The 61,354-nt window shown below is 39.7% G+C and overlaps 2 protein-coding genes and 1 long non-coding RNA gene across 10 annotated transcripts; 1 reads left to right on the top strand and 2 right to left on the bottom strand.

Moving 5' to 3' along the window:
• Positions 1-5,450: 5,450 nt before the first annotated feature.
• Positions 5,451-9,649, bottom strand: LOC309720131. The gene is made up of 3 exons (XR_014280424.1): positions 9,578-9,649; positions 6,668-6,858; positions 5,451-6,549 (listed from the first exon to the last, which is right to left on the bottom strand). It is a non-coding gene; the product is annotated as an uncharacterized lncRNA (long non-coding RNA).
• Positions 9,650-15,038: 5,389 nt separating this feature from the next.
• LOC309720125 (inverted formin-2-like) lies at positions 15,039-28,295 on the top strand. 8 transcript variants are annotated; one of them, XR_014280415.1, is made up of 8 exons: positions 15,039-15,102; positions 17,034-17,091; positions 22,833-22,935; positions 23,100-23,277; positions 23,461-23,580; positions 23,735-26,956; positions 27,091-27,255; positions 27,492-28,295. XR_014280415.1 is itself a non-coding variant. In XM_082556714.1 (6 exons), exons 4-6 carry the CDS (start codon positions 26,927-26,929, stop codon positions 27,609-27,611), a joined length of 315 nt encoding a protein of 104 aa, XP_082412840.1. In that variant the 5' UTR covers positions 22,833-22,935; positions 23,100-23,277; positions 23,461-23,580; positions 23,735-26,926; the 3' UTR covers positions 27,612-28,295. The 8 variants fall into 8 exon arrangements, 1 of the variants encoding a protein (XP_082412840.1); XR_014280417.1 differs by lacking the exon at positions 15,039-15,102 and adding an exon at positions 15,122-16,129; XR_014280419.1 differs by lacking the exons at positions 15,039-15,102; positions 17,034-17,091 and adding an exon at positions 22,451-22,491 and having other exon boundaries at positions 23,735-26,321; positions 26,506-26,956.
• Positions 28,296-42,448: 14,153 nt separating this feature from the next.
• Positions 42,449-43,864, bottom strand: LOC309720791 (piggyBac transposable element-derived protein 4-like; the record flags this gene model as incomplete). The annotated part of the gene is made up of 2 exons (XM_082557965.1): positions 42,449-42,919; positions 43,022-43,864. 2 exons carry the CDS (start codon positions 43,862-43,864, stop codon positions 42,500-42,502), a joined length of 1,263 nt encoding a protein of 420 aa, XP_082414091.1. The 3' UTR covers positions 42,449-42,499.
• Between the last annotated feature and the right edge of the window lie 17,490 nt (positions 43,865-61,354).

Raw genomic sequence — 61,354 nt, 5'->3', positions numbered from 1 at the left:
TATGAGGAATAAAAAGCATAGTCTCAGTTAGGGCTGGGCCATATCATACGGCATATGTTATATCGTTACCACAAATTTTCAAATAATCGTGATAAATATTTTTGGTCATATTGCCCTGCCCTAGTCTCAGTATATTGACTCACAGATATCAGCAAAAATGTCAGTGGGAGAATGATGAAACTACTGCGATTCATCAGAACTGAGTAGTTTGAGGTTCTTTGTTTTTCTTTTTTTTCTCAGAATCAGAATACTTTATTGATCCTTAAGGAAATTATGTGGGTTACAGCAAAATGTTTCACTGATATTGCTGTGTTTGTTGGGGAGAAAACTTACAAACATACAGTACAGCACTTCAGAGTCATACTGCTAGCGATTAAAGGTGGCTGAACACATTCTCTATTCCAGTCTTTCTCAAACGGTGGCATGCGTACCACTACTGGTATTTGGGCTCTCTCTGGTGATACGCAGGAAATCTCCAATCAACTAATATACCATTGGGGAGGTATGCAAAGACGATACAAGAGTTCCCGAGGCTTTTCTGGGAGCCGGAGTAAAACAAGAAAACATGTCCGAAGCGGAATCCACCATCATCTGTTCCTAGCAAGGACAGCGTGCTCTCCATGAGCTCGAGAGCGGTACCATCACCCAGGCCCAAAAGAGAGAGGAGTTTCACGAGACACTCTACTGCTGTAGCACTGTTCTATTGAGAGCAGTGTATTTCCCTTGGCTGGGGGGAAGGAGGGTCATCACATGGCTGGTGGACAGCGGATCCAGCAAGTTACTGTAGAGTTACTGTCTGAAGTTGGGCTAGCTGGTATATTTAATGATGTTCTGTGTGGTGGCTAGCTACACAGCTATAGTTAGCATAATATAAACACAGTGAAGCTGGAGGATGAACGCGAACTTTTTTCCCACTCAATAAAGGTTTATGTGAAAAAAAACAATTGCAAGTACAAGTGTTGAATTTTGAGGAGAAATTTATTTTTGAGCAAAGAAAAGTTAAATTTGAGCGAACAAAATTAATTGCTGCGTGTAAAAAATTTATTTCAGTGTTTCCATATACACACACAGTCCGGTCTTTAAGTCTGACGTCATTAGCCATGTGTGGGCCCAAACTCCACTGCAGATCCCTAAGTCAAATGATTACTGCAGCATTACTGAGAGTTGAAAAACTGTATAAATTCTTTCATCTGTAATAAAATGATCACTGTGGCTGCTCTACTAGGTGTAACAGTTAAGTTTGACATCCAGGCATCCATGAAAACAGAATTTATTATATTTAATGGAGTTAGAAGTTAGCAGGGCGCTAGCTTCCATCTAAATATAATATATATACCATGGTCTGACTTAGGGATTTCTGAAAAAAATTAAAATGTACAGCTCTGCTATCTGCTACCTCCTATCACTTCCAACATAAATGAAGATAGGAAAGTAAATAGCAGTGACGTTCATAGGGTTACTGAAGTTGGCAGACAATGATCACTGACTGTTTTTAGGGGCTTGTTCAGATTAAATAGAACAAGATACACAGCATTAAAACATGTTAAAAACATAATTTTGCACGCAGCAATGAATTTCCTTCATTCAAATCTAGATTTTCTTCATTTGAAATAAATTATACAGCTGATACAGCTCTGGGGAAGAAACTATGTTTCAGTCTGTTCTGAAGTACCTGTCTGATGGAAATAGCTTGAGCAGATGACTCAGTTTGTCTGGTCGTCTATACACAGCAAGTGTTGTAGAGAAGACCCAGAGATGCTCACTGTGCATCACTGGTGTTTTGTGCTGTTTCCACTACATGTTGGAGTGCCTTTTTGTCACCTTTGGTGCAGCTGACATGTTGATTGTGAGCATGCTTTCTATTGTGCATCTGTTGATGAGCAGTTTGAGGGGATTTAGGCTGTCTTTAGCTTCCTTAGGAAGTAAAGGTGTTGTTGTGCCTTAACAGCAGGTCTGTAGGTATTGTCATCTCTTTGAGTGGCTGAGCCAGAGCCCTGAATTAAACTTGACTGAATATCTCTGGAGAGATCTGAACATTGCTGTGCCCTCACACTAGTTTCGACATGGCGGAGCTTTCAATTAAATTTTCAGTTCAGTTTTATTTATATTGCACCAAATCACAACAGCAGTAGGCTCAAGGTGTTTAATATTGTAAAGCAAAGACTCTAGCAAGCACTTGGTGACAATGGGATGGAAAACCCTGTTATAAAATTCCTATATAACAGAAAAAACAAAATAGTAGCAGAACAGGCTCAGGAACGGGCAGTGGCTGTCTACATCTGCAGTCCTATTCCTCGTCATGTACATGTCTTTGTATTCTTTCTCTTATCCCCCAGTCTGTCACGTATCCATGTCTGCTATGTCCCAGTGTCCCTCTGTTCCTTGTTTCGTCATCTTCTGATGGCTGTGTTCTTCCTCAAGAGTGTTTCCCGTGTTCAGGGTTATTTACTCTCGACCAGGATTCCTGGCATTTTGAGAGGGGCCAGCAATAAATCTGTTTGTTTTTTTTATTCAACCTTTGTGCTTTTGGAGTCCTGAGTTTGGTTCCCAAACTTGCTCCTCACTAAGGAATTAAGAACACACTAGGTAACGAGAGGATGGCAGTAGGTGGGAACTGTTGGTGGAACAAGCTGGAGACAGCCACAGTTACATAACTGAGGGAAATGAACAGAGGTGTGGACTCGAGTCACATGACTTGGACTCGAGTCAGACTCGAGTCATTAATTTTATGACTTTAGACTTGACTTGAAAAAATGTTCTAAGACTTGTGACTTGACTTGGACTTTTACACCAATGACTTGGGACTTGAATTGGACTAGAACCGGTTTACTTGAAAAGACTTGATATTTTACCCCAAATATAAAATTTAACATGCATATTATATAGAGATTGAAAATGTGACGTCATTCACGGGTAGAACCGCAAAGGATTCTGGGAACTCGTGGCAAGCGGTACTAGCGCACGCAGGCTTTCGATTGAAATCAGTTATACAGCGATAAAAAGAAACACAAAAATGTCAAGAAGCCGTTGTATTATTAACTGCAATAGCCGGTCGCGTGACAGCCACGGGAAGCCGACGGATAAAGAGATCGGTTGTTACCGGATTACGTCGTTGAAGAGAAATTGTTCGAGCCATGTTTCCGAATGGCCTGGATTGCAGCCATTCAAAGATCAAATATAACGTCCCAGAACACTCCAGCTCACAGGTTAGTCTGCTCCAAGCATTTACACAAAGGTCAGTGTTTTTTAGTAGTTAATACGTCATTTTCATAACATAATTGGTGATATAGGTTACAAGCAAGTCTGGCGCTGAACAGAAATTGTCGCGCTATGCTCCTTTATTTATTGTGCATAAATAGTGAATTGTCCTGACACAATATTGCGTTTCGCTTCTGTTATTATGGTACATTGACAAAAACATATACTTTTATTCACAGGATAAAACAGTTGTTTTGTATCACTAATTGCCCAGTACGATTACAGCATACAGTATTATTGTCACTGCTACATTTCTGTGATGGGTACCAGAAATTATTTCCACTACTAATTAATTACCGTTGAGCTCAAAGGTCCTATTAATAAACGGTTAACGAATGTGTATTTATGAAGACGATTTGTGAGACTGGTAAACTTATGATACGTACGATGGTCTTTCGTTCTACACGGTGCATTTCAAGGTCCTGCACCCATCCGTCGGTAAACTGTACCTGGGCTTGTTGCAGTGACCTGAAGTTACTAAACTTCACGAGTGTATGCACTCACTCCAAGAACCGTATGATTATAAATATGCATATAAATATGCTACGATGAGATAGCTGACTTCATCTAAATAGCAAATGTTGTCCAGGCTACGTTGGTGATGCAGTTTTTTTTAATATGTATGATATTTTTGTCATGCGATTTTAAAGCCGGTCCTACAACCGCATCCAAGAATAACATGCAGCTTATCTCAGAACTGTCGGTGAAAATTATTCTTGGAGCTAAGTTTAATTGAGCTGCATTTTAAAGAGGTGCAATTTCACAATTTGTGTATATTTTCTAAGTTCACTATTTTGTCATGTGTTGAGAAAAACACAGATTTTAAAATTACATGGTCTAATATTTACATTTAGCATATTAGCACATTATTTTTTCGTTTTTTTTTTTTTTAAAGACTCGAAAGGACTTGAAATTCAAAATTTCAGACTTGTGACTTGACTCGGACTTTTACACCAGTGACTTGAGACTCGACTCTGACTTGCCTGACATTACTTGAGACTTGACTTGAGACTTGAGGATAAAGACTTGAGACTTACTTGAGACTTGCAAAACAATGACTTGGTCCTACCTCTGGAAATGAAAGAGCAAAACACAAAGATGAGACTTGGACAGAGTGGACATGAAGGGAACAAAGGGAACAATGACACAGAACTCTGGAATGTAAGCTTCAGTCCACCTTTTTAGTACACATAATGTTCAGAATTAAGAGTAATTTATTCACTCCAAACTGGGAAATTGTTTTGTTACAGACCCTGTTCTTTAATTCAAACTTTTTAAGTTTGATTCTAGTAGTAGCCTTACTATAGTAGCAATATTCTGGTTATGTTATGGTCCAGAGTCTGTGGACTTGGTGTTTATGCTTGAGTGTATTAATATTCTGTTGGGTTGTTTGTGATTATCCCTAGTGCTTTGTGTCCTCTGTGCTCTTCTGTTCCACGTTTCAAGTTCCTATGTTCTGTCTCCCCAGTCTGTGTTAAGTTTGCGTGTTTAGAGGTTTGGTGTTTTTTAAGGTTTGTTTCTCTTGTCAATGTTTCTAGTTTTGCTTCCCCTTTTCGTCCCATTAATCCCAGCCTTGTCTCCCTCCTGTCTTCCATTCCCTGATTGCCCTGTGTGTATTTAAGCCCTGTGTTTTTTCGTGTGCATTGCTGGTTTGTCTGTGTTATTTCCCTGCATCATCATCCCTGCGCCTCCATTTAAGGTTTCAGTTTTGTTTGGTTAATTTTTCACAGTTTAAGTTATCCTTTCATTTTGTTTTGTTTCATGCCCATTATGTTCCTGTTTGTATCACCTAACATATTAATAAAGCTCGCCCACATCAGAAGCTGCCTGCATCTTGGGTCCTACTTTCAATCTCCACTCGTCTGCCACTGCAGACATGACAATTTCAAAGATTAAATGATACTGGAAAGGTAGTTACTATCATACCATGACCCTCTGAACTCATCATTTATGAAAACCTGATTAAAATAAATGTTCAAATGTTTCAATATTTATATCCCAATTTAGAGTGAAATGAAATACAACCACTGTGTTGGGATGCATGGAAAAGCTCCATTACTGTTATTGTTATTATTAGGTGACTTATACAGCACTTAAAAAAACCTTGATATCCATGTACATCACAGCAGCAAATAGACAAACATAACTCATTTTTGTACCTTTTAATAAATATGTTTGTATGAATAAAAAGCATACATGAAGGTCATGTAAAAATGTATTGGACAAGGATCATGTTATAATGTGCCACATTGTCAGTACAGAAAACTAAGCCACATTTCTTTACAGGATTTTAGAACTCTTTATCTTCTCTTACCATGTGACCATGAATTTAGATAAAGTAGTAAAAGATGTATTCAAATTATTGTTTGTAGCTGACACAAATATTTACTTGCTGTTCAGGGGGGGGGATCTAAAGGAGCTACTGGATTTGGTCAAGTCACAAATGTGCAAAATGAAAAAAAAAAAGGGTTTGACAGAAACAAACTATCATAAAAGTAAAACTAAAATTATGTAGAGATTGTAAAAGATTCTTGAATCAAATTCAGAAATTGTAAAAGAAATTGTGCAGATATGTATAGATGCTGTGGACATTTAAAGATTTAATGAAATAAGCCAAAAATATCATATAAAACATATACATGACATTTCCATCAACTGTTTACACACTCTGTGTTTGCATTCCTCTGTGTGTTTATGTGCACATAGTCCATCTTTATTTTTAAATTTCTCTGCATCTGTCCCATCACATGTTCCCCTCTTCATTCTCACTTTGTTTTTGCCAACACAAGCCCACCTGTTTCTGCTAAAATCAGTTAAACTGGTGATCTGCTGCTAACATCTGCTGCAGTGTTGTTCATACTGCAGCAGCACAGACATGACAGCAAACTGTCAACAGGTCCTTTCTGCATGAAACAAAATAGCATCAAGTCCACAAAAGGACTGAGCAGGATCATGGCCAAACTTACATTTCTGACAAAAGATAATAGAATTACTGCAGGCAAGACCAACACAAAGTAATTCAGGTGCAACAGAAACAAAGTTCCTATAATTCTTCGTTTTCCCTCAGCAGGAACTGAGGTGGCAGCAGGCAGAGCTTTGAGGGTCCCAGCTAAACAAAGAATGAACAGAGGGGCAGGGTAGAAGGTAAAAAGATAGATGCGTTCATGTTGGGGTAGTAATATTGCAAGAGAGATAGTGATAACACACACGGTCCAGACCAGAACAGAGACCAAAATAGAACCTTTAGTTTGTCTTATGAAGTTCAACATTGGACAGGTGATGAAAAAATACCTGCAACACAAAACAGTATTCTGATTGATGCGGTAGACAATAGTTTGACTGTAAGGATGCTTCAAGTCACAATAAAATGTAGTATACTTGCATTGAAAGATATATGAAAGATAAATACCTTTCCAGAACAATGCAGGTTTTGAAGTTGAGACTAGTTGTAACACCGAAGAAGACAAACACTGCAGAGACACCGGTGGGCTGATGATGGTCTTCCAGTTTAGCCAGCCAAAGAACTGGAGCACAGAGCTGGATTAGATTGGAAACCAGGATGTATATGTAATAGGGGGCAGGGCCTGGATCCCTTCGTCTCTGCAGAAAATATGACATTTACAATATTAAGCCATTTTTTATATAACTATATATTTTGCCTTACTGTATTCAGTGTCTAGTGTCTCTGCAAAGGAAAGTGGACCAAGAGTCCTTTTTACCTTGATAAATAAAATTTTTTGTTCCAAAGGCTTTTTTATATTTCCCCCTTCCTACTCATTAATAAGGACATATAACTAAACACTATATAAGGTTTAAGGATTTAAAGGTTACTGTCCAGGGCTGTGTGCAGCAGGCAGGAATGGAGGACCCAAAATGCAGACTCCAGGAGGCAAACTGTAAACTAAAAAAACAGCTTTCTTGCTGAACACCTGAAAAACCAACACTATCTAAACTGGGAATACAAATAAAGTAAAATAGACAGGCAGGCTAGCAGACAGAACACAAGGTGGAACTAAATAATAGAAACCTTAAATCAAAGAATATCAATAACCAAATCATAACCACTGGCTCAACAGACCTTTAAAACTAAATCGAGAATGTGTTGGGTAGGTTCTTTTATTTTCAACAAAGCCAACTGAGTCTAATAATACAGCGGTCCCCAACCCCCGGGCCTCAGACCGGTACCGGGCCACGAGAGTTGAGGCTCAGGTGTGAAATGTATAGTTTTCAGGGTTTTTATCGGTTTTCAGCGTTATTTTGTTATCGTTTTTATCGTTAACTCGGTTTTCCTGGGGCTTTTCACGTGTGTTATGAATAAATCTTTTTTTCGGTACCGGTACTAGTTTTATTATGTTGTATTTATCCGCGACACCTTAAAGGCCGGTCCATGTAAATATTGTCGGGCATAAACCGGTCCGTGGCGCAAAAAAGGTTGGGGACCGCTGTAATAATAGATTAAATGCCATGTTGAGGCTGTCATTTTTAGCATCTACATCAGTGGTGGGCAGCTCCAAGCCTCAATAGCCAGTGTCCTGCATCAAGATGTGTTTTTGATCCAACACAGCTGATTTAAATAGATAAATTACCTCCTCAACATGTCCTGACGTTCTCCAGAGGCCTGGTAATGAACTAATCATTTGATTCAGGTGTGTTGACCCAAGGTGAGATCTAAAACGTGGAGGATACCGGCCCTTGAGGCTTGCAGTTGCCCAGCCCTGATCTACATAAATGTTAAAATCACCCACAATAAAATAATTATTGTGGGTCATTGACTGCAACTCTGGATAGAATCAGAGCTAATGAGGCTGCACCAAATATCTTACACAATGAGCAGGAAAGTGAGGGAAGGGCAGCTGAAGAGCACATGCTGCTAGTGAGTTGGCTACAAGCTAAGCTAAGCTAAAGACACAGTGAGTGAATACTGTGAATATAATTCATGAGTGAATCAACAGAGCATGCTTGGCTAAAGCACATAAAGACTGGACTATGAAATGAGACATTATCAAAGTTTTTAATTAAACAGACAAGATACACAAAAACACAACTGTGTGTTGGAACAGGAAGTCAGTGCCACCCCAAGGAAAAAGCCAGTGATGCAGATGCATCAGCTTTCTTTTCCCCCAGACAACCTTGTCTGATTTTATTGTCATTCTAGGTCTGCTAGACTTTGTAGTATTTGTAATGATTTCTAGTAATGATGGGTTACAGCCAAGGTAGGCAACATTAATTTATGTTTAAACTCATGATTCTGATTACATTCACTCACTATAGTGTCTAGGGGTTTGGGAATCCTTATGTGTGCAATAGCTCTTTATATCTTGCTAAATGCGGTTGGCTAAATCCAAAAAGCACAGTGAATACTTAACTAGCAGGACAGGTTAGTTGATTTGTTAAATCTTCAAATACTGATAGAGATGGACGTAATTGCATACATACATACAAACATACCGCACAGCACATACAATAGATGATCAGTAAGGTCAAAGGAAGGCAGACACAGACGTCAATCCACATTATCACTTCAACAGGCTCCATCTGTGTTCACTCTTCAGTGATGGAGATGCTATAAATAAATTGTCCATTATTTATCTTATAAAATAAATAAGACTAAAAAAGGGACAAAGTTAGTACTGCTCTTGAGCAGAGGTGAAATTAGAGATACAAATGTCTTGATGCATGCGCAATCATCCAGGTAATGGAATCGCAAAAAGTTGATTCTGTTCATCTGGACGTAACGTTCTTAGTGGGAGAAGCATTTCATCACTCATCCAAGTGACTTCTCCATGAATAGATACAAATGTTTGGAGAATGGTTTATTAAACCAAAAGTTAGTCATTAGAGTTGAATGTTAGCCATCTGTACTTGCGTGTAACAGAGGATAAAATAAACCTTAATATCTTCGTAGATCAAACATTGCATCAAAACCATTTCTAGTGAGATGAAAATATCAGTTACTGATATTCCTCTGGCAGAGGCCGACTGTATGACAGACATGACAACATGAACTTGACAACATCAGACACACAGACATGAAACACATGAAGGGTAAGGGAGACTTCACAGGGGTTGAAAACAAAAGGGAAACTAATAAGTAAATGAACTTAGATAAGCTAACGAACTTAAACAACCATAACATGAAAATAAATGAAAACTCAAAACGCTGGGTCAAAAGACCCAGGATCGTGACAGTTCCTTAATTTCAGTAGGATATCTGATGACACAGACTTGTCCTGATTATGAAACACTTTCCTTATTAATGTTTTCCTCTTCAAATAGAAAAAATATGCATATGAAAGGAAAAAAAATCACATTTACTTGCCTCAGGACTGCTTATAGTTGAACCACTGTATACAATCTGCTGATTGTATACAGCAGATTGTATACAGCTTCCTTGTTCCTGTTTTGAACAAGGAAGCTGGCGCAACATAATTTACACTCCACCCTCCACTTAAATACATTCGCTTTCAGACTGGAGCGACGTTTATCTTTAAAGAATAGACAGTTTTTTATTTTCAGGGTCTAGTGCCCTTTATTCATGTTTAAAACTATTTCCAAGAGCCCTGGATCCAGCCTTGAGCTGGCCTCTGTGGCCTAACTATGATAATGTTTTTATAATATAATTATAATTTTGAAAACAAATTTTCAAAAAATGTTTCCTAATACTTTTTATAAAATACACATCATATTGTATTTAATAAGACGTGCAACTATCAACTGAGACAATAAATTCATTAGGAATGTGTTTACTGAGGCTAAACTGGGTCAAACTAGGTCATAAAGGAATTTATTCATGATCAGACTACTCTTTGAAACCAGGAAAGTCGTCCCCTGTTGACCCTTACATGGAATACAAGTTAATTTACTTTCATATTAGTTAGATAAACTCCTGTCTTTTATATACAGTCAATAATCACAGTCTTCAGTGCTGCAATCGGCCAGTTTGTTCTGAGCTAAGTGCTCTCAAAGCAAAATGGAATTTTTTAAAAAAGGAAACTTTTATTTAGGTGAAGTAGAAGAATTCTATGAAACTTCAGAAACAGGGAGCAAACAGCAGAATTTAAAAGTAGAAAGCCTTCCAGACACACAAGGCACCATAAACAAAACTGACAGAAGACAAATGACGAGTATGACTATTGCCGAGTTTCAGATACCTCAAAGTCTGAACACCGAACTTGGGAGTAATGTAATTCCTGAGTTTAAAGTTCTTTACATCCCAGTAGTTAAGTTGAAAAAAAGTAAGAGACAAGGTAGAGCTATTCAGGTATCACTAGAAATACAACATAGTACTTTTCTTTTTGCGCTTAAAAATGCAGCTGCAACACATCCATGAATGGAGCCTGCTGGTACTCTGTGTGGCTTATTTAACAAATCACAAATACACAAAAGGGCAGCATAGATTTAAAAAGAAAAATTACAGTTTTACTGTTATTTATATTGGATTGTTATTAGTTAGTATAAAATCCAAATAGAAGGGGCCTTCCAGATTCAAATTCAGATTGGGAACTCAGAAATTTGGACTTTTGACTCATGCAGGAACACACCATGAAGATGCAGAGAAAAGTCATTAGGGTAGAGGAGAGACATGCGGGCAATAAGACACAGCTGAGACAAATTATCTTCTTTGACAACTAGACAGGTGGAAGTGAGACTTAAGGCAGGGCACAAAAGACACATTAGTATCAATATAAGACATGAAGCAATAGAATAGTAAAGGTCCTAACATGGAAATGAAGATTTTGCAAGAAAATTACAAGAATATACTAAAATATGCAACAAAAACATGAAGATTTAAATCTAACTGTAATCACTAACCGAAAGGGGAGGCAAGTCGCCCCCCTCGTCCCCAGATTCTGGATTTTCAGAACATTGCTTGAAGCAGGAACTATCTGGATCACACAGGAAACACAGAGGCACTAAACAGGACTCTGTTTTCAATAACAAATATGATGGCATTAAAGTCTATAGAAAGGTATTGACCTTTCAGGTATAATTCTTTATTTAACTCCACAAAAAAGGCAAACCATAGTATAATTGACTCATGCATCATTCATATTCACACTTTCAAAATGAAAATAAATGTAAATAACGAGTTTTGAACTAGCAAAGGTGCTACAAGTGTAGTTAAACTTTTAGTTTAGATCACTACATCCTCCTACTTTTTCTCAGAAAAGGCTTACTCACTGGGGCTTTCGACTACTTCAACCACTAAAGACTAAATTTACTTGTGGTTTATTACTCACCACAAGTATTTCTATTTCTAACACACACAGCTGAGTGGAAATTTACTTCTCTCTAAAGGGTTGAGGGATAAAAGAAAAAACATCTCAATTGCTAAATATTCAAAAGCATAGACACCACTGCACAGAGGAACAGAGGGATAGATAAATATATCCTGCTGATGCTTAGTAATAGTCAGAGTTTAGTTGGGAATACGTCATGGCTTTGGTGTAAAACAAACAAACAAACAAACAAAAAATACATTAATTCATCCAGCCTTGTCCTGTAGCCTTGTATGCTTTGGGTTTTCAGTACGGGAAAGTACCACAAATGTGCAAACATGTCTGCATGGGCTAGCAACTAACCCTGGAATGAACATAAATTCTCCATGTTCCCCAACAGTCCAGGACACAGCACCTTCTTCCTGTATTTACTTTTGTTGCTCCTGCTGCAGACGCATCTGACCAATAAGTAGACTGAACCATCTCACATGGTTTGTTGTTAGCTTTTTGGTTAGCTTGGTGTCACTTAGAATTTTATCTTTGTGAAAACAAATCAAACCACTGAAAAAAAGCTACAAGTTTACGGGTGTCAACTGACTTGGACCAGAGTAAAAAAAAAAATGTCTGTAAAAAGGCCAATAAATCATGTCATTGTTACTACATCAATATGTTGTATACAATTGATAATAGGGGTTGGGTCTATCCAGTAGACATACGATTTTACAAAAGGAAAGGTAAAATTTAAATCTTAAACTTTATAACAAAATGCATTTGTAATTCTAATGTTTAACTATGCAAAAAATTACCACACGCATAATTTGATTCTTGTATATTTTATATTCATGTTTCATGACACGTACAATACTCTTTTAATGACAAAGTTGTATTTTTACTCAGTTGTATATAGCATTTGTATTCTATTTTTATCCTATTGTGTATATATTCTTTTATTCTATTGTATATAGTCCATCCATCTTCATCCGCTTTATCCGGGGCCGGGTCGCAGGGGCAGCAGCCTAAGCAGAGAAACCCAGAACCTCCCTCTCCCCAGCCACCTCCTCCAGTTTATCCGGGAAGGCCAAGGCCAAGAGATATAATCTCTCCAGTGTGTCCTGGGTCTGCCCTGGGGCCTCCTCCCGGTGGGACACCTCGCCCAGGAGGCATCCTTGTCAGAACCACCTCAACTGGCTCATTTCCATGTGGAGGAGCAGTGGCTCTACTCTGAGCCCCTCCCGGGTGGCTAAACTTCTCAACCTATCTCTAAGGGAGAGGCCAGCCACCCTTTGGAGGTTGCTCATTTCCGCCGCTTGTATCCGCGATCTTGGTCTTTCGGTCACTACCCACAGCTCGTGGCCATAGGTGAGGGTAGAGACGTAGATCCACCGGTAAATTGAGAGCTTGTGTATAGTAATGACAATAATAGTAATAGAAAGTCACAGGATGGTTATTTGCCATTAAGGAGATGGGATGCAGTGGGGATAAAAGAAACCTGGAGTCTTTTGGTCTTCCTCAAAGGTTCTCTAAAACGGCGGCCAGAAGGCAACAACTCAAACTCACTGTGAGGTGGATGGTTCAAACAATTAAAAATAGAATGAGCCTTCCCAGGCCCATTTTTGTTGTAAATGGCCAAAAGTCCATCTTGCCAGCGCCCTGAAATTGTGCTACCAACCAATTCTTATTCTTCACCTCTAGGTTACCGACCCAGGCAGCTATACAAAAAGCCATCACAGATTCAATAAAACTTCTATAAAACAAAGACAACATCTCAGATGAGATATTAAAAGATCTAATTTTCCTTAAAAAGAACAGTCTTTGTTTAACTTTTTTAGTAGTGGCATCAGCATGAGATTCAAAACACAGTTTATGGTCAAGTACCACACCTAGATATTTGTAACTCTCCACAATTCCAATATCAGCATCTTTATTGATAGTAGGTGATGAGCAAGAGGACTTCTTAAAATCAATAACCATATCTTTAGTTTTTGACACATTTAGTGAAAGGAAGGACTCATCATACCAATCCACAAAATCATCTACAACCAGCCCATGGCCTGACTCGTCCCCCACATAAAGACTGACGATCAGTGTGTCATCAGCAAACTTCAGGATGTGTCTGTTAGAAAAATTACTGCATAACCGATAAACAATCGCACACAACAGAGAAGGTGAGTGGCCAAGTTTGCACAAACAGAGTTTTTTTTTTTAATTTTTTTTTTATTTAACCTTTATTTAACCAGGAATGTCCCGTTGAGATCAAAGACCTCTTTTTCAAGGGAGTCCTGGCCAAGAGGCAGCACATTTCAAGACAAATACATACGAACAAACAAAGTTAAAATTACACAAAACAATTACACATTATTGAGGCAGCCTGTAGGCCTTTGAGTTTAGTTTTAAAAACATTTAAAGACAACAATTCAGTTGTCTTTAAAGGGGAGGCAAGTCGCCCCCCTCGTCCCCAGATTCTGGACGTTCAAAACTGCTGTGGTGTATCGATGGGGATAGCTGCTTAAAGTCAAGATGTGCCTTAAAAATAACAACTAGCCCTCCACCGTGGCCAGAAACTCTCGGAACACTAAAAAAGGCACAGCCAGTAATTCAGAAAAGAATCCAAGAAGAAGAATCCAAGTTTCACTCAAACAAAGAAAATCCAACACATGGGAAGAGAAAAATTCCTTCTACATGAATGTCTTATTTTCACCGATCTGGCATTAATTAAACCCAACCTGAGAGGAACTGGGTCAGGAACTTCCAAGGCAGTGACAACTAGATCCACCGGTCGGAGGTTTGTTCGCTCCACTCCACGCCAACACAGACGTTGAAGAGGAGGGGATTCTCTTCTCAAGAGATCCCACAACAGGAACCAACCAGGAGTCCACCGGGTCCAAAGCACCCAGTGGCACCAGGAGTTGCAGACAGGATCAATGAATGGAGTGAAGCTCATGGGGAAAACAAGAAATCCGGATTCTCAGCTTGACGAGGTGACCTCCACGGTTACCCCGCCTCCTGCGTCGCTGTTAATCCAGTGGCAGTAGTAAGGAACGCCAGTGCTGTGGTGTTACTTCCAAATAGGGAGGCAGAGAACCTTGATTGTCATTTTCAAACCGAGCTAAAAGTTGGGTGAATAAACATATTTCCAATAATGTCTGGCGATCATAAGACAATGTTGGGCTGACATGTTGCACAAAATCAACTAAAAACAATAAAATAAAACAAATAAAAGAGTGATAGACGGCGTGTCAAATATACAGGCGCCATTTTGGATTATTAAGAAGTCATAAGCTTCCTGAGCTGGAAGAGTGACGTCTGCTCAAGGATACCTGTAAGAAAGAGATGAAGTTGAATTATTTACCTTTAAATTTGTACATAGTATTGTACAGCCTGAAACTACTGAAAATCACTAAACCACTCTACATTTTGAGTGTGACTGCATGAGTGTGTGTATGTCGGTCTACAACATACAATGATAAACAGAATGCAGATATTACTGACTTGACTGTGAATGCTTGTAAGTCGGGGGTTGGGGTGCGGAGCGAGTTACCACAACTTCCTTTCAAGACGAGCTCTGAAAACATCCTCCTGCGGATTTCAGTGACTAGTTCAGTAGATCAGCACTGAGCCCAGTAAGGTAAATGCATACAATTATTAATATAAAGTCTTAACAGTATGTCCTTAAACTTGTAAATGTGTATATTAGGGATGGGTACCGGTGTTCTGACATAAACGGTAGTAACCAGACCGAAAAGCAGCGCACATTTCGGTGCTTTATTTCGGTGCTTTTTTTCCCTGAGCTGTGATACACTTCTAGCCAATCATTTTACGTTTCCGAGGATAGTAGGCGGGTCCAGGTACGTGCGTTCTTTTAGAGCAGAGCTACAGATTAAAATGCCCAAGGCGAAGTGGTCAAAAGTCTGGCTGTACTTCACAGCAAAATATGCAAACTCAGCAGCCTGCAACAAGTGCTTTAAGCTGATACTGTGATACTGTCAAAGGAGGTAACACCTCGAATCCGATGAAACACCTGGCGACGCATAGCGTTTTTTTTAAAAGCCGAGAAATGCGCCGTATTTGATAGCTTGCTGCGAGACCTCACACCGAGCGCATCTACTGCGGGTGTGGTGCCTGTACTTATGTGCGATCTCATTTCCAAAGGACAACGATTTAAAAAAAAAAAAAACGATGATTGTACCGCATTTTCATCCAGGACATAATCTGCATGAAAACAAGCGCTCGCTCTTCCTGCTCAACAAATGACAAGGGCGGAGCCTTATACCACGTGATACAGAAGCCAGCTGGCAGGGAAAAAACAGAGAGCACGTGAGAGATGACGAAGCTGTAAAAGCCAAGAAAGTGACAGGAGAAAATCCGTCCTTGTCAACCACCCAAACATCAATGACGGGAACCTTATACAGCGCCTCCCCATACCTGTCGAACTCCCGCAGGCACAAAGAAATTACGGAGGCTATTACTTATCAATGGCTCCCATCAACACTGTGCAAAACGAGGGATTTAGGAAAATGATCAACACCCTAGACAAACGCTACACAGTGCCGTCCCTCAACTATTTTTTCCAGGTTCCACTACCTGCTCGCAATGTCGAGCAACGGTGGAGACAGAATTACAAGCAGTACAACATTTTGCGGCAACGACAAAATGTGAGACATTTATTGTTTTTATGTTTATTTATTGTTTATGTTCAGTCTCAACTGTTATGAAGTTGATGTGCAGTTAATAAGTGCAAGAAATATTTATATTGGAAAAGAAAATCGTGATCTCAATTCTAAGCCAAAGAATCGTGATCATTTTATGCAAAATCGTGCAGCCCTAAATACAGCTGTCTAAATTTTCTGTTAGGGACACTTTTATAGGGACACTTAGCTAATATAATCTTCTATTAATGAAGGCCAAAAAGGAATAAAAACTATAGAGAGGGTTTTCTGATATTCTGCTCCCTTAAGTCAAACTTTTAGAAGTTGCGAAATAAAATAATAGATTACCCACAAACTGAATATCGACAAGATTTACTGCAGTAGCTGAAAAATCCGCTGGAAAAGGCACAAATGAAATGATAGAATCAGAAGCAGAATACTTTGTTAATCCCAAAGGAAATTATAGGTTAGCTATGGAAGAAATATAGTATCATCAAAATTCAACTATTTTTAGACATTGAATTTATAACACTGAATTTTTATCCTCCAAATTTCCCTGCAAAAATTCACCTGCAAAAAATTCACCTGCAAAATTTCACCTGCAAAAGTAATGAACTTAAATGACACAAGCCAGAGCAATCAGCACTAGATCGAGTCGAGCGGCTCTCAGCCAATTAAATTACACTGTTTGATCACATGACACTGTTAGCCAGCAGTGTGTCTCCTAAAAGAGAGCTGGTTAAAGATGAGTGATTAAGATTTTCTCCTAAATAGAGATCATTACATAACGCCTAGTCCTACTTAAAATCCCATTCATTTTTATTTTATTTTATTATCTACTCGAACTGAAGAGAACGTTTGACTAACTCAAAGACAATTTCCACGCCTCCCCTGCCTGACCTGTCTGCAGAGGCAGTTTTGAATTTAGGAGCGGAAAGATGGCAGCGGCAAACCCTGGCGGTTCTCCAGTAAGTATATTGGGTTTTTTTTATCTTCAAGTTTGTCTTTTGAAACATTAATTTTATTTAAATCCGTTGCTCACGTATAAAGTACACAGAAGGGGTCTTTGCGCAACTCGTCTGAGGCGTGTCTCACTAAGCGCTACATGCTAGCATCCTGCTAACCAAGCTAACCTAATGTTGAACAGGCACTATGCAAGGATCTAGAGATTTCAGACCTACCATTTATTAGCTCAAACATCAAAAGACATGAATGCTTTAAAAGTATCAACATCAGCTTTTCTCTAACAGCATGGTGGGAGTTTCTAAAAATAACGGAGTCTTCATTAATCCCATGCAAACGTACACCTATCTGGAATAATCCTGACATATTACAAAACAATAATATGATTAATTTCCCAGAATGGAGTTGTAAAGGAATTAAATACTTAGAACATATATTAGAGGGAACAGAATTTATTCCATTTGACAGACTAGTTGAACAATATGGGATCAACAAGACAAGATTTTTAGAATATCAACAAATTAAATCCATAGTAAAAAAGAAATTTAACCTCAGTCAAGTTGAATTACAAACACCACTAAGTGCGGCACATTTTCTTACTCTTAAATCCCCCAAATTATTATCTAAAATATACAGAACATTTTCTAAATTAGATGAATCAATATCCCTTCCTACTGCAAAGTGGGAAGCAGATTTATCAGTCAACCTAGACCAAAACTTCTGGTCTCAGATTTGCTTAAAAACTTTTAAATTAATTAAAAATCCCAGTCTGCAATTAATACAATACAAAATTCTTCATAGAGTGCACTATACAGGTCATCGGATGTTCAAGATGGGCTTTACATCTTCCAACAACTGCTCACACTGTCAAGGCAATACACCAGACAATTACATCCACGCTCTTTGGTTCTGTCCACCAGTGCAAAAGTTTTGGCGCGAGATATGTGAAGACTTATCAAAATGTCTGAAATGTAACATTCCAACCTCCCCCTTAGTGTGTTTGTTGGGCAGCTTAGATAATGTCACTTCAGAAAAGAATATAGCCCATATGATCTTCACTGCCCTATGCATAGCCAAGAAAACAGTCCTCATGAACTGGAAAAATAAAAATAATCTTAATTCTAACCAATATAGAAATTATCTATTAGATTACATTAGTCTTGACACAGCCTCTGCCACCACATTAGATCAATTGCTCTGGGCCCCTTTTATCAGCTCCATCACCTAGTGGGGGTGGGGGGTCATAGTTTGGTCCCGCCTTCACTGTTGTGATTGGTGAGGGGGTAGGGACAGGCTTAGGGCGTCGGGGGGTTCCCCGGAGGCATCTTCCTTGGGGGGCTCAACCCGGGGTAGCGGTCACGTCCGGTTGAGGGCTCTGTTGGCTCTCAGGTGACTGTTTCCTCGCGGCTGCGTGCAGCGGGGCTAGGGGAGGGTCTGTGCTGACGGACGTGGGTTACTGACCTGGCAACCTGGCTGCCCCTGGGTGGGTCCGGGATGGGCGTGAGGTTCTGGGGGCGCTCCGTCTCTGGGCTGGGGCCCGGGCCGGGCCTCGGGGGCTCGGGTCCTGGTTGGTGTGTTGCCGGGGTTGTGGGCGGGTGGGTGCATGGGGGCCCGGCCCTGGAGCAGGGTGCCGCCGGTGCATCGAGCCGCCTGGGGGGCTCTTCAACTGGTGGGGGGGATGGTCACATCTTGCAGGAGCTTTCTTCTCTCAGGAACTCTCTGCAGGAGGGGGAGATACAGGAGAGGTGGAGGAAGATCTCAGCCTGGGCGTTTACCGTCTTATGTAGTCTGGAAGATGTGTGGTTGGTGGGGTGGGTGCAGTTTTCTCTGTGGTGGGGTTGGGTGGACTGTCCAGGGCTCTGTGGAGCCGGGGGGCGCTACTGCACTGGGCCCCGGTCTGATGGGCCTGGGCCCCCCTTCCCTGGCGGGTCGCGGAGGGTGGGAGTGCCTACTGGGGTCAGCGGGGGAGCTGGCCCCAGGGAGGGGTTACCTGCCCCTCCCTTCCGTCCCTCCCCATCTCCAGCTGCCTCCCTCTTCCCGCTCCTCCACAACCACCCACACATGCAGGGCCTTGGAGTGGGGGTATGTCACCAGGGTGCATCTGTCCCCTTCTGGCTGCCTCTGCCTCAATTTTATCCCACAACTTAGACATTCACATTATTCACACTCTCATTACACATACATATAGGATCTTGGGGGTGGGCACAATCACGGAGTCCAAATCACCATCAGGGTGTATACCTCACCCCTGACGTCGTTGCCCACCTCTCAATTTTAAATACACTTAGTCATTGAGGGTTAGCAGGAGGGACTATGCGCTTACCTGCTGCTCCTTGGCAGGTAGCTCCATGCCCTCCTGGGTTTTAATTGCACCTTAGAACACATATGCATCAACACTACAATGAGCGGGTGGAGGGAGGTTTGGAGTCTTCTCCCACCCCCATTCTCTGCGGCCTGCTGGAGCGGGAGGGCTAGTAGGAGGAGTTGGCCGTCCGACTGCGGTCTGGGGTGTGGGGCCTCCCTGCTGCTGCGGAGTCGGGGCGGTCTGCCTCTCCCCACCGCAGGGAAAAGGGTAACACCACCTGGGTCTGGGTGCAATTCCCCCCTCCAGGGGCAAGGGTACCTAGACCCGGTTTGTAGAGTACGCTTGGGGAGTGTGATTGTGTGTACAGCGTCTCTTTATGTCTGTCTCCACGTTGGTTGAGTGTGGAGTGAGTGCATATGAGAGCATGAGGGTGGGAATGGATGTTTGTGTCTGTGTGTGCCTGTATGTCTGTGTCTATATGTCAGGTTGGGTATCAGACGCCACCTCTCTGGGGACACCTCAGGCCCTCCAAGGTTTGGAGGCCTATCTCCACCCACCACCACTTCCCCTGCCGGTGGCGGACTCCCTCAGGTGTCGGTGTGTTGGTGGTTCTTTGTGTCTGGGGGTGGGCGTCCGGGTACACACCGGCTCACTCCTTGGCGGCCGCTTGTCGGGGCCTGGGGCCTGGGGCTCGCTCGGGCCCCTTTGGAGGTGGGGTGCCCCCGGCCTCTCGGCCTAGGGCTCGGTCACTCAGGCGCAGCTGGGGGCCGGCGGAGCTCACGGGCGCGTCACTGCAACTCCCCCTGACTTCTGCTCCGCGGCTGCTGGGCGAGCCCTCATCTGGGACTCTCCTCAGCTCTTACTGGGACAGTGGCGCGGCTGCCCCTCTGTTGGTCTTCCATGGTCTCTTGTGTTCTGGGGGCCTCTGGATGTCTGGAGTTTTGATCTCCTCCATACCCGCTTCACACCCTGGAGGACGGGGCTGTGGCCCCCCCACACTCCCTAGCAGATCATTACATGGAGAAACCTTTGGAATGCAAGCATGCTGATCCACACAGGTATGCACACATGGGTATTCACAGACGCGGACTAAAGCTTTCTTGGCTGCTGCCTCAAAGCACACTGTGCGCTGTCTATCTTGCGTGCTGCACAATATCGTTTATTACTTAGTAAATATCTATGACTAGCTAGTTTATTGTGATGGTGCTTTGTTTTCTCTATTATTATGTTGCTCTTTGTTGTTTGCTGTCTCCTCTGTTTGTTTTTGTTTGTTTGTTTTTGTTTTTTTTTTCTCCATACAGGTGACCCAGGAGTTTTTTTTTTTTCTCTCTCTTCCCCCCCCTTCTCACCGTCTCTTCTCCCCTTTGGTTTTCTTTCTTTCTCTCCCCCCTCTCTCTCATTCATTCCCCCTGTCCTATTTATTAAAAAAAAAAAAAAAAAAAAAAAAAATGACAAAGGATGAACTGAAGCTCTGCCATCACGTAATGTCGCATACTGCTGTTTCTGATGTCATTTAGAAAAAAAAAAAAAAAAAAAAAAAAAACAAGCTAACCTTTACATGCTGTGCTTTAGAAAATAGGATACTCTGTACAAAACCATACTCCGCAGATATTGGTAGATAGACGAACGCTGCAAATATAATGTTGGAAACGAGAACGGCATTTAGTGAAGGGGTAAAATACACCATGAATAAAGCTATAGAATGAATGGCTGCCATGGTTGCAGAACGGCCTGATTTAATGACAAGACTGGGGAAGAGTGAGGTGAAGTGAACCAAAGCCACACAACACGGTCAGTAGTGATGGGATGTCCGGCTCTTTCGGTTCGGCTCACTAAAAAGAGCCGGCTCTTTCGGCTCCGAACCGGCTCTTCAGGTTGTTTTGTTGCTTTAATTAATTTATTATTAACAATAATATAAAATTATGCACAAAAGGAATTACTAACGTAAAAAAAAGTGGTTTTATTTATATATGTTTATATATAGATATATGCGGTGGCCCCTAGAGACAAAACACGTACAAACTCCAAAACACATTTCTAGCATGAACTGAACTTCCAAAGCAGAGCTACTAGATCACTTAAATTACACAATTGAAAGCATGTGTGTATTGTTTGTGTATTTATACACAGGCACTCATATATATTCAAATAATTTAAAAAAAAAAAGTTCATTTACCTGTTATTACCACACACCAAATCCAGTCGTTGGTACTTGCTGGCTTGTGTAGCCACAAGATAACAAAGGCTCAACACTGTGCCCAGCATCCTGGAGCACTTCTGTTGTCTTTTGTACGTGTTTTGAGTTTTTATGTGCTTCTGAGTTTTTATATGCTTCTGAGTTTTTACGTGCTTCGGAGTTTGTACGTGTTTTTACGTGCTTTGGAGTTTTTACGTGTTTTGGAGTTTTTACGTGCTTCGGAGTTTGTACGTGTTTTTACGTGTTTTGGAGTTTGTACACGCTTCACAGTTCGTACGTGATTTGAAGTTTGTATGTGCTTTGTCTCTAGGGGCCACCGTAAATATACTTTTATTTATTCACTCCACATAAAATGTAATAAATAAATCACATAATACAAAAATCAGCTATTCACATTTCAAGTTTTAACTATTTAAATTTTCAGCTTTTTCCTTTTACAAATTTAAAGTGAAAAGAACACAAAACACTGCAAACCACAACACAATTAAATATAAATTATAATATGAAAACAAACAGAAGATGCACATTCTCTGTCATATGGACCTGCATGAATAAACTTTCTGAATCCTTTATCATCTGCAACCGAAAATAGTTGTGGATGATTACTATATCTTTCTAATGTTGTTGTCCTTGCCTCTCTTTCTCTCTCTCTGGCTCTGTTCCTGTGCTACTGAGTGTAACTACCGCCCCTCCCCCCCTCTGCCCAGCATAAAGCACAAGGCTCGCGTGCAGAGTGAAGCGGAAAAAAAAAAACCCCCACGTGACGGCTCGCGATAAGGAGCCGGCTCGCGTCGTTCACGTCAAAGAGCCGGCTCTAAGAGCCATTTCGTTCGCGAACGACCCATCACTAACGGTCAGACAAGGCGGGAATAGGGCAGTGATCTGTTCGTCAGTATGAAGTTGGTGTGTGTTTTGGTGAACAAAAACTCGAGACCGCTAACAGGAAGATGGGAGACTCGTGTTTCACTGGAATAGTGGTGAATTAAAACATCCTTTGTTGGGGAAATTTAGGTGTAAATGCATCCACACAGGCGAGATTATATCCACACTTTCAGAAAAGGATATGGTCTATATCTTTACAAATACTATCTAAACTTAAACAGATAGCATAAGTTAAACGGGATATTCCCTCTGCTTCTTCTGCTTCTCGTATACACCCTCAAGTTATGTTGAGCAAGACATTATTTGGTTTCACAATGTGCAGCAGTATTTTTGGGGTATATTTTATGAATGTTCTGTTACAGGTCCTTCTTCAGCAGATTATGTGGCCTGAAGATGAAGATGATGACTGTCCTCTTCAAACTAAATGCAGAATCACAGGCTACATGAGGCATTTTATTCTAAATGGTAGGTTTGCTATTTTGCAGGAGGGGAATGCCAATATGAGCTGATCAGAGCCAATATTATTGCAATGTTAAAAATATATTTTGTTTGGATTTCTTCAAGGTTGTTAAACCTCATATTTATTTCAAAGCTCAATGCTTAACTATACACTTTCTTTTTCTTCACAGCAACACCAAGTGAGCTGACAAATCTCCTAAAATTCTGGACTGGATGGGAGATTGTGCCAAAAAAAAGTCTCACAGTGGAGTTAGTAGATGGCAGACTCTGGAATGGCAGATTAATCATCAGTATGCCCGTCCAGGAGCAAAGTGGCAGAAAGACTTGGAACCTCTTCAGTCCAGTCTGGTAAGCCACATTTCTGTGCAGTCATGTTAAATCTTTGTAAGTCAAAGTCGTTGATGGTTTTAGAATTGCTGAAGCATGAGAGTAATTCCAGCCTTATTTGGTATTTTTCCCTTTCATTCGTTTTCTTTATTATTTTCTATAATATTTTGAAGCAAATTCACATGATGTGCTCTTTTCATTTAGCTCGAATATGTTTTGGACCAAAACCTACCTCCAGGAGAACTCCTAGGGAAGGATGACAATATCTGCCTGACTCGGGAAGACTTCTGGAGCCTGGGTTTGGAACACTCCATGGAATCTACTGTAAGTATATCTTGTTACTTTAGCTAATGTACCGCAAAGAAAATATCATGTAATGCAAGATTATTGGGTTTCAGAAGTCACGTGAACCTCTGATCTTGTCCAAAATCACGGACTTTGACAACATCATTCGTTGTTCTCTCCATGTGGCATGCAGTCTGACCCCAGAAGACCCAAACATGCAATTGTTTTGGTCCAGAGCGGGGTTACTTGGTTGTTTACCGCCATGTCCATGCATGAGTGTGCAAACATGCAGACGGAGTTGGACCAACACCAGTTGTACGTCGATCCACTTTTGACCCAAATTGCCACACCGCCCTTTGTCACCTTTTGGCAGTTCTACGTGGACAGTCCCCACACCCACTACAAGTCCACGTTTCGCCACCCTATCAGTGGGTTGATAGTCAATGGTGGGCTCAGCCACCCCAACTATGTGAAAGCTCTTGATACCCGTGCGGAGGACTACTATGTACACATGCAGGACCTTGCCCAGAAGTGCATATGCCCATTTTCCTTGCGCATGGAGATGGTCCAGGCGCTGGATCAACTTGAATTGGGAGTACTCCAGGAACCTATCCAGGGTCACTCTTTCTTCCACATTCTTCACATCCAGAAGCTATTGGATGAACTCCCCTTGGTGGTACCTTTCAAGTGGGAGGAAGAAGAGTCCAGTCTGCAGTTCATCCTGTCAAAATGTCTCACCCACATGGTCGAGGAGTTCTGGGATCTTATTTAAACAGTACAGGGGCAAGGGCGGTTTCCTTCCAGTCTGGAGAGCCTTTCAGCTGGAGATAGCGCTTGAAGAGGCATTTCATGGAAACCCCTTAGACAATATCAAGGTTGGACATTGTCTATTCTTCAGCCCTGGGCACAAGTTTTCGCCACGAATTCAGTGCCACGCATATCCGGGGCTTCATGGCGCTTGGTCCTGCCACAGGGGCAGCAATTGACAACACACCTCCACCTTTATCACACTGGACCAAGGACAACCTACAGGTTCTGCAAGTCCAACGGCTCTTCTCCCTCACATGCAACATGGAATGTGAGCCGCCAGTACTTGGCCCTTCACTCGTTCTCCTCTTGCTGCAAAATATTTTCCGTAGGAATGAAAAGATCCCTCTTGCTGAGCTCCAAGCAACTAAATGCCCTGAGACTTTGAAGGGACACATCAACCTATCATCATTAGTTGAGAACCTCGCTACAAGGGAGTCCTTTACAAATCCATTCACCTTTTCCAGGGCCAGGAAGCTCATCGAAGAATCCGGCAAAGATGTTTCAGAGTGCCTGAAGGCTGGCTTCCTGGAAATGAAGCTGAGGTGGTTTCCTGAACTTAAATTTCGGGATCTCAGAGGAACGCGCCAGGCAACTTGGAACTTTGTAGAAGTCCACAATGACGACAAAGAGCCTTCAATTGAGGCACGTTCGTCAGCCTTGGTAGGAGACATAGCCATGGAAATGGAGCGCCGCTCGATTTGTTATGCTCGCAATCTGGAAAAGTACCGCGAACATGGCATGCCATGGTTGATCGACGTCCTGAAACGGGTTCCAGGAACAATTGATGCCTCTACTCATAAGAAGATCCTTGTCCTCGTCAGTTCAGTAGGTCTCCTCATGAACCGTGATTTTGTATGCTACGACAAGATCAAGGATCTGCTAATGGAGCTCAAGGTCAGCCAAGCTGACCTTCAGAAGTGGAAGATCATGTTGACATCTGTTTGTGACAGGACCTTTGGATTCACTTTGTACAAGCTGCACTATGACATTCCATACCGGATGGTGCACCATCCAGTAACTTCAAAGAAGAAGCCTCCAACACCCCTACCGGAACAGGATCCCGTGGAAGTTCCCGTCGAGCTAGAGGATGAAGAACCTGACACTGTGATTACAAGAGCTGTGTTCATGCCAGCCAATGTCAGTAGGCAGTGGTCAGAAGAGGAGCTGTCGTTTGTGAAGACGGACCCTTCAGTCAGGGTCAAAGATATATACCGTCAGTATGTGCAAGGCTGCAGGCATGGGCGCCCGGTCATACCAGGCATTTGTCCATAAAAGAAGGGAGTTGGTGTCCAAAAAGAAGAAGTAAATGAACGGTGTTACTTAATCCACCAATCAAGTGCATGTTGAAGTCATGTTCTGATGAAAATGTGTAAAAGATGTGTGATTTGTAGTATGTTCTTTTTTTTCATTTTACACAAAAGTGATGTTTTGTTACTGTTGTAAACATGTTTGAAAATTGTTATTTTACATCATGTTCTGTGAAGAATCCATTATTAGGGTTAGGGGTTATGGGGCAAAAGCCAGGAGAGGATGGGAAAAAAAGTGGAATAACTGGAAAACTAATTGGTGTAGAGGGCTGGTGTTGGTGTCTAGGCGGGGGTTTTGGTGGCTGGCGGACGCTGTGGTGAAGTGCGCGCGGCGATGGCCTTTTCGGTTCTGGAGATATGGCGAATCGGACCAAAAAGGATGGGACAGATAAGGGAAAAACAACAGAAATGAGGAGAGATTTCAGTGTCGGGAGAGAGCCTGTGATGCTGGGAGATTTTGTGACAGTGCATGGTTTACCTGCGTGTACTGAGTGCTCCCTAAAGGTCCCAGGAGGAGGAGGAGATGAGGAGGCAGCGGTTGGCTGGCTTTGGGCTGGGTTTTTGTGTGTGTGTTTCCTTTAGGGAAAAGATGTTTACATTGCTGATCTCTACATCATGGCCACCGGGAAGGATCCACAAGTCAACCTGCTTCGTTGCTTGCCAGTACGTTTTTTGTTGATTTTTCTCCTCTGTGTGTATTTTTACTCATTTGTACCAATACCTGTAGGAAAACTTTAGGTCATCCTGCTTTTTCCAGCTTGAAGCAGGCAGGCAGGTGAAGCTGACCATTATCTGCTCTGTGTGAGTGCCCTTTGTCTTTCTTGCTCTGTGTTTTTTCCTCTCATAGAAAATAATGGAGGTTGTCATGTCGTCTTTTCATGGATGATGATAATATGTCCATTTCAGGCTATATTGGCAACAGAGAGACAGATAGTGTTTCTGGACTTACTTTGCCCTGACGGTTATGGAGATGATCTCTACCAAGGCATATTTAGGTTGACACTAAAGAAATGACAAGTTTTTCTGGCCTTGTTCAATGGCCAAGTGCGTTCTTTGGCAAGATCATCTAAAAGCAGCCTCGTTCTTAGGCTACTTCATGATAGGGATGCACCGATACTGGTTCCAGGCCCATACGGTTCAAATGGAATCTTATCCATAGCTTTAGTTATGGATATAGGCTCAGCTTGGACTCTATTCAGTCTGAAACAAAGACTCTAAACAAACGGCTGAAAAACTCAGAGAGGAGCGTTTCCTCCTCATCTGACGACATGAAGGAGCAGTACCTGTCCACCATACAGGTGAGTCACTCAGGATGAGGCTGTCACCTTTACGGGCAGATAAATCCAGTCTGTACACTCACTGACACCGTTTTAGTGGGACAGACCTGCTGTTCCAGGTGAACTTACCTGTTGTTCTTATGTGGTGTTACCAGGAGAGCCTGCAGGCTGTTGAGCAGCTGCAACTCCTGCTGTCATCTGTGGAGGAGCAGAGGAAGCACCTGTCCGCCTACCTCTGTGAGGACAGCAGCAGCTTCTCCCTCGAAGAGCTCTTCAGCACCATCAAGGCATTCAGAGACCTCTTCCTTCGAACCCTCAAGGTCAGCGCCAATCGCAGTGCGGCTCAGTCTGCAGGACTCGTACCCTGCCGCACGTTTGCATGTGTCATTTAAACTATGTCTCAGCCAGCCAATCGGCTCTGACTTGAACCGTGACAAAGTGTGGTAGCTGCCACACATTAGTCCTGTTTCCCTGTAAATGTTAAGCTCTGCCCTCTCTGGGGAGCCGGTTAGCCTGCTGAAGTTTGAACTGTGTGTTCCTTTTATTCTTCGATCAGGAGAACGAAGGTCACAGGGAGCAGGAGAAGAGGAGGAAGAGGTTGGAGGAAGGGAGGAAACTGAGAGAAGAAGCCCCCACCAGAAAGATCAGTAAGTCAGACACCATTATTTCACCTTAAATCCTCCCTCCTTAAATGGAGAGACAGGTGTCCCTCACCTGTCTCTCCAGGTGTGGCAGGTGAAGGACAGGTCAAGTGCAAGTGGAGAACAGGTGAGACATGTGAAGGGCCGGTGACGGACAGGTCGAGAATCAATAGCTGACATCAGCAACATTTTTCTGCAACAGTTTATCAGCAGCTGAATATTTAAAGGAAATGATGTGAGAGCATCAGGACGAGAAGAAAGTTTGTAAAGATTAAATGCTGCTGTACCTGTGAGGCTGTCAGGTGATGCAGTGACAGCTTTCACCTGTTGTTTGTGACACGTGCGCTAAGCTCACAGGGGAACGTGTGTCTGTGCTGCAGTTAGGACAGACATGGCCAATTGGGACGAAGGATGCACCGTCGACAACCTGCTGGCCGAGATCAGGAAGGGCTGCAGGCTGAGGAAGACAAGCCCACGGGCAGAGCCGGACGGTGGGGTCGAAGGTGAGAGCCCGGCAGGACTTCTGCAGACTTTCTTGTCACTACTGCTCGTTTGACAAAGCCTGTACATTGACAGTGAGCTGTGGAGTCCCTTTGATAAGGAACTAGAGGAGGCAATAGTCAAAGTTAATGTTAAAATAAAGGGGAAGCAAATTGTGCAGATTCAAAAAAGTCAGTGTGAATAATTTGAATAAAATGTACAGTTCCTTTGTTCAAAAATGTGACCGATTGTATTTTATAAATGTCACGGTTTGCCGGGGCAAGCCGTGTGGAATTATTTAGGACAAGGACGCGGCAGCTCTGGTGCAGGTGAGTATTTATTAACGAAGGAAATACAAACAACAAAGGCACTGGGAACATGAAACTGGAACCTAAACTGGGTAAAACTAACAAAACAAACCAGAAACGAAGATGCAGGGAGGTCCGGGGAAATACACATGAAGAGATGCAGGGAGACCGAGGGGAAACAACACAGACGAACCAGCAACTACTATGACAGAAGACGCAACTTAAATACACTCAGAGAACACAGGGAGATTACACACAGGTGAGGAACACAGCTGGGAGTGATTAACGTGACGAGACTAGGGAGTCAAACTGAAAACACTCACATAAGACGCAGACCTTCACAATAAAACAGGAACTTACACATGAAAGGACACAAACTAAGAAACGCAGACTAGATACAGGGCACACGGGCAGAACAGAGTAAACACCAAACAGAGGAAGAACAGAACCAAAATCGCAATAAGAGAAAACACAAAACGCTGGGTTAAAAGGACCCAGAATCATGACAATAAATTAAAAAGAATGACTTTTTTTGTTATCAGTATTTATAATTTTTAATGACATTTTGTTAAGTTCTGTACCATAGTTAACAGTTATAGTATTTTCCAGTGTTAAGCATTTATATTTTAAAAATTCTAATAATCTTATATTTGCGTTTGTTTTTAATTTTTTTAGAACACTGGAAGGCTAGAAATGTTTTTCTTTTGAAAAGAAGAATAACAGAACAGATCAAGGCTTAATGTTTTATTTTGTAGCTAATAAAGGGGGCAGGTCTATCAACAATATTTTATTTGTACCTTTTGAAAAAGCCAACAAATTCCTTTTATTATTAATTTTAACACTCCTGCTCTTTTAATTTTTAATTCAAATGATTGTGGAAGGGCAAAAAACAGTGCAGGATACTGAAAAATGTTTAAATAGTTAGGAATATTTAGAATAATTAGCAAAATGCAGACTTTGTATCGTACCTGTGCATTAAAAAGTAGACATGTAGTAGACTGTTTCTTCTAACTTTTTGCCTGTTTTCTTTCTTTTTTATTTTCATATGTTGTCTTTTCATTGTGTGATGGGATTTCCGGCTCTTTTTAGAAAACCGGCTCTTTCGGTTCGGCTCACTAAAAAGAGCCGGCTCTTTCGGCTCCGAACCAGCTTTAACGGTTGTTTTGTTGCTTTAATTGATTTATTATTAACAATAATATAAAATTATGCACAAAAGGAATTACTAATGTACAAAAAAAAGTGGTTTTATTTATATATGTTTATATATAAATATATGCGGTGGCCCCTAGAGACAAAACGCGTACAAACTCCAAGAAGCACATACAAACTCCAAAACACATTTCTAGCATGAACTGAACTTCCAAAACAGAGCTACCTAGATCACGTAAATTACACAATTGAAAGCATGAAAGCATATGTGTATTGTTTAAGTATTTATACACAAGCACTATATTCATATATAGTCAAATAATTAAAAATTAAAAAAAAAAAAAAAGAAAGTTCATTTACCTGTTATTACCACACACCAAATCCGGCCGTTGGTACTTGCTAGCTTGTGTAGCCACTAGGTAACAAAAGCTCAACACTGCCACTAGCATCCTGGAGCACTTCTGTTGTCTTTTGTACGTGTTTTGAGTTTTTATGTGCTTCGGAGTTTTTACGTGTTTTGGAGTTTGTACGTGCTTCAGAGTTCGTACGTGATTTGAAGCTTGTACATGCTTTGTCTCTAGGGGCCACCGTAAATATACTTTTATTTATTCACTCCACCTAAAATGTAATAAATAAATCATATAATACAAAAATCAACTATTCACATTTCAACTTTTAACTATTTAAATTTTCAGCTTTTTCCTTTTACAAATTTAAAGTGAAACAACACAAAACACTGCAAACCACAACACAATTAAATATAAATTATAATATGAAAACAAAAAGAACATGCATATTCTCTGTCATATGGACCTGCATGAATAAACTTTCTGAATCCTTTATCATCTGCAACTGAAAATAGTTGTGGATGATTATATACCTTTCTAATGTGACGTTGTTGTCCCTGGCTCTTTCTCTGTCTCTCCCTCCTGCTCTGTTCCTGTGCTACTGCGAGTGTAACTACCGCCCCTCCCCCCTCTTCCCAGTGTAAAGCACAAGGCTTGCATGCTGAGTGAAGCGGGAAAAAAGTGCGAGAGAGAGCGGATGAGAGAAAGAATGTTTATATGTTCTCTTTCTTGCTCTCTCTCTATATATATATGTGTGTGTGTGTGTGTGTGTATATCATATATATTGTATATCTTTTGTATATAAACTATAAACTTTCATCTTCAGACAAAAATTATATGACTTAAATTACTTAAAAATTCTGCCTGGTCTTGTGTCTCTTTGTTTCTGTAACATAAATAACAAGCCAACATTTTCCTCACGACACCACTGATCAGCTCTATGGACCCTCAGTTTACCTGTACACATCCATCTCACCTGTCAGCTGTTTAACACCTGCTGATGAGTCAGGAAGCACGTCCACGTGTCCTGGTGTTAGTCTCCTGTTTATTGCAGCTGCTGTTCAATATAATGTAATGTCGACACAAAATTGTGCACAAAATAAGTAAATGCAGTTTGTTTCCTGAGTGCAGACCTGCTGTTTCCCTCAGAGTGACTGTTCTGGGTTAAAAATGACAGACTTTAAAAGGAGGCGAGATGGACACAGAAAATTACACAGCACTTTATCAGTGGCTGATATCCAGTCACCAGCTTTAGCAAACACCAGACTGTCAGGTGACGTTTACATCACTGTTTTATTTGTTTCTTGGAAAATCATTTTGGCTCAGATATAAGTCAAGTTTTATAACTGTACAGTTTTACTTAAGCTCAATGTCATACTGCAGAATACGTGTTAGACTGAACCATTCGCTTTTCTTTATTATCTGCTGTTCGTATGTACAGGATTTTTTTTAACCATGAATTTTGAAATAAAACTAACATGAAAAATCGTTTTTATTCAAGGAGAAGAGAGAAAGCGCTATCCACCAGGAGAAGCGTCTGAACCAGCATGCTGTTTGTGAATACTGAAAGACTCCAGCCTGTCTAGAAATACTTACATTATCTGTTTTTTAATATTTATTCAACTAAGCACAATTATCTGTTAGAAGTTTTGGGGTTTACTAAATTAAGAAAAAAAATCAGATTACTGTATTTTCCGCACTACAAAGAGCACTTAAAATCCTTTAATTTTCTCAAACAAAAATGCATGAATTCTGGTTGAATTCTCACTGACTACAAACCTATTTTATGTGATTTTATGTTTCAAAAAAAACTGCCCAAAACTGTTTTAGTACGACTTTGGTAAGCTACAAAGCTGAGCATTACCGCTACCGTAGTCACGAGCTTCCCAGAGTAATCTGGGTCCAAAACGCCGTCCTTTAAGGTCCCAAAGTCATACAAACGCTGCGGCATCACTGAGAGTTAAAAACTGTCTAATTTATTTCATCTGTAATGATCAGCATTGCTGCTTTACGGTGTAACAATTAAGTTTAACATCCAGGCATCCATAAAAACATTCATACATTCTTATATAGTTATATAGTTCTATACTGTGTATTGTGTATTTTGTTGTACAGTTATTTTATTTTCAACTTTAATTTATATATTTTATCTTATTCTTTCCCAGTTAAATTTACCCTTTATTCTAATTTGTGTTGTACAGTTATTTCATTTTTAACCTTAATTATTTTATATTTTATTCCTTCCTAGTTAAATTTACCCTTTTTCATTTTTTCATATTTATTTCCTATCTTATTCATAGCCTTGTCCTTTTTTTTTCTTTAGGTCACAAGCAGTTGTCTAAGCATTTCACTGCATATCGTACTGTGTATGACTGTGTACGTGACAAATAAAATTTGAAAACAGAATTTATTCAATTTAATTGAGTTAGAAGTTAGCAGGAAGTTAGCTCGCTAGTTTCCACCTAAACATGATACAGCATGTTCTGAATGAGAGATTTCTAATAAGAAAAATAAAATAATACATCTCTTTTATCACTTCCAAAATGATTGAAGACAGAAAACTAATCAGCAGTGACATTTGTAGGGTTACAGAAGTTGGACTAGCTGGTATATAATGATTTGCTACGTGATCACTAGCGGCACAGCTATGTTAGCATAATATAAACACAGTGATGCTGGAGGATGAATGCTAACTTTTGTTCAGAAGAATTACGGAGATAATCCATCCACAATACATCCATATACTCCAACCACACCGGAATAGAGCAGTAGTGAGAGAATTCTAGTGATGTGTTGGTCACAAACGAAATGGCTCCTAGAGCCGGATCTTTGACGTGAACGACATGAGCCAAGGAGCCGTGGTTTTTCTCTCACCCTCTCTCTCTCGCACTTTTTTCCCGCTTCACTCAGCACGCGAGCCTTGTGCTTTGTGCTGGGAAGAGGGGGGAGGGGTGGTAGTTACACTCGCAGTAGCACAGGAACAGAGCAGGAGGGAGAGACAGAGAAAGAGGCAGGGACAACAACATCACAATAGAAAGGTATAGTAATCATCCACAACTATTTTCAGTTGCAGATGATAAAAGATTCAGAAAGTTTATTGTTTATTCATGCAGGCCCATATGACAGAGAATATGCATCCTGTAAACGACCACGGCAGACCCAGTGGCATTTTGATGCTTTTATTAATCCCTACACGGTTGCTGTACATTCGCACTCAGAGCTGCAGCTCTCTCGCTTCCAGCTCAACATAACACCAACAACCCAACCACAGGACCCAGTACAATATTTAATTCGGTGGGGCGTGATTGCGGATGCCGTGCAGGTGCGTCCGCCTCCTCTGCACGGCACCGCAGGCCACGCCCCACCACACATCTTTTTTTTTGTTTTCTTATTTTAATTTATATTTAATTGGGTTGTGGTTTGCAGTGTTTTGTGTTGTTTCACTTTAAATTTGTAAAAGGAAAAAGCTGAAAATTTAAGTAGTTAAAAGTTGAAATGTGAATAGTTGGTTTTTGTATTATATGATTTATTTATTACATTTTAGGTGGAGTGAATAAATAAAAGTATATTTACGGTGGCCCCTAGAGACAAAGCACGTCCAAACTTCAAAACATGTATTAACTCTGAAGCATGTACAAACCCTGAAGCACGTATAAACTCCAAAACACGTAAAAACTCCATAGGACGTACAAACTCCGAAGCACGTACAAACTCCAAAACACTAAAAACTCAGAAGCACATAAAAACTCAAAACACGTACAAAAGACAACAGAAGTGCTCCAGAATGCTACGCGCAGTGTTGAGCTTTTGTTACCTAGTGGCTACACAAGCCAGCAAGTACCAACGACCGGATTTGGTGTCTGGTAGTAACAAGTAAATGAACATTTTTTTTAAATTATTTGAATATATATGAGCGCTTGTGTGTAAATACACAAACAATACACATATGCTTTCAATTGTGTAATTTAAGTGATCTTAGGTAGCTCTGTTTTGGAAGTTCAGTTCATGCTAGAAATGTGTTTTGGAGTTTGTACTCGTTTTGTCTCTAAGGGCCACCGCATATATTTATATATAAACATATAGAAATAAAAACACTTTTTTTGTACATTAGTAATTCCTTTTGTGCATAATTTTATATTATTGTTAATAATAAATTAATTAAAGCAACAAAACAACCTGAAGAGCCGGTTGGGAGCCGAAAGAGCCGGCTCTTTTAAGTGATCCGAGCCGAAAGAGCCAGTTCTCTAAAATGAGTCGGAAATCCCATCAGTACTCCATACTTTGCTCGGACATAAGCGCTCTTTCAGACTCATTGAGTCTACCTGCGAGAACAAAAAGAGAACAAAAATCACTCAAGAAATCTCATCCTTGTCACCAAGATTATTGTGGAAAAATACACTGAGCATCGACCCAAACTGACTTTCTCAGGTTTATCGAAAGAAGCTTCAAACCTTTGCAAAGGGATCAACACAGCACGGACGGGGTTCATACCAGCACTGACAAACAGGCAAAATAATAACAGCTCCTCTATAGCCATACAGATACAGTGAAAATGAAAGTGTTTTTGAATTTTATTTTCTGTAAATCATTTGATTTATTTAATACATTAAATATTATATTTTAGAGGCCGTTCTAATCTGATATTCCATTCTAGGCAAATTGACAGCAAATAAAACTAAGTACACTTTTAAAACTTTTTTTAAATTAATTTTTATTTGAATTCAATTCCGTTTTATTTATATAGTGCCTAATCACAACAACAGTTGCCTCAAGGCGCGTTCTATTGTAAGGTAGACCCTACAATAATACAGAACCCAACAATCATATGACCCCCTATGAGCAAGCACTTTGGCGACAGTGGGAAGGAAAAACTCCCTTTTAACAGGAAGAAACCTCCGGCAGAACCAGGCTCAGGGAGGGGCGGCCATCTGCTGCGACTGGTTGGGGTGGGAGAAGGAAGACGGGATAAAGGACAGAAAAACGTTATAATGTAATGTGGTGAAATTATTATCAACCAGGTGGTTCATGAGACAATTACTTTAAAGTAGTTTGGTTTTAACATTTACAATGAAGAATTGTAATAAAAAATGTAATGCATTTAGGCTACGTCCACATGTATACCCAGGTGTTTTTGAAAACGCCGCTTTTTTGATGCAGGTGTCAGGTAAACTTTAACGTGCTCGTAAGAAAACCCTAGAGAAGAAATTAGGTCTCTTCAGTGGGGCATTTCTTTTGAAACTTTTGACAATCACATTGTCAATATTGTCTTGGCCATTAAACATTAACTCCAGCACAGTGTTTGGATTTTTCCACTTTTCCCGGAGTTCATTGAATACTTTCACACTGACTTCTTCAGTGTTCTCGAAGGACATTTTAAGGTTTTGGGACAAAATTTTAGCCCAAATCCTGTTGGTAAACCTGTTCATAATGGCTTTATCAACCCTTGGAGGCAATTCCCTTGTCTCATTTGCATTGCTTATAGCGTGCAGAACCAAATCTTTAGTGAAGCTTTCAACAACTTTTATGTACTCTTCTCGGTTTTCAGATATAGTGAGTACTCTTTTTGGTAAAGCCAACAGGGGTTCTGTAAACGTTGGGACAGTAATATCATCAAGCCGTTCGCTCAGATATAAAATCAAATATTTCTCCTTGCAGTTATGTGCTTTACAAAGATTGGTGAAAATGTCCCTGTTGATATTGGTCAGCCTTTTTGGAGATAGATCCAAATTTTTCTCGTCAATTTGAGGCCAGAGTTTTTCACGCAGGCGATCGCTGATAGAGTCGGGATTGTGCCGCTGTGTGAAGTCCTTGTATTTAGACGAGGCTTTGGCCTCTGAAACTACCAACTGAATAACTTTGTAAACACACATCTTTTCTTCAGACAGATAATCAGATGCCAGAGTGATGTCATAAGAACCAAAATCTGAATCAGACTTACGGACTGACCTATGTAGTTTTTTCTTCACAGGCTTTTCCAGGGGGCAAGCTTCTATGTTGTCCAAGTCTTTTGTATCAGCTGAGTAGTTTTTCTTCGGTTCTACTGTGGCTGTGGTTTGGGTTTGAGGAGGAAACATCTGGGATGACACAGACGCTTCTTCCTCAGATGAATCACTAAAACCAATAAAAACATTTAGATATATGTTGGGTGGTGTAGGTGCACGATGCAGTGTTACAATTTCGCTATTTTCACTGTCACCTGTGCATGTTTTATCAAGACTGCTCTCCTCTGCAGTCAAATGCAGCTTGAGGTTTTTTGAGTCGGAAGAATCCTCCAGTCCTGGAGTTTCTGTTTCTTCTTTATCACCGTGGTCATCTACAGAACTTTCTTTCAGGATGCTGTCCTTTGCTCGGGTTTCTTCTGTTTTCTCAGGGGACTCTGTGTCCACTGAGTGAAGACAGGCCTCATCAGTCTGCGTGGACACTGGATCTCCCTTCTCCACAGTTGTGTCCATTGCGTCCACTAACATGGAACAAAGTTTCAACATGTCTTTCATCAAAGTGGAAGGCATCTCAGTGTTGCAGTACTCTGGGTTGAACTGCAGAGATTTCCACTGTGGTACAATTGTACCAAAAAAGTGGTCACTTAAGGACTTCCATGTTTCCACTGAGGTGTAACTGTGTGCAGTTGTCATGTTTAAGTTTGTATTAATATTTCTTTGAGTCTGAAATGTAGAAGTGGAAATAAATTGTTGGGTGGTTGGAGTTGTGGTTGGCATGTGTGCTCTTTGTAAACTAAATGCTTGGGATTCTGGACGGTCCCTGTATAAGGGTTTAAGCCCCGCCCACGTTTGGCTGCAGCCACTGTGATGTCATCCACTTTTCTCTGAAGTTGAACCTTCAATGGCTTGGGGGCGAGGTTTAAGATAATCTCTGACACAGCTGCATGACATTTAAATGGCATAAACTATTAATTTAAATTACGCACTGTAAATTTTGTTCTTAAACCAGACTAGTTAATAATAATTTCACCACATAATATTGTCAAATTATTTTTTGTTTTCTTAAATAAATACATAATTCAAAGACAAGTTAGGTGATTTTTCATTGTATATCTGTTAGAATGCCTGGGTTGTTGACCCAGGGTTTTGAGTTTATATATTATTTATCATTTCTATTCTTTGGTTTCTTTGTTAGAGTTCTGTTTTATGGTTTATGTCTCTGTGCATCCTTAGTTGCTGTCTCCCCTGTCTGCGATATCCAGTCCAGTCCAGTCAGTGTCTGTGTCTGTCCTGGTCCCACGTCTCTGTTCTCTCTGTTGCAGTGCCTGCGTGTGAGTCTGTGTCTTTAGTTCAGTATGTGTTATGTTTCCTGTTTTATTTTGAAGGTCCATGTCTGATGTTAATGTATCTGGTTTCGCTTCCCCTTGTCTCGTTAGGCCTGATTTGCCCCAGCTGTGTTTCCCTCCTGTTACCCATTCCCTGATTGCTCCCTCTGTGTATTTAAGCCCTGTGTTTCTCTGTGTCTGTGTTGTGAGCTACCCTCATTTATGCTGTGTGGTCTGGCTACCTGCTTATGTAAGTTTATTTGGATTTTTGCTACGTTTTGCAATCCAGCAATAAAACTGAGTTTTGAAGTACACTTTTGCCTCTGAGCGTCTGCACTTTGGGTCCTCCTTACCACCACTCCTGCCTGCACACAACCTGCACCTGACAATATCAAGTTACAGTTGGACATTTTAGGTGTTCCCTACATTTTAATGTAGGCATCAGGAAATAGATATCTTTTATTTTTCTTCTTTTTATTCAGATTCAAGCTGAGTATGATTAAAAGTTGTTGTTGTTTTTTTCTTTTTAACTTAGACTGAAGTTTGTATTCCTATCTACTGATATTAATTCATTGTTATCTTAATATAGCTCAAGGTGGGGTGCATGCATACCCATATGGAAACGATATATATATATAAATCTTATAAAGTTTGTATCTGTCTTGTGTGAAACTTGTATGAAAAGCATACAAGAGTGAAAGCAGATATAAGATCCCTTGAAAAATGATATACATGAAACTTGTATATTTTGGATACTTACTAAAACACTATATGAAAGTAATGAGAAAGTGGCCACCTTCATGAGTGAATCATATAAGCCTTATATGATTCACTTTAATGAAGTAGGCCACATCTTAGGCAAGTTTTTTTCTATTTCTTTTCTATATGGGTATACTTGAGCTTGTATGTATACTTTTTACCCTGTGTGGATAAGAGAAAATCTAAAACTAGTGATGTGCGGATCGATCCTGAAATATCGATTCCTCCGATACCAGTCATTTATGTTCTAGAATCGATTCTCACATTAAAATATCGATATTTTAGTAATTTAGGGTAAATTTGTAGTTTATAATTAACAGGAACACAGTGGAAAGAAACTATAACATTCGGATTGTCTACATTCAAAGGAACTACTTCCTCTTCCGCCTTTCATAGTCATGTGCGAAATACGGCTGTCTGTCTCGCAGCCCCTTGGCGTGCGCACTCACAACAATGGCTGAGCGTAATTGGAGTAATGTGCGAACGTATTTTACCTCCATAAAAGCTGAAACGTGGTTTGCGATACATGTGGCAAAAACGTGAGGTGTTGTGGCCACACTCGGGAGATATTCAAAAGGGCTGCTGGGGGGATAAATACATTTTACAGTGTTTATTTATCGGATAAAATACGTTAAATGTCCGGAAACAGCGGGGTTGTCCAAATTCAGAGGCTGCTTCCACCTGAGGACCTGGCCTTCGCGGTCTAAAGAAAGCTGGGTAGTACGTCACGAGCTCCCTCGGTGGAGTGAAACGCTGCCATCTGCTCCTTGCTATCTAAAATATAACAGTGCACTGGCGTAAACTCTCGACCGTCTCACACTTCTGTTTAATCAGTTTTCTGTTTGACGTTTATTCAGCTGTGAAAACCCAGAGGAACCCTCCCGAGGGATTAATAAAGTTAAATTTAATTTGATCTAATATAATAACTTTAATTTCAGCCAAACTGATTTACAAATAAAACTGAAAACGCCAAACAATAACATTTTGAAGTTATCAAAGTGACTTATATATCATGTTTAACCCAAGTAGCGAAAGACCGCGGGGATTTGAAGACGATGCGTCGGTCGGCTCAGATATTTGAAGTTTACACAGCTACATTCTCACCTGAAAATATGTTAAAAGTTTTTTTGCGACCCAAAAAGAGAAATAAGAGTAATATTAAAACTAAGTTGCTGCCGACATTGTTGGAAACTGGAATTGGCTGGACCAGTCTGGGATATGGTTTTTCAATTTTGTTGTCCGGGTGGAAAATCGGGAGAAATTTGGGAGAATGGTGGCTCCGGGAGATTTTCTGGAGGGGCACTGAAATTTGGGATTCTCCCGGAAAAATCTAGAGGGTTGGCATGTATGGTTGTGGCAACATCACTAACCTTGTCAAACACCTCAGAGCAAATCATATCACAGAATATGACGAGTGTATGTTGAGGTGAACTGAAGAGGAGGACAGGGACAGGTGCTGCTAAGGCGAGACACGGAGTCCTTTAGTGCTGCAGGCAGGCAACGTGTTCACATAGCGCACAACTTCATTTTTTTTATTTCTATGTGATGAACTCTGCATTATTAAGTGATAAGAACAAGTAATCTGATGTCCTGTAATCATTATGACGCTATAATTTGAGATACAATAAATAACATAAGTAAGTATCGGATCAGTATCGTCGATACCACCCTGAATATTAATTGGTATCGGATCGGAAAGAAAATCAGTGGTATCGCACATCACTATCTAAAACTAAATTCAAACTTCTGCACCCAATTCTTCCCTTTTAAAGGCATTAAAATGTATACTGTAAAGTTAGAGAAATCATTAAAAGCCCCAAATTACAATATAATATTCATATTCATTATAAGAGCCTCTAAACTTCTCACCACATCTGTATGAAACTCCTGGCACCATTTTTGGTGATCCCAGCATCTGTTGACAAATTTGGGGCGGACGTCATAGTAATTTAACCTTAGTTATGGTTCATACTAGGTTTTGCAATATTATTTGACTATTTTACACATTTGACTTTCTTATATATTTCATTATTTTACTATCACTTACCACAATTTATAATTTTATCAAAACATTTCTTTCTTATAGCATTTTGTGAGGTGATTTTGGTCCAACTGTAATTATTACAAAAGGACATCTTAACTGTATAAACAACACACTGAACAACCGACAATGAAAAGAATAAAACTTCTGAACCTCTCAAGGCGCACCCTTGAAGGTTGATCAGGGTCTCGTCAGTTTACAGAACTTTTCTCTGAATGGCTGACACCCTTACCAAACACAGAGTAAGTTTACATTTCTTAAATCATACTTGCCCCTTTAAAAACCCTCTCATCCGCTCTCCACTCTGGATTCTTTAATAATTGAGATTTCAGTGGTGACTCTGTCTGATCTCAGTTGCCACGCACTCGCCTTCTCCATACTAGTGATGTGTTGATCGTGAACGAAACGGCTCTGGGTCTGCAGCCTTAAAGGCCGCATTTTAAGGCCGATTACATCACAGCGATGCGACGAAGGCTGTCCCAATTCAAAGGCTGCTCGAAATGCAGCCCTCAAATGCGTCCTTCATTTCCCTGAATTTTAAAGATGTGGTGGTGTAGACTTCATGGCCCAACATATCTCAGACTTCATAGCGCGGCGGTGGGTGTGGATAATTTTGCCGAAAAAAACGGTGAAAGCGGAGCGGCCAAAGAGTAAACTTTTAAAAGTAAGTACTGAATATTATGTCACTTATTTATGTGCAAATGTTTAATAATGAAGAACATTAAAACATTACTGTTGGCCACATGTCCGTAAAGTCATGTGACATTAGCGGTCTTTGCACTTTCAGCGTTAACTTGGTTTTAAAGACTTTACTTTAAAATATAAGACGTTCAATAGTTGACCTTAATCTTACAGAGAATGTGATGATTTAATGGATAATTAAAGTCAGTCACATATCCACAAACGCAACAAGCTCAGTGAATGCTGCTCTGTTTGCAGTCCTGAATATCACGTGATTTATCAAAACGTGATTTTACTTCAGCAGCACAGAAAGCGTCTGAAGGTGAGCTTAAAAAATGACTGCAGGCTTAGGCTACATTGTGGAACAGATGCTACCGCTGCGTACTGTAGAGTGTCTGTCTTTTAAAAAATGTATCTATTATTTAAAGCAGCGGTCCCCAACCTTTTTCGCGCCACGGACCGGTTCATGCCCGACAATATTTTCACAGACCGGCCTTTAAGGTGTTGCGGATAAATACAACAAAATAAAACTAGTACCGGTACCGTAAAAAAGAAGATTTATTCATAACACACATGAAAAGACCCAGGAAAACCGAGTTAACGATAAAAACGATAACAAAATCACGCTCAGAACCGATAAAAACCCTGAAAACTATACATTTCATACCTGAGCCTCAACTCTCACGGCCCGGTACCAAACGACTACATAAGTAAATACTTATGTAGTAATTAAGTTACTTTTTTGACACAGTAATTAGTATTTTAAATACAATATTGACTAAGTAATTAGTAATTAATTACTTTTTTAAAGCAACTTACCCAACACTGGTTATGTGTTTGTATACTTTGTGCCCAATTTGACCCAAATAGTAGAAGTCAGCCTGTTTAAGGCTCTGATATCTATTCTGTATGACTTAACTTGGAGCGCCTTAGAAAACGACTCCCTTTCGACGCCCTAGAGCCAAATATCGACCACGCCATAAAAAGTGCTATAAAAATATCATATATTAATATTTTTTTCCACTTTAAATTAGCCAATCTTTTAGACCTACTTCTCCTTGAAATATTCATATAAAGTTTTAATTACATTTCGCGGATTTTAACCCTTTATATCCCGGTTTTGTCACATGAGCGCACGGCTTTTTTTGGCGAAAAAAATGAAAAAATTTAATATTTTCCATAAAATACATTTGAAAGTTATATTTTATTGTAATTATAATTAGGCCTTTGGATGGTCTAAAAATTACCACTGACATTCATTTTGATCGGCCGTTGGTTTTTCTGCAGGAGCTCATGTAAAAAAAGACTCCCTTTCGACGCCCTACAGCCAAAAATCGACCACGCCATAAAAAGTGCTATAAAAAGATTATATATTAAAAAAAAATTCCACTTTAAATTAGCCAATCTTTTAGACCTACTTCTCCTTGAAATATTCATGTAAAGTTTTAATTACATTTCGCGGATTTTAATCCTTTATATCCCGGTTTTGTCACATGAGCGCATGGCTTTTTTTGGCGAAAAAAACAAAAAACTTGAATATTTTCCATAAAATACATTTGAAGTAATATTTTATTGTAATTATAATTAGGCCTTTGGATGGTCCAAAGATTACCACTGACATTCATTTTGATCGGCCGTTAGTTTTTCTGCAGGAGAACGGTTTTTCACTCTTGCCCTGTTAAATGCATATTACCTTGTTGCCTTCTAATAAAATAAAAAGCATTATGTAAATAAAAATTCAAGATCAGTTTGAACCAAATAAACATTTATTTTTTCAACGATGAACAAGAACATGTATATTGTTGTTGGGAATGGGGAAATGTATGAGAGAGAAAGAGAGAGCTAGTGAGAGGGTGGGGGGGGCTGTGTGTGGCCGGGGGGGTAAATGTCTTGCTCAGGTAGAGCAGTTGCTGCAGACAAATTTGCTGTGGGCTCGGCAGGTGAACTTTCCACATTTGCTGCAGGTGTTTCCGACTCGCCTCCTTTTCTCAAAACAGACCTCACAGGACTTCCTGCCCTTGGGATCTGTCACTCCAGAGGGGCCTGCAGCAGCACCATCCTGCGCATCTCTGACTAATTCAGCAGCGGCTAATGAGCGGGGAAGGCGCTCTCTTTTTGACAAATGAGGCTTGATCAGGCTTTCTCCCACCTCTTCTATGAACAGCCTCCTCCTGTGTGACTTCTGCTGATGCCAGGCCTGATCTACGGAGGTCCACAGCACGAAGGCGTTGTAGAGGGAGACGTCTATGACGTTATGAAAGAGGGCCATTGGCCATCGATTGGTCCGTCTCCTGCAGGAGTAGGTGCCGACAACCTAACAAAACAACAACAACATAAAACCTCTGTATATTTTACACAAGAATATATGAGCAAAAATGAATAAAGGTGTGCGTAACTGATGCGTAATGACACCCACCTTATCAAGGTTGTCGACACCTCCTTTGCATCGATTGTAGTCGTCAATGATCACCGGCTTTTTTCTTTGTCCATTGCTGACCTCCGGCCTGCGATGTTTGGTGCTCAACAAAAGCACATTTCTGCCCCGTCGAGGAATGTAGGACACTAGGGTGTGTTTCAATGAAAAGGCAAAGGTGGAGGCATAGACAGCTCTCCCTCTCGTCTGGCGCAAAACGGGTGGAATTTCTGTTTTGTTCCGGCGAATTGTGCCGACCAGAGCCATTTTATTCTTGAGGAGTTCCTCTGCCAGTTCAAATGAGGTAAAAAAGTTGTCGCATGTCACGACGTGTCCCTGGAGCCCGTCCGTCATCTGCAGGACGACCCTCATCCCCTGATTTACTTCGGCTGGTTCGCCCGCTGCTCTCCCGGTGTAAACCTGCAGCCGCCAGGCGTAAGATGTCTTGACGTCGCAGGCTGCCCAGATCTTTATGCCGTATTTAGCAGGCTTTTTGGGGATGTACTGGCGGAAACCGCACCTTAAGGTCCCGGTCTGGACTAAACAACATCGGCAGGCGGTGTGCCCACATGTCCCATACCTGCCGAAAGGGAGCCAATTTGTCGGTACGGCGTCCAGGTCGGGAGAGCTTGTCGTCAAATCTGAGGGCCCTGCAAATGTGCGAAAATCTTTTCTGGGACATCGCGTCCCGGAACATCCCGTTTTCTCACTCCAAAGGCTTTTGATTGACTTGTGTTTTGACCGGTATACATCGGCCAAAATGAGCAGCCCCACATAAGCCAGCATTTCGTCGCTGTCCAAATCGCTCCATTCTGAGATTGCCCGTCTGCCATGAAGGTTTGTCATTGAAACGATATGCTGTATAATCTCATCGGTTAGGAACAACCTGAAGCTGGAGAGTGGGTCTGAAATTCGGGCGACGGCTTAGTGGGTTGGTCCCGGAATAAGCCCCGTGGGTGCTGCGACGTAGCGCAGCGTCTCGGTGTTTGTCGGGGACCATTTCTCTCCATTTTTGGCAGTCCACGCCACTGCTTCCTCGTGCGTCTCCCCCTCGTTCTCATCTCCAGTAGAAAAATCAGAAGATGACTCCTGCTGATCGGTGTGGAGAGACGACGACTCCGTGTCATCCCCGGAATCAGAGTCACTCTGGGCGGGTGAAGAGGAAAGATCCTCGCTGTCGGAGCGCATCAGGATGTCCACTACTTCCTCGGTCCTGTAATACCGTGCCATCGTGAAAATGCCTACTCCCGCGCTACGGCTTATTCTTATAACCTCTGCTGCAGTGCACCTGCATAAACAAGCTAAGCTTGAAGACAAAATAAAGTCTAATTTGTTTTTTGTTCTTGTTTTCATGTTAGATTTGTTTGCATTGCGGGGTGGACTTCAAAGAGGGAAGGCTTCTGATTTTAGACATAAACATACTTTTATCTAAAGTTAGAAGCAGACACAGACAGATCTTTTTCTCTTCTTTTAGGCAAAAGGACCTTTATTTTTTTGTAAATATAAAGGTCATTGATAGTGACACAGAACACCATTCTTTTTTCACTTTCTAAAGCAGAAAGAGACGCTCAAAATCTGACTTTTTTTGGCTGGAGTTCGTTCAATGGTGAAATATGAAACAAGAGCGCCACCTGGTGGACAAATAAAAAAAATTACAATTCTAAGGCCCCTACTTCAAAGACTGAGTGAAAGTGGAAAGATGACATTTAATTTGATGGTAATGATTGGGCAGTGAAAAATAGCGTTTATAATGGGTTTCAATGGGGCGTTTTTTGGCTCTAGCATCTCAAGTGGATGGAAGTTTGTAGCTTAGCCACTTTAAGCTAATCTAATGAACTCAGACTGGAATTCTAAAGTTAAAAAAAAATGTGTGGAAAGTTTGGCTATATTCTATTCAACACAGTGAAAATGGCTTGAAATTAAAAAACGCTGTGGATGAAAAATGGCTCCAGGTAGCCCAGAGGGGTTTAACCCTTGTGCTCCCCTTCGGGCCAGCTCCAGACCCCGGGGGTCCCAGAGTACTCCTGGGTCGCATTTCACAGGCCGCGCATCAGGGTTGGCTCCCGCACCCCGTACACCCACGTTTCCCTCCCTGAATGCCACTCCCGTTTCAATTTTTTTCCTAGTTTCAGGCAGGCTCTATCACGTTCGTCCATGGGAGGCCGCTCTTAATTTGTTGGCATTCTTACATTTGGCTCAATGCTTACATATATGTGTAAAAAGAAAATGTACGAGCTGTGATAACTGTTTCTGATAGAATGAAGAGTAGACTGATATATTAAATATTCCTTTATTGGGTGAGAAAATCATACTGCTACAGGTAGCAGCACTTCCAGATTTGTATCATAGTTTTAATACAGCACGTGCATTTCAGTAAGAGCTCATATATTTCCGTATCGCAATTTACAGTTCTTATCAGTTTGTCCTTGTAAAGTCCACAACAAGCATGACACAGGAAATAAACACCCGATAGATATTATCTCAGTAAATGAAGTTGGTGTTCAGCCTCTGAGAGGGGACAGTCAGCGGGGGTTATGCAAGTTGTGTGTGTTAGCTGAACAAGAGCTTGACCTCTTGCAAGGCAAGCGGGTCTGTCACACCCTTTACTGAGATACTGGGCTGGGCAGACATCTCCAAAATCATCAAAGATTTTGGCAAATAGGCTCTATCTTGGCAAACTGACCGGATATCTAACATGAAACCACAAATATCCAAAGTGTATTTGGTGACACACAAACGGGGCTTTTCATAATGTATAGTTTAGTTTAGTTAGTTTCCACATGTCCGTTGTTGTGTTGGGAAAATGCTCACCGAAAGCATAGCCACATGAAAATGTTAATTAAGTATTCAATAGCGCATTTAAGTAATTTGTTTAATTTTAGCACGCCTGGCCCTCCATACTCACTGAGACTCACACTAAGACATGTAAATTTCCAACTGCAACTCGGGATAAACAGACATTGAGACATGACAGAAAGGGTAGAAAAAGGGACGAAACACAGAGAGACACTAACAAAAACTGAGTTCAAGATTAACTCATGTGGAAAATACACAACTAGAACACAAGTTATCTCAAATTTCCAAAGAAAAAGAACAAATAACGCGTCCATAACAAACTCAAAAACTGTTTTGAAGATACAGGACCATGACAAAAAGCCACGATGTTCAACTTCAAATTCAAATTCAATAGAAGCTTCAGTTCTCACGATTACATATATAAAATGTTTAGTATTATAAAGCAGTAAGAAAACAATGGATGTCTTTCAGCACCTGGCTTTACTAAGCACATGTGGGCATAACCCTTTGTAAAATACCACATGGACCTTATCCCGCAAGCTCACAGCAATGATATCTGTGATGGTGTCTGTGCAAGAAAAAACCCCACTTAATTTTGTATGAAACACAATCTAACTACAGGGGACGTCTGATCTTTATTTCTAATGTTACTTGTGTCTTTGGTAATTCTAATCCTCAACTCTCTCTTGATTTTAACCACATAACAGAGTCAACAAAGAAACTTTAAGAGTTATTGGGACTGGGGCCCACTGCATTAACATTGTTATTTTTTCAATACCTAATTTATGGAAATATGCCTACTTTTTCCCCTAATACAATAGGTACCAAAGACAGCATGTCTAACAGGAAGCATTTTGAAATGGAAAACTAAAAACACATTTACAAGAGACAGTTTGTTCATTGATTATTGATTTTGGTTTTTATTAGTTAACCCTATGTATTTGGATTAATTGGATCAAACCGGCAATATTAATAAAAGGCAAAAAACAAAACATAAAAGAAAAAAAAGAAACAAAGACAAATAAAACAAAAAACTGAAACAAAGACAAACAAAACAAAACTGAAACAAAGACAAACGAAACAAAAAAACAGAAACAAAGACAAATAAAACTAAAAACAGAAAAAAATTGAAACAAAAAAGAGAAACAAAGACAAAACAAAAAAGAAAAAACAAAACCCAACAATCAAATGATCCCCTGTGAGCAAGCACTTGGGGAGGAAAAACTCCCTTTTAGCAGGAAGAAACCTCCGGCAGAACCAGGCTCCTCTTGGGGCAGCCATCCGCCAGGACTGGTTGGGTTTTGTTTAACTGTAATTTGGATAAAGTGCCAGTTTAATATTATTTTTGAGATTAGAGCTGAAATAAGGCCCCTGGAGTAAAGCCAGTTCAACACCATAAAGTCAGACTTCACACAGTGGTGGACTCACATTCTAACCTTCTTGTATGAAGTTTAAAATTTAAACTATCTTCTCCTAACTGACAATCTGGTGCTTTCTGTGACTGAGCTTTCAAAGTCTGACCTTGTTGAATCTGTGAAATCACTGAGTTCTGTTTTTAGAGCGTCTTGTTGTCTGCATACATTCTCTTTTTTCGCTCTCATTGCTGCGACTTTCTCTTGCAGAGCCTTTTCCTTTCTCATTTTCTGCTCTAAGTTCACTATTCTGCTGACGCAAAGCCTGTTCCTTAACCAGCTTTGGCCGCAGCCCCTCAAGCTCTTTCTGCAGAGTGGTACCTTGGCTGGTAAGAGACTTTTTCTCTGCTTCCAGAGCCTTATAATTTGCCTTAATAGCCTTTCGACTGTCTATTTCTCCATTCAGTCTTTCAATTTCTGTAGTTATCTCGTTATTTTCTTTCTTCAAGACTTCTACCTGTTCCTTTAGTATGCTATATTTTTTTACTCCAGTCTTCTTCAGTAAACACCTGTTTGGAGACATCAGCACGCCTTTTAAAAATACTTTTTTGTGCCCCTGGAGGGCTTTTTCTTCCTTTTCTAGTTTTTTTTAAAGCTTTTCTCATTTCTACACGATCATTTAGCCCACTTATTTGAGCTTTTAATTCCTTGTTTTCTTTTTTCATTTTGCTCATTTGTGCCAGTTTTTCTCCATTTTCAGAGAACAGTTTCCTGAGATCATGGTTATTTTTGTAAGTTTCTTTGAGGGATGATCTGGCCTGTAGAACGTCTGTAAGTATCTTCTCGATGTCTTTCATCAACTTCTGATTTTCCCTTTTAACAGCGACATGTTGTTGTTTTTCAGACTCGTAGACCTGAACCAAATTGCTTATGTGCTCGCGTTCCTTTTTCAATCTCCGGATTTGCTGTTGCAGTGCACTGTTTTGCGCCTTCATCTCTTCTGTACATTTTTTAGCGCCTCACAGTTCTTCTCTAAGGCTGCTTTATTTATAACTGATGCCTGCAGATCTTGAAGTTCCTTCTTGAGGGCCACATGCTCTTGTGTGACACTTTCATTCTCTTCTTTAATGGTCACATTAACTTCTGGCCCGCTGTTGTCTTTGACCGTTTTCTGAGACGCTTCAACAGCTTTTCTTTTCTTCCTTCTTATTTCAGCGTTAGATTTATGATTTTGGGCTACGTCCAAGAGTTTGTTTAATTCCTTTTGAAGAGAAACACATTTTGCTCTTGCATTCACTTCCTCTGCCCTCATTACGAAATATTTGTCCTCCATATAATCAGGGCTGTGGAGCTCAGTGCTGACCTCGTAAATTTGGAGTTGCGCAGCATATTACTGTTCTTTAATGGCTTTGATCCTGTGATACATGTTCTTGTATTGGGTTTGTTTTTCGGTAGCCATTCTTCTTTTTCTTTTTTTGAACAAATCACTAAAATATTCAAAGTTGCTTTAAACGAGAAAATACACTGTGACATCACACTCATGATCACATGACATAAACCAATGTTTCCTGGCTTTTGGAGCCAGGGCACATATTTCACATTCAAAAGATCACACGGCACACCACCACACAAAAATGTTACAAATAGCATATTGATAGTTTTGCTCTATGCACCAGGCTTAGCAGAATTGGCTCAGTTTGTCCCCAGTATACCTTTTTTGCTTTCTTTTGACCACTACTCATGCTAGAGCCCTTATCTGGGTCGCAATTTTCTCCAGGACCCAGGTCAGATTGATGACTTTTCAAATATTTACCTATTGCTATTTGTGGTATTTAAAAGCTCAAGGCAAAACACAGGATGACTGACCTGAAACAATAAGAGGAATAATTCCAAAACAGTCACAGGTACAAAGTAAGGAGAGACATCCTAATGCAGAGCACTAAGTGAGTATTTGTTTGCAATACTCTCAGAATAAGAAAGTGGTTTAAAGAAATGGACTGCTATTATTAAAGTGTGTGGACACTTCTTCTTCTTGGCAGATTTGCTGCATGTTTGAAATTCTTTATTAATATATCATCATAAAATGCCAGTTAGCCATACTCTGCCTACTTAAAACTTTTCAGTCTCCCGTTTCCTTCTAAGGAACTTTACTTTGTGACAGCTACTCTGTCAAGAAGGGAGATGAACACACTGTAACAGTGATATTTGTCTCTCTCTACAGGATAAAAGTATTTATAACGTTCTGCATGTTAATAACACGTTAAGGACAAGGAATAAGAAACCATTCACAAGCTTAAATAGGAAAATACAATAAAGAATAAGAAATACTTTATCCCAAAAGTTTGGGAATTAAAGCTTTAATGTTGGCGCAATACTAAATTCCTTTCTGATCTGATACCAAATAAAACTCAAGCTGATATGGACGATGCTGACCCGACACAGATTGTTTGTACAAAAACTGGATGTGTTTTGGAAATTTAAACTAAGCAGTAGTGTATTTCAAATGATATCTTTCATGTTTCATTATGAAGAATTATTATACAAGAAATAAAAAACCTGCATTTGTGACAACAGCTGTGTGCAGATCAACAATGGATCATATATCGAGTACTGGAGAGAGTATGAGCGTGCAGCGTTTAAAGCATGGAAGTACTGACCTTACTTTGAGTTTGATTCCATAAAAAGTGACAAAAACATTAGTGTCCGTTGTGCGTGGGAAGAAAACTTCTTTTTACAGCGAAAAAAACCCTAAACTTCCAAGCAAGCACCGAGTGCGCAACCACGTAATGGGAAATTCACAGAGAAACTGCCATATCCTTCCACTGACCGCTGCGGCACACCTGCACCAGGGTAAACCTCCGCCTACCCTGCTCCTGCTTTTACAGGTGAAAATAGAGCAAAAGGACCGCTCAGTCTTTGACTTTATTTATTTTCTGCTGTGTTTTACTTGCATCTATTTAAAGACTGAGTGTAAACACACAAAAAAAATAAATTTATGTGCTGGAATGTGCAGAAAAAAGGTTTAAATATTAAACAAATTTCTTCCAGTCAGAGAATGTTGCATATAATTACATTTTTGCTTGATGCATAAAGTTAAAAGATTAAAACTAATAAAACAAGTTTTAAAAAGGGACTTTTCCATTTGATTACATTTTGTATGATGGATTATGTAGAAAAAGTAGAATTGGGCTGAAAGATCTATCATTTTATCACCTCTTCAGGTTGTAAATCGTGTTTTTAAAAAGTAACTAAGTAATTAATTACTTTTGAAAATAAGTAATCAGTAAAGTAACGGGATTACTTTTTTGGGGAAGTAATCAGTAATTAGTTACTGATTACTTTTTTCAAGTAACTTGACCAACACTGCTTACAATCAGCCATTATTGTCAAATAACTGAGTGAGCACACGTGAGTCAAACACAAGAGTAGATCTTCTGCCCTCGTGGATCCCAGCCAAGTTTTGAATTCTTTTGTGTGTGTTTTGGTTAATAAAGTTTGTAGGAAAAAAACTGAAGTGTCTGTGAATTCAGTTTTCTCACAACCTTTACTGTTATATCAGTGAAAGAAAAGATTTTGTAAAAAAAACAAAACCCCCTCACACCACAACATCCTACAGTTGCAAGTGTTAAGTTTAAAATGATTGTGAATGAACACATTTCAGAGGAGGTGTTGGACCAAGAGCTTAAATTGGACATGAAATACTACATGTTTAAAGGCTAATTTACGCTATGGAGCAAGGGTGTAGATTTGTTGTGTGGGGCATGTAGTCCATGTCTGTTGCTGTAACAGTAGTCCATGTTTAGAATAAAAAATCCCAGCTCACTGAGTTGATCGGGGCAATAGTGCCTAAAATGTTGCATAATTTTGCTGAGAGATCTTTTACTTTGTGGTCATCTTACATCAGTAGTTTTATGGACAAAAACCAGCAGGTCATTCAGTGTTCCCTTAGTGCTAATGTGTCAGAGATGTTGGTGTACTATAACTGAAGTAATGTTGTTAAGTCCTTAAAGTCATATTCTTTTATTGTCATGACTGTATTTGAAGCTATTTTTATTTTTGTATGATACCTGATTTATATGGAATATGGCTGAAGTAAACTAAAGCCTAAAATACTTAGGCAGTCATTTGTTTAATAGTAATTTAACATTATATAATTCACATATAGAACTATGAATTGTGATTTTAAATGGTTTAAAAGCAGGTAGAATAGCATATGTAGGCAAGTATGTTTCTCCTCTTTTTATCAAGAAGCAAAAACAAAAAGGAAAAAAAAAAGAAACAGGGCAGGCTTCGGTCCCCACCAACGCCGAAACCAAATCTACACCCTTGCTATGGAGCACTGCTCTCACATGGATTTAACACTTTCTCTCTTCCACACAGTCCTCATTTCTCGTGTGCTTTACAACCCTGAATATTACAGCAGGAAGGCAGTACAGCCAGGGAACACCCTGTGACGTCACACTCTGGACTGGCACACGATGGCAGAAAAGTTCTTAAAGTAGTAAACACTTATTTATTAAACAACACAGTAATATGTCAGATTTTGAAAGCAGGGTATAAATGATTTTCATGTCCACTTTAAAAGGAGACCTGCCAAAGCAGTAATCAGACTCATATGATCAGCGGCTTATGCAACGCAGCTCCGTCGGTGCTCTGACCTGGTATGAGCGCGAGTGTCCGTCACGCGTGGCTGGGTTAAAATACTGCGTCCGCTGAGACATCAGTGGCTTCGTTAAATAGCACTATTTTATTTGCTCCTAAGAAAATCAGTTTGGCTCAGATTAAAGTTTCAGCACATAGTTGTACAGTAGGTGGATATTGAAAGCCTCCAGCCTGTCCAGAGATGATTATTCTATTCTGAGCTCAGCTGTCTATTAGAATTTTTGGAGTTAATTAAAATTAGAAAAAAAAATCAAATTCACATCTGATTTGTGTTCTTTTGTTTTTTGTTTTTGTTCAATAAGCAGATGTCGGTGTTTCGATCATGTTACGTTGAGATGTAAAATGCTTGTTAGAAACTATGAAACACATTGTGCTGACTTCTGGGTGTTAGAAGACAATTAATAATGCTCATGAATAAGACTAAAGGCAAGAAGGTGTCCTTTATAACTAAACATGTTAATAGTACCACTAGAGTTTATAACATAGCATGTGTATTTCAGTAATAGCCTGTATATTTCAGTGTAGTGATGTGCAGTTCTTACCAGTTTGTCGTTCGAACGTCAACACGAGTCGAGATTTCCGAGGAAACAGCTCACGTTGACGTTAGTTCTGATACTCCCTAACTTAAGTTATCCAAGTTAACTTAAGTTATCCAAGTTAACTTAAGTTATCCAAGTTAACTTAAGTCAAGTCAGATAATTCTTTTGTAATGAAAACGTAAACACTCGCCGGGAGTTACCGCAGTGTCAGCTGTTTAATTCACACAGCGTGTGCAGTAACCATGGTAACAACGGACACTGAGTGGAGGATCGATGCAGGTCAGATTTTGGGAAATATCCCTCATATCTCTGAAACTAAAAAACGGTCGTTCATCAGCTGTGCTGATAGTTTTCCAGCAGGACAGCTGAGAGAAGAAAAACTCAAACTGTCGGAGCAGGTTTGATCGTTCAGGTTTAAAATCAGCTGGAAGCTCCACGTTTTCACAGCAAGCGGCTCTGTTCAGGAGAAATATGTTTTATATGTGCACCATGTGAAGCCTGCTGTACTAAAATCACTGAATGAAGAACAAACAGTGCGTCGCTGTTAAGGAAAATGTTCTAAAACACTTCTTCAGTAAAGACTCGGAGAGGAGAAACACACAGAACTTCTTGCTAGCAAGGGCAGCCTCCAGACTGAGACTCGCGCTAAGAAACTGCCCCGGTCTTTATTTATACTTCAGTGAGCGTTTGTTCTTTACATTGGAATGTGGAGGTGTACGTGTGTGTGTGTGTTGCTGATCAAAGGGTCATATAACATGAAAGCACAAAAGGTACATCCTTGGTCAGGAAGAGGGTAATCTCCCCCTCACCCTAGATGGTTCACCCTAGATAACACTGTGAGGAAGTCCAGCAGTTAAAACACTTAGACTAGAACAGACGTAGCTACGTTAAAACAATAAAACAATAAAACAAGGTACGAACTCTCATGCTCCCAGGACGTGGGGGTGCATTCCTGGAGTGCACACCAAGCCTGCAGCCTGTTAGAGATCACACACAATTGATTATATGCCTCTAAGTATACATGGCTGAATATTTCCTAATACAAATAACTACATGCAGTATTCTATCATATGCAAACTTATATCACTAAAAGATTATACTGACTACTAAATACAATTTTCCATTGACAGTTGCATTGTCGCAAGAACATGCATGTATTTATTAAATGTATAAATGTTATGATATTTGATTCTAATCTGCTGCTGAGTCTCTGACGCTGATGGAAACGCAACAAACAGAACACAGAGCAAGAACACCTGTCTAACCAATCACATTCATTCCACTTTGTGACAAACTGATGTCACGGCGGGGTGCGCCGGTGTGTAAAGAAAACAGGACCCAAAAGCAGATGAGGACGAGGAGTTGAAGTTTGAACAGAAAAAGTGATCCTTTATTAGATGACGGCAGAAGTAAACCAGGAAACCAAAGTAAACTGACAAGACACTAAGAAACAAAATACTAAACGGTACTGCGACCAAAAACTATAACTATGACTAACGTGGAAATAACAGCCGACAACTAGACCTATGACTGAGGTGAGGTAAACAGATATATATATATATATAAACAGATATATATATATATATATATATATATATATATATATATATATATATATATACATACATGTATGTATATATATATATATGTGTATATATATATATATATATACACGTGTATATATATACATATATATATATATATATATATATATATATATATATATATATATATACGTGTATATATATACATACATATATATACATATACATATATATATATATATGTGTATATATGTATATATATATATATATGTATATATATGTATATATATATATATATATATATATATATATATATATATATATATATATATATATGTATATATATATATATATATATGTATATATATATATATGTATATATATATATATGTATATATATATATATGTATATATGTATATATATATATATGTATATATATATATATATGTATATATATATATATATATATATATATATATATATATATATGTATATATATATATATGTATATATATATATATATATATATATATATATATATATGTATATATATATATATGTATATATATATATATATATATATGTATATATATATATATATATATATATATGTATACACACACACACACATACACATTTGTATATATATATGTACATGTGCGCGCGTTTGTGTACATATAAAAAGCACTGTTTTCGTCCGCTAGAGTGGGATTTTCACGGCATATTCTGCACCACATCATTTGTTTGAAGCCAGCTCACCTCCTGCAACCACTGTTCCGAGAATACGCGCTTGTTTTGCGATTCGGACTCCTGACATTTCTTTGAAAGTGGAGGGACACCAAAGTATTTGCTTAAAGGAGCTTGCTTCTTCAACATCTTTAAGAGTTCTAAACAAATGTCTGTCCTCCTCCAGAAAATCTGCAAACCATTTTTCCAAAAAATTAGCTACACCCAAATGAAAGAATTTAGAAAAATCAGTACAAGGAAGAGAAATTCACAGAGAAGAAGCAATGAGAGTAATTAAACAGCTGAATTTAGTCACTCGGTTTACGCTAAAAATATGGTTTAATCTGGTACAAAAATACAAACTGGAAAAAGAGCTCGGACTGCTTCAATGGATCGCTTATGATAAGGGTTTTTTCCCTTGTTCTATGGACCAAAGATTTAAACAGTGGATTCCTAATGGATTAACAGCGATATGTACACTAATTAAAGATAGGAATTCTATGAACTTCCAGGAGATTAAACAACAACATATGTAAAAGTGAAGTGGCAGAGAGACTTGGGACTGAACATATTTGATGAGGAATGGTCACAAATCTGGAAAACACAGCAGTCAACAACATCATCATTACGTGCCTGAAGATTACATTGCTGGAAAAATGTAATTAGATTTTTTATGACACCCAGAATTAGGAACAAACACACTTCATTACCACAACCGTGTTGGAAAAGCTGTGGAGATGTAATTGTGAATCATTCCCATGTATTTTGGTTCTCTCCCAAGATCCGGAAATTTGAGGAAGATGTTCATTTAGTTATAGGTTAAAATTCTGGGTTATGCTGTATCTCAGTCTTGTACATTATTATGTCTTGGTGTCATTACGGGAAATGTGTTGAACAAAGATAGAGACATATTGAAAATTATGCTTGCAGCCTGTAAATTGGCAATCACAAGAAAATGTACAAGATAGACCCACCATCGCAGGATGAATAGATCAAAATTATAGATGAAATACAAATCATGGAACAATTGACTTACTCCCACTTTCAATACCATTGAAAGTGGGAGAAATGGACTGAGTACAAACTCGACAGGAAAAAGACCATCACACTGATAATGAGAAATAATCAAATTCTAGAAAAATGGTAACCCAACACGTTCTTTTTTTCACCTGGTTTATTTATTTATTTACCTACTTTTTATTTTATCATTTTATTCTTTCTTTTTATCTTCTGTTTGTTGTTATCCTCTACCCCCACTGTACAATGTTTAAAGAAAAACAATAAAAAGAAAGTTAAAAAAAGAAAGTAAAAAGAAAGATATAACATATGTGTGTGAAGGAGAGGAAATAAAGTGGAAATTTAATTTTAACATGTATTTCCTACAGGTGCAAAGAGTTAAGGTCCCCATCATCTCTTACACAAACCTCCTCATCTCCAATCTAATCCAGATGTGTATAATGATTGCTTGGGTGGCGAGAGTGGAACGAAGCATCTGTGTTATGATTCACGTCTCATGTGCTATGGCCAGTCTTTACTTCAAGATGTGCATCGCTTTGGAAAGGTACCCATCTGTGTACTTGGATGTCTATGAATGTTGTTTTCTACTGGAAAGCATCATTATTGTCAGAAACATACCATTCTGTACTGTGATAATCATAATATGTTCGCATCCTGTGTTACAGATGTTTCTTCTTTGCCTACCCACTGTTGGACTGCCTCAGACAAACTAGGAGTTCTGTGATGGTCTGTGTCCTGGTCTGGGCTTTTTGTATTGTCAGTGTTCCTCTTGCCATAATCTTAAAAGAATTTGTACGTTTAATTATTTATGCCCTCCTTCCTGCCCCTATGTCCATCTTCTGCTTAGCCTGGACTTTCACAGCCCTGCCTGCTGCCACCTCAGTGCCCACTGAAGACAAACGAAGAAGTCTGGGAACTTTGGTTCTGTTGTTCTTTAACTACTTTGTCATGATTCTTCCCACACTGATTTTTCCAATTTTAGATTTTTTAGCAGATATAAATTTATTCTGTCTTTTCATTCCAGTTTCAATCTTGTTTCTGCTTTGTCCTTTTGTGGACTTGATTTTGTTCCTTTTCATGCAAAAAGGATGCATAGACAAGCTGCTAGTCTGTCTGTGCTGCTGTATTATGAACATCACTGTATCAGATGTAGCAGCTGATTATCACTGTAACTGATGGTAACACGGAAAGGACAGCTGATGCAGTCAAAGTGAGTCAAATGTAGATAGAACAGAGAAAATAATCAAACAGCATCCTTTACAAATATTATTTAGTGTTGCCATCAACCAACAGATAAATACCAAGAATCTGAGCAGTACTGCTCTCAGCTGAAGTGGCTCTGGTTTTAGATTTCCAATTAATGTTGTATTTACTATATATATATATATTTTTTTTTTTTTTTTTTTTTTTTTTGTATAAAATTGTATATTGCGATACAATAACCATTTTAGTACTGAGGTTGTGCTTGCTGGCTGATTACAGTTAATTTAGTAATGAAGTTTCTACACCACCACTATATTCGAATATTATTGTAAATAACTGGACTGAACAAACACACCAGCTGGTCATATGGATAGAGGTTTTGTACAGATGAATTGCATACATTTCAAGGGAAACATTATTATTAAATGCTTAAGAATTTAACAAAGGTACAAAGAATTGTTGTTGCTCTTTTTGCTGCTCTGCAGAGCATTGTTTTCTTCAATATTTTAAAGGTTTTCTGTATAATTATCTGGGTTTATAGTCAACTGGATTTTTCACTTTTTGTTAAACTTACCATCATTATTGTATTATATATCTTGCAATAATATTACTAATATTAATAACAACTTTACTGATAAGTTTGCAGTCTCATGTGATAGGTTGTGTTCGGCAGTCTCATCAAGTCTCTAAGATAAGATAAGATACGACTTCATTGATCACACGTTGGGGAAATTTGTGTGTACAGATAGCAGAAGAAAAATACAGACAAATAAAAAAGAAAGAAGATAATACACTATATACAACGGTAGCATACACAATATGTGATTATGGATATAAATTTAATTATTCTAAGGATTGCTCATCTCTGGGGTTATCAGCCACCTAAAGCAACCTCTAAGATATATATAATAATTTACTTGTACTACAAAATGAACATACAGAAATATGTATAGAAAGACCTTAAACAGATTGCTTATTGGATATTGAAATTATACATGGTAGCACTTTCTATTACAGCTTGGTAATAAAGGTGAATAGTAGGATAACAAGGGGGAAACAACAGGGTAATAATGCGGTAATTTCTAAGTTATTACTATGCAACTACCAAAGTAATAACCATGTAATATCAAAATTCTCCTGACCATTTATCAATGGTCATGAGAATGAAGATTGGGGAAACCTGCAGTCAGCTGAGACTGAAGAAGTCACTTGGATAAGTGACAAAACGTTTCTCCCACTGAAAACGCTACGTCCAGATGAACTTTTGGTCCCAGAGAGGTACATTTTTCTCCAAAGCCTAATGAAGGGGGTTAACCTTGCAACTGCTCTAGGTAGGATATTTTATAGCACTTTAGTTTTAATCTTGCAGGCCTGCTAAAAAGGACAGATTATTAAATTTGCGTATCCAAAAATGTTGATCTCTCCATAGGGATTAAACCTGACAAGTTTTCTTTAAGTGCACTGTAAAAAATCTTAGGGACTGGTTTAGGCCATGGCTGAGTATAATTTTTTGCCTGGAAAGAGAAAGCAACCCAATACGGAGCCCCGCAGGGGACATGGGAGAAAAAAAAAATTAGGGAGAAAAAAAAAATTAGGGAGAAAAAAAAAAAATTAAGACGGACTTTTGCGAGATCCCGAGTTTGTTTTGCGAGATCTCGCAAAACTCCAACAATGGCGGCCGCTACTTAGTTGTAATATTACTCTTTCTGGGTCACAAAATACACTCTTAAGATCTTTTGAGGCGTGAATGTAGTTGTGTAAACGTCAGATACCTGCTCGGTTTACAAGACATCACATATTTGCAAAAGTGGAGATCTGACACTCACTAGCTCGAAGCTAACGGGAGGTCGAGACCTACTACAGCCGGGAGGAACACCGCTTTCCCGGCACATCGTGCCTCGACCTCCCGGTCGGCTTCGAGCTGGCGGCCTCGGAAGAATGCGGCTAAAACTTTTGCGAGCTCTCGCAAAAGTCCGTCTTAATTTTTTTTTCTCCCTAATTATTTTTTTTTTCTCCCTAATTTTTTTTTTTCTCCCATGTCCGCTGCGGGGCTCCGTGACCCAAAGCTAACTGCCAGGATTACATGTTTTTTACTGAAAAATACATTAGCCAGATCAAACATGTTGCAATATTCTGACCCTTTCTCAACCTCCACACCAAGTCAGTCGGCCTCAGTTTTTTCCTGGTTTTCCTTAACCTGATTTTCACGTGTCCCCACACTAAAAACAGTCTTCATTGTTCCTCTATGTTCTCTTCTCCCTCCTTGTTATCTTCTTCCTCCTGTCTGCTGTTGTCTTTCTCTCCCACATCCCGCAGCAGTTCATGGCTGTGACATCCCATACGGAAAAGATAGATATAAATCTTATAAAGTTTGTATCTGTCTTGTGTGAAACATGTATGAAAAGCATACAAGAGTGAAAACAGATACAAGATCCCTTGAAAAATTATATAAATGAAACTTGTATGTTTTGGATGCTTACTAAAACAATATATGAAAGTAATGAGAAAGTGGCCACTTTCATTAGTGGCCACTTATATGATTCACTATATGAAGTAGGCCACATCTTATGCAAGACTTATAAGTTTGTTCTATTTCTTTTCCGTATGGGATGTGCATTATCAGTGATACTTTTTTTTTTTACAGTTTTTCTTCAGCCTTGTCTTGTTTTTCAGTCTCTTCTGTTGAAACTTTACTCCATCTGTGGCAAATTTCAAACTCAGACAGTCTTTCTGAGTCCACTCAGACACAGTGATATTGCAGGTGAACTTCCCAGCTTGTGATTCTCCATCCACCATGCTGTTTAATGTGCAACTGCTCCCTTTAACGTTTAAGGCATTTTTCAAGAATTATCTTTCATAATTCTCAGAATGCATTCAGTTTCATTAATTGTTACTTATTTATTCTTATTCTTTATTCATACCTTTATTATTGTTTATCTATAAAGAGTGTTTGGTTTCTCTTTTTTTTTCAAAAACAGGAAACTGGACTTTTTCTGTTTTAGGGTCTTTTAGGGTCTGGCCCACCAAAAAAAATGTAATAATACTAAAAGGGTTTTTAGTATTATTTCATATTTTTTCATTCTACTTTATTTATTTTGTGTCCCCTAGGGGCAGCTGGTGACCTGCAGTATCACCCTCTGCTATCCAGTTTACTGTCTGCACCCTTGTCAGTCTGTCTCTCTGTTACCCCAGCTTCACTTCCTATTCCCTTTCTTACTCATGTCTCACTTTATGCCTCTGACACTTGCAAAATACTTCACTCAGAACATTCAAAATCACTCTTTCCACAGTTTGCAATACTTCACTCAGGACAGTCACAATCATGTTCTCACACAATTTACAATAGCACTATTCTATTTGTTCCACTGCCTTATGCGTTAGGGCAAACTCCTCAGCCAGGACAGCTGCCTCTTGTAACGTGGCCACCTTCTGCATGCTCAGGTACATCACTGTCTGCTCAGGAAAACAGTTCTTAAACTCCTCCAGCAATATTAACTCGCACAGCGACTTAAAGTCTACAACAACACTCGCCTGACTCCAACTATCAAACAATATACACAGCAAAAACTGGAGTGTTAAAATTTCAGGGTTAAAGATGTTAGAGTTGATTTCCACTCTCAAAGTGTCATTTTAACACATTCTGATTCAAATAGTGTTCAGTGTTGGAGTTATTAAACAGTGTTATTCAAGTCCAAGCAAATGAACTCTGAAGAGAGTTATTTAACTTGGCAGGCCCCTGGGCTTCTGCCCAGGTAAACCCGTGGATCAATTAATAGTTTGCTCTGCCGGGCCGATTTTCCATGTGCTTCTGCTGGTTACACCGTGGTGGATGCCTGCCGTACTCATTGGAGTATTTTACACAAACGGTAAGTTATTCAAACTTATATAAAATTCACGGTATTCTATCGGCGCAGTGAGGTTTTCTTGATGTTTCTTGGTGTTCGGTTGCTGAAAACGAGCTTTAATAGAGGAGGAGATGTGTCGAAAATTCTATTTAGCCTCCAATGCTAATGTTAATGTTGCAGTCTTTTTACTCGTGACGGTAGACACTGCACGTGGAAGCGCCGCGCCACGTTCAGCTTTTTCCCTGTTCACACAGACACGTCTTTCTCCACGCCAGTTCATGAGCGTTTTTGCTTCTCTGTTTATTCAGAGCAATTTTTTCACAATTGATAAGTAAATAACATCCCAAAATAATTGAAGAGAGCTTGTTTTAGTCACTCCTGCTTTTACTTTGACATTGTCAAAGGCTTTTACTTTGGAAGTCAAAATCAGAATGACTTGATATTGATATGGTATCACTGTGGGGCTGTATACTGTTGATCTAAAGTGGAATTATCCTGTTGAAACATGAATTTTTCATTTAAGAGCATTTTGAAATCGTTAAAAGAGTAGGTCGTATATGGACAATTTGAAAAGGCTTTTATTTTGGAAGGCAAAATAAGATGGCCTTGATAGTGACAGGGCACAATTAGGGTACAAGGCTGTGTCATATA

The sequence above is a fragment of the Aulonocara stuartgranti genome, assembly GCF_965226115.1.
Source record: "Aulonocara stuartgranti genome assembly, chromosome: 13".
Classification (NCBI taxonomy): domain Eukaryota; kingdom Metazoa; phylum Chordata; class Actinopteri; order Cichliformes; family Cichlidae; genus Aulonocara; species Aulonocara stuartgranti.
The sequence above is the reverse complement of the archived record's forward strand: the minus strand, read 5'-3'. Positions and strand labels throughout refer to the sequence as shown.

Bases quoted from the DNA above. Each gene is read 5' to 3' on its own strand.
- LOC309720125 (XM_082556714.1), top strand. From the start codon at position 26,927: ATGAAGGAGCAGTACCTGTCCACCATACAG. The intron at 26,957-27,090 runs GTGAGTCACTCA...TGGTGTTACCAG, and splicing joins AGTACCTGTCCACCATACAG to GAGAGCCTGCAGGCTGTTGA. The intron at 27,256-27,491 runs GTCAGCGCCAAT...TTCTTCGATCAG, and splicing joins TCTTCCTTCGAACCCTCAAG to GAGAACGAAGGTCACAGGGA.